Source organism: Lactuca serriola, chromosome 4 (genome assembly GCF_051521515.1).
Source record: "Lactuca serriola cultivar US96UC23 chromosome 4, Lser_US96UC23_V15, whole genome shotgun sequence".
NCBI classification, from domain to species: Eukaryota; Viridiplantae; Streptophyta; class Magnoliopsida; order Asterales; family Asteraceae; genus Lactuca; species Lactuca serriola.
In genome coordinates this window covers 67,534,504-67,606,592 of record NC_136411.1, presented here as the reverse complement: position 1 = coordinate 67,606,592, position 72,089 = coordinate 67,534,504, and the positions used below count along the sequence as shown (strand labels likewise).

Genomic DNA, 72,089 nt, shown 5'->3' with positions numbered 1-72,089 from the left:
GTTCATCAAGGACTTTTCGACATGCAGGATGGCATATATGATCCTTGATAACCCAGACACTAGTAGAAAATCGCCCCGAGATCTGACTTATCAAAACCCACTCACAATCCCAAGGTGATACGTATCCCCAACATCCATCTGGTAGCAATAGAAGATGACATACCCGCAACATCTGGAGGAATACTGATCACCTTCTCCTTACATGACCAACCCATGCCACACCTGTAGTAGCCTAAACCCTTGGAGTGACAAACTCCCTTGTGTAGTTTCACATACGTGTTGCACTGAATCAGGCCCTGCTGGCCTTTCACCCAATTGTCAGAAGTCATGGGTCTCTTCCCGGGACCCTCTACTATACACACCTAACACAAACCTCTCTTCTCAAAGTGCTCCAAATCGATCTCGCATCTGCAACCTCTTGGAAATCATGTCCTTCAGGGTCTGACACCCTGTCACGCTCACTAGCTCACTTACCCATGGATTAGCTGCAACAACTAGAACATCCTCTGTCCCTAAACTGGGTCATAAACTTCTCCCCAAAGCTTCTCAGATTCTCCAAGATTCTCACCGATTCGAGTATGGATCCTGTGCTTTCAGTAGTATGGGCCCAATACCACCTTCCACACCTATCCATACTTTCCTCAACAATCCTCCTAAATCCTATAAGTCACTTCCTCAAACTGGTACACCCAAGTCTCACTGAGCGTCGCTACTAACCCACCGAAACATATCCTAGGCTTCCCTAGGTTCCCGTACCCACCCAGACCTCAGTTGCTTAAAGATTCCCAGTAATGTCAACTAGCTACCTAATTAATATAGCCACATGCAACAGAGATCAAATAATCCTTCGAGTAATAGACCCATCCCTAAAACGGTTGGACTCAAACAAGAGATGCACAATAGGGTCAAATCTATCACTCTAAGATTATACAGCATGTGCCACATGTGACTTAGCATATTCACTTAATATTTAGCTCACATTAATAAAAGTCCCACAAAGCACAATGAAAGCAACATTCAACCAATGGAAAATCTAACCATCATATTCCAATCAAACCATTCTATCCTCTAGTCAAGAATCTACACATGCAATTCAAAGGCTCATACAATTAGGCATAACCTAAACAGGCTATCATATCACTGACTGATCAGTACTAGCATGCAAGTCTACAAGAACATATAATAGGCATATAAGGCATCCTCCTATACCCTTAGTCCTAATCTAGCATGCAGTTCTCATAATCATATCATAACATAACATAACATATCATAACATGTATGGGTATCTTCGAGAAAACTTACTTGAGCTCGACTGATTGCACGCATCACACACCTTGTTCTTTTCAAAGTTCTTTTCTCTTTTCAAATTCTTTTCAAACTTATTTTTACAAAAGGGTTTTACTTTTGAAAATTTTCATACCAAGTCCTTAGTTTGAGTCCAGACACACTCGAGAGTGTGCCTGAATCCCTCAAACCAAGGCTCTGATACCAACTTGTAACATCCCAAAAATACAGACTAAAAATTTCATTTTAATTAAGTTATTGCATAAAACCAATCAATATAAAAACTTTCATTACAATATCTCATGTCAAAACCAAAGTTTTATTAATCAAGAATATAATATCATGAAACCATATCAGAGTGTAATCCCAAGGATCTTGTGTGCGGAAAACATAGTGTGATGCGCTGCAATCGAGTCGGCTCCTTTCCTTTGAAAACAAGGTACCTGAAACAAAACTGAAATTTATAAGCACGAAGCTTAGTGAGTTCCCCCATCATACCACATACCATATAAACATAAAACATACATACTGCCAGGCATATCTGGGTGCCCGACCTACCTCTTCGGTCCTTTCGACCGGACTTTGCCTAGCATATCTGGATGCTGGCCTCCCCTTCGGTCCTTTCGACCGGGCATCGGGGACTATTTCACCCCTCTACTACTACCACATAACATATATCACATAATCATAATCTATATAGCATAACTGGATATTACTACCCCTTCGGCCCTATCGACCGGTAATCTTGGGGACTATCTCCCCTACTGCTACTATCACATAACATCATAACATACTAGAGCATAAACATATCAGCTAGTAGCAAACCTAGATGAATATCACAAAGACAATCATCTAACATACAACTCCTACTAGTGGGCCAACATTGTGGTCGTAGACCCACTACTACTGGAAGGACTCACCTCTTACTGCTGAAGTCCCGTAGACTCAACCCCACACTGCTGAAGTCTCGCAGACCCAACCTCAGCTGCTGGATGACAGATTCCCGAACTGTCAATATCAAAATATCACCCAATTAATAATTGGGTTCCAACACATAACCATAAATACATACTTGGGGTAAATACTGCTTTTCCCCTAACTCAGCTTTATTCAAGCCTAAGGCCCAATCCAAAGGCCCAAAAGTCAACAATGAGTCAAAGCCCAACATATGACCCAATTTTGAAAATTGGGCCCAAACCTTTACAAGGTCTTACCATAAGGCCCAACCATTTATTCTGGTCCAACATTTGACAGTTTAATGGTCCAATATTATATAATCACTAAGGCCCAACTATGGTCCATTTATGGCCTAATTTTTTAAATTGGGCCCAACTCCTCGTATGGGCCTTACCTTAAAGCCCATTAATTATTCTAGTCCATTTTCTTGATATTGGATGGCCCATTAATAACCAATCATAAACCCAAGTGAAATTAGGGTTTTCACATAAAATGACAATTAGGGTTAAATGTTTCTCACTTAACCCATGAAGGACTTAATCCATTAAGTCCATCAATCTTCTAAATAAGTCATATGGTGTGATTGGGCTTAATCACAAAATTCCATTCCAATGGCCCAAAAGTGGGTCCCAATAAGTCCAAGCCCATCAATCCATTATTAGGGTTTTCTAAACCCTAATTAGGGTTTCCAACCCCATCTTAGCCCAATAGGCCCAATTGATATGTCTTTTGATTAATTAAGGTTCATTAGACTCATTAAAGTTTCACTAAACCCATTAGTCATCTATTTGGGCTTTTAGGTTCATTAAGCTTTATTGGGCCCATTAGATTTTATTAAGCCCATTAAGCCTCATTGGGCCCATTAGGGTTTCTTAGTCGCATTGTCCAACCATCCAAACGAGTCAAAACACCATCAAAGCACACCGCCACCCGACACGGCGACCAGTGGCGGCAGGAGGCAGCAGCCACCACCTCACGGTGGTGGTTTTCAGTTTTCCTTTCATTATTCAATTTGTAATTTACACTTTACAATGCTGAAACTCAAAATAAACACACACACACACACACACAACCACCCTATGGTGGCCGGTGGTGGTAGAAGATGGCAGCCACCACCTTACAGTGGTGGTGGTGGTGGCGGTGGCTTTTCCGGCTAATTAAACATCCATACGACACCCTATCACAATAGAATTAAACACAAATGCACCAACATACACACATAGAGGCATCAGTCACGGATTGTGGTGACAGCCACCACCGTGAGGCGGTGGCGGCGATTCTCTATATTCCCAGTCGAGCATCCATACGCAAACACAATCTGAAACAAACTCCCATTCATGAATCAACCCCACACAGCCCCGTCATGAACATAAGTGAGTCGGCAGTCCTCACCGACCACAAAACGAAACCACAACCATCATTCTCGGCGACGAGCAACAGCCGGAGGTGACAGCAACGTAACAGTGGCGGCGTAGGCTGGGGGAAGCAACAGAAGAGGCGTGAAAAGAGAGTGTGCGACCCACCCATTAACCGCAAAAGCACCCACACATGTTTCCCAATCTCGTTGTGCCTTCTTCGTCTTTGCCAGCGACGGAACATGGTGGCTGCTCCGCTGATCCTTCAGTGGTGGCGAGGAGGTGACGGCTGGGCATATGGAGGAACGAGGTTTGCAGCTGGAGTCCCTCGTGGCGTCTAGAAGAAATAACGCTAGGTTTAGGGTTCTTTGGCAATGTAACAGTGGGGTAAGAGGTTATCGGGTATATCCCGTGTTCCTCTTAACTTTGATCCTAAAACCCAACTTCAGCCCCTCCTCACACTTTTGTTTTCAAATTTAATCCAATATTTACCATTTGAACCCTGATTCCATAATTCCTTTACAAATTAAATTTGAGTTTTACAAAACAACCCATCCCTCTACAAATCCTTTTCAAATTTGGTCCGAAATTTACTCTTTATCCCTTGTTTTCATAATTCCTTTCATATTAGGTCTAATTGAAACATCCCAAAAATACAACCCCAAAATTTTTGTTTTAACATTACTAAAAGCCACAACATCAAATGTTATATAACAAAACTATGCAACGTGTGTATCAAAATGCCATAATAAATGTATCAAATCAAACTGAAATCAATATCATATCAAAATGTTCGAATAAAACTCCTAGGATAAAACTGTGACTGTGGTGTGTGTCATGCCATCAACTCGAGCTCTTCCCCTTGCTAGTAGGAGTACCTGAAACCAAAACTGTAACTGTAAGCACAAAGCTTAGTGAGCTCCCCCAAACTACCACATACCATACAATAACATATAAAGCACATACTGGGCCTTGCCCACTGCATCAGACCAAAATCCGGAAACTGCATCAGACCGAAGTTCGTAACTACATCGGACCGAAGTCCAGAAACTGACCATGGCCTTGCCCTCTACATCGGACCGAAGTCCGGAAATTGCATAGGACCGAAATCCGAAACTATCCAGGGCCTTTCCCTCTGCATCAGACCGAAGTCCGGAAACTGACTGAACATAGCATAACATAATCATAACTACTAGTATAAACACATATACTGCATACTGCATCGGACTGAAGTCTAGAACACATAACACAAACACATGCTTGAATCACAAAGACATCAAGCACCCTGAACTACTGCATCGGACCGAAGTCCGGAACTACTGCTAAATAAACGGGTCGGCATTGTGGTCGTAGACCCGTTCCTACCGGAAGGAAACTCACCTCGTAATGTTGGCTGCTGAGATGCTAAATCTGGAACTGGCTAACTGCTGCTCTGGAACTCCCCGGCTACAATCCCATAAGCACTAAATCAGATACTGATAAATGTTCTTAGGGTAAAATGACTATTTACCCCTGGTCAAAATCAACATCCTGGTTAAAGTCAACTATCTGTTGACTGGACTCGCCGAGTTGGGCCGCCAACTCGCCGAGTCCCTATCGTCCAATCTAATCCTCTACCCGCTTCCACTCGTCGAGTTTGGCAAAGACTTGACAAGTTCTTCTTCGATACTAACATCAAGCCTAACTTCATCCGACTCGTCGAGTTGTATGAACAACTCGTCGAGTCTGATCTTGGGGCCAAGAAGATTGCCTTGGACTCTCCGAGAAACAGATGGAAGCTAGCTCTTGGATCTCCTTTCTCTTCAGTGGACCTTCTTGCCTTCCTTCTCTTCTACAATTCTCAAACTATCACAAAACACATAAGATCAACAAAGGAGGACTAGGGTTTTACAGAGGAATGCTCTAAAGGTGTTGGAGGCTAGGGTGGAAGGCTATAATGACGTTTAAATAGGGTACAAACCCTAGGGTTTAGGGTTTCATCCAGACAAGCGGACTCGCCGAGTCCTGAATATGGACTCGTCGAGTCGCCAATAACATCGAGTTCCTAGAGCTCAATAACATCCAGATCCTCCATCCTAAGGAGAGCTCATATCTCGAGTTTGAATCATAAAAGGCTCCAAAAGAGACATAACAAGCATACAAGAGGGTTTAATGGAGGAATACACAAGGTAATAACTTTATTACCTGAATGAGAAACAGATGGAAGCTAGCTCTTGGATCTCCTTTCTCTTCTATGGACCTTCTTTCCTTCCTTTTCTTCTACAATTCTCAAACTATCATAAAACACTTAAGCTCAACAAAGGGGGACTAGGGTTTTACAGAGGAATGCTCTAAAGGTGCTGGAAGTTGGGGCGGAAGGCTATAATGACGTTTAAATAGGGTACAAGCCCTGGGATCTAGGGTTTCATCCAGACAAGCGGACTCGCCGAGTCCGGAATATGGAATCGTCGAGTCGTCAACTGAGAACGTGTTCAAATCCCGTCTCTACTCGACGAGTTGGGTTACAGACTCGTCGAGTTCCTCTTAAGGAAGGAAAATACTTATATTTAAATCACATACCAGAAATGGGGCGTTACACTAATACTTACCAAATATCCCACTGTATTCTAAAATATTTACAAAATAAATCTTGAATTTATACTTTGACCCCCGAATAATCCAACTTATGGTATTTGGCTTCCAAAACCAACACCTTGCTATATAATTATTAATTTTAGGGTTACGATTCATTCGTTAATTTCATCAATTTATTTATTAAATAAACGAGGTGCTACAATTAAGCTGTAAATTTTGAGTATTAAACTATTAATTTATTGTATTAAGATGTGAATCTGCTATATTAAATTGTGAATTGATTATATTAAAATTTTTAATTTGATAATATGGTTGTGATTTATACTTTTTGTGTACTAAACCGTGAATTGTTGTATTAAGATGTGAATTTTAAGTGTTAAGCTGTGATTTTTGTGTTTTAAACTATGAATTAAAAACATTAAGTTGTGAATTTTCTTTTTAAACAATGAATTGACTATATTATGCTTTGAATTTTGTGTATTAAACTGTGATTGTTGTGTTTTAAAATGTGAATTGACTGCATTAAACTGTAAATTTTTTTTGAACTCTGAATTGATTGTATTAAGCTTTAATTTTTTAACGATTTTTTTATTAAAATATGAATGATTTATGTATGAATGTTTGTATTAATTTTATTGTGAATATCTATATTTTTGCGTTGTATTAATATGTAAGAATGTATTAGTTTTTCTAATTATTTTGCTTTAATGTGTGAATAAGTGAATTAATTGGTTAATTAAACTGTGAATATAATTTTTAAGTAGTCAATTAACGATTTTATATACGGATTTGGAAGAAATGATAATTGTGACAATGACACATGTGGTTGTTGGTGGTAGAGCTTGGGTTTGATTTATTTAAATATATGAATTAATATATAATGAATTGTATTATATTATGTTGTAAATTTTTTATATTAAACTAAAACGAACTTTATTAAATTTCATATTTAATAAAATTTTGTGTTAAAATATGAATGAATATAAAAACGAAAATATTAAACTATGTATTAATGAATTATTATATTTATTAAACTGTGAATATAGAAATTTAAACCGTGAATACAACTTAGAAAAAAAACTGAATTTGTCAATGTATAGCTTTATTTTTTTACTAAAATTTTGTATTTTGGTTTGAAAAATAAAAAGTACTACCAAATAAATAGGATTTATAATGTGTATTCTATTAAACTGTGAATACGACCAGAAAAATACCACTGAATTTGCTGGTAGTCTGACGGCGGTCCAACGACGGTCTGGTAGCGGTCCGACGGTGATTTGACAAGTGACAAGTAGTTTGCAAATTAGAAAATGAAAAAAATTGTTTAATACAATATAAATGATGGATTAGACCAAAATGCTTTTAATGAAAACATTTTAAAAAATGGTTTTTAGCTTTCTTAACATTTAAAATGATCATACAAATTTTTTTCTTTAATTCAAGATTTTTTGTTAAAATTTTAAAAAGCTCTCAAAAATTTATTGTCAAACATACTTGTTTATACCTAGACAATATTATTGATCTATAGTAAAAATAATTGTAAGTATACAAATAAAAAATTGCTTCGTAAAAAATGGATTATAATGGTTAACGACTATTTTGTTATTTTGTATCATATTAAGAAAGATATTAGCGATGTTATGAAAGCCTTTTTTGGAACTGTGGACTTTATAAGAAAAAACAACAAGAAGAAGCTATCAAATAAATGGATTCATGACAGTCTTACCTGATTACTGACTTCCAAAGTATGATTGACTGTGAATGTTTGAATAATCTTATTATTAGGGAAGTAAAACATGCGAAGTGAAACACAAGAACAAACTAATTCAATATGGTCTCAAAACTTTTGAATCTAAATAAAACACTTATTATTTAATTACCATATTTATTAGACCTTATTCATTGTATAATGTTTTGAACAGTCAACTTAATACTTGAATTAAAACAATAGTCATCTCATGCTCCCAGCATACACACTATGTTTATCTATGGTCCTTTCCTTGTGAAATAGATCAACTGAACACATTTCCAATGATGCTCATTTCACAATTCTCTAATCCTTATTATAAGTGTAAGAATACAAAATTATTGCCACTAATAGAATCCGTTAGAGTCTAAACTTTCACACAACTTTCCTTTTGTAATGTCGAGGCACCAAAGTCACCGAGACTTGGACAACGATATTACAAACCTTTTCATTGGAGATTGGTCACAAAAACAATTCCATGGAAATGAAGTCTCACATTCAAGGTACACTCCTTTGAACATCCTTCTTGCATAAAAGTTTCTAACTTACAAAGAGATTCTTAATTTCCATCTCCCATTATGGAAACATTTCCGTAATTGTCATATGACTATCTATTCTAAATAGAATCCTATCTATTCAGAATTATATCAATATGGTCCATCAATTACTATACTTACAACTATCCACAAGCAACCAATCTTTGGTAAACCTTAGAATGTCATTGACTGTTGTTTAACAACTTTAGTCATATCCGGTTCTAGTCGTTTTCCCTCTTAATGCCCTAGGAATTTGGAAAAATTAGAACAGTGGAATATTATAACATATGCAATCGATCATATACCCGAAGCATGTGGGATACGATTCATAATGTCTTATGTAAAGACTTGACAGTCTTTCGCTATAATATTTCCATATATAGAATTTTCTATGTTGAAACATTTCAACATGACACTCATATATGTCCATGACTAAGTTTGATTAAAATTTCAATCTAAGCTATTAGATTCGAAATGAAGTATTAATTCCTTCTCCCTTAAGCCTTAGTATAGTGAAACAATTTCCAAATTTTGCAACTTTGCAAATTTAGAACTTTGTTTCCTATAAACAATATTGCTAACTTGCAACACTCAACATGATAATCACGCTCCCACTAGCATAATAATTATGGTCTTACCAACATAACAACTATGATCCCACTAGCTTTGACATGTACTCAAAAATCAGCTGGACTTCTAGAAATCAATACTTACTGACTTCCTTGTTGAAGTTCATATTTCTAATACGCGGAGCTTCGATAAGTCTCTGTCAAGACTTATCAAGCTCATACACCTTTCATCAAACAACTTATGTGTGTGTTTAAACCCTTTCAGAACTTATGGAAATAAGTCCCGAATGTTCAAAATATTTTCCATTTCTCATAATTCAAACCATGAAAAGGGATGTCGTAATCATAATTGAATTTGAGAACGCAATTACCACAACTGCTAACTTTGATCCTTTAAAATCTACTCTTGAAAGCGTTTCCTCACAATCATTTTCATGAAGGAGAGAGAAACCTCTTACCATTTTAGATTTTATGGTGTATGTGTTCCTATCCATGTGAATTCGTCATTTCCAACCACTATCATAAAGACAAGGTCAAACTCATATGGATTGAACTTGCTTAATATTAATTTCTTTCCATCCGGTAGCACAAATGCCTATCAGTGCTTCCAAGTTATTGAGCAGCTCACCTATACATATCAATGTACTTTCACTGATCAAGGTGCTTTGCCTTATGCCGTCAAATGAGAACTCATAGAACTCACACGCATAATCAACATAACTGGAATGGGAACAGAAACAAAAATGTGTCAACACAATAGGTTATCAACCTCAAATCGTGTGCTAGTGATTACTAAAAGTGTAACAACGTAAATTTTCAAACAAATTTTTCATTTCAAAATAAATTATTTTCATTCAAAAACAAGGCATAAATATTCCAAGTGTCATGTCAAAATACAAATCATAGAATTCCCAAGATCACAAAACATCTATCAGTGTGTACAGATCATGCCGGCGCCTTCCCACGGTCCTCGCTAGTACCTGAAACACACACACAAGACTGTAAGCATAAATGCTTAGTGAGTTCCCCAATATACAACTTACGCACATACGCCTTTCCAGGCCCTGACCTTCCGGTCCATGTGTCTCAGGGGACTTCTGTCCCTGCTGGGTAAACCTTCCGGTCCTACCCACGCCGACCTTCCTGTCCACAACACAACGCCTTCCGGCCCATAACATAATCGCCTTCCGGCCCATAACATAATGCCTTCCAGTCCATAACATAATAGCACGTATAACAATTGACTTATCACATATAGCACATATATCTCATATCATATCCGACCTTCCGGTCACACAGTCAAACCCTTCCGGGTACAGTATAGTGAGAAGACTCACCTCGTGAATATCGAAAGCTAGCAAATCCCGAAGTCACTCGTGCTCGATCCGCTGAGCTACAATCTCCCTATGATATCATATATCTCTTATTAACACTTTTATCTTCTAAGTTTGACTATCCCTAAGAAGTCAGACATAGGTCAACTCTGGTCAACGGTCAACGGTCAACTTGACCGGACTCGACGAGTGCTAGGGCGACTCGGCGAGTCTAGACGTCCTCACCAATTCTCTAAGATTCCCTTTCTACTCGTCGAGTATCCCTCTTGACTCGACGAGTTCCTCCTGGAAGAATCGCGGGGCCACCCCGACTCAACTCGCCGAGTCTGAAGAACAACTCGACGAGTCCCAGTTAATCTTCAAGCCACTCGCCGAGTCTGTTCATCGGACTCGGCGAGTCCATGCCATGCAACCGCTCAAACTGCTTTCTAAGGTCAGATCTGCTCCGACCATTCATAGGTCTGGCCTTCCTAGACTGATTCATCACGTAAGGTCCTCATTTCGGTGCTCACAATACACCCCATGACTCATAATTTACATTTTGACCTAAGGCATAAGGATTCCAATCCAAAACCTCCATTGATTCCCGAAATGCTCAGGCATGGGACATTCTGGACCTCCAAAGGTCCCAATACAGGGTTCCAATCGTTTGGGGGGACTAAGGTAACATTCAATCTAGCCACAAAAGGGTTCAATAAACCCTAAATTCATATACACATCAACATAGGGGAATGCAACTCGAAATATTACCTGAATAACGTGCTCTCTGTGTCCCCAAATCCTCAGAACGTGGCTTCTCTTGTTGTTCCCTTAACCAAGCCTCCTTTCCTTGCAAGACAATACTTCCAAAATCAACAATGGTCTTCTACTTTGCTCCAGACGCTCACAATCGAATTAGGGTTTCTCTCAGAGGACTAAGGTGAACAATGACGGCCATAAGGTCCCTCATATACGTCCCAAACCTGAACGGTTAGGGTTTTCGCTAACCAGCGCAGACTCGCCGAGTCCATATCCGGACTCGTCGAGTCCAGTCGCGAACCCGCGACCAGATCCGCGACCCTACTCGGCGAGTCTAGGCTCCAACTCGCCGAGTCCCCTCTTAAAACACCCAAAATCATAAATATAACAATACCTGGAATTCCGGGCTGTTACAACTCTCCCCCACTAGGACTAGACTTCACCCTCGAAGTCTCACTCTGAAATAGCTCCGGATGCTGCTCCCGCATCTCACGCTCCGGCTCCCAAGTCATTTCCGATCCCTTCCGGTGTTGCCACTGAACCAACACCAGAGGTACCTCCTTGTTCCTCAGAACCTTGATCTTCCGATCCCTGATGGCCACTGGTCTCTCAGCATAATTCAGGCTCGCATCCACCTGAATATCCTCTAATGGAACCACTGCCGACTCATCGGCTATACACTTCCTCAATTGCGACACATGAAAAGTGTCGTGGATCTGCCCCAACTCTGCTGGCAACTCCAAACGATAGGCTACCCGGCCTATCCTTGCAATCACACGAAATGGCCCAATATACCGGGGTCCCAACTTGCCCCTCTTCCTGAATCGAATCACTCCTTTCCAAGGAGAGACCTTCAGGAGAACGAAGTCGCCGACTTGAAACTCAAGCTCGGATCGGCGTCTGTCTGCATAACTCTTCTGTCGGCTCTGGGCGGTCAATAACCTCTGTCTAACCTGTTGAATCTGCTATGTCGTCTGAAGCACGATCTCTGTACTGTCCATCACTCTCTATCCCACCTCTCCCCAGCAAATGGGGGTCCGACACCTCCTACCATACAACAGCTCAAAGGGTGGCATACCAATGCTCGAATGATGGCTGTTGTTGTAGGAAAACTCTGCCAAGGGTAAATACGCATCCCAGCTACCCCCGAAATCTAACACACACGCTCGAAGCATGTCCTCCAGCGTCTGAATCGTTCGCTCGCTCTGAGCGTCTGTCTGGGGATGGTATGCGGTACTAAAATGCAATTTAGTACCCAGCTCCTCATGGAATTTCTTCCAAAATCTGGAAGTGAAGCGCACATCACGGTCTGAAACAATCGAGATTGGCACCCCATGCCGAGATACCACTTCTCTCACATATATCTCTGCCAACTTCTCCGCTGAAGAACTCTCACTGATGGCAAGGAAGTGTGCACTCTTCGTCAACCTATCCACAATCACCCAAATTGCATCGACTCCTCTGGCAGTCCTCGGCAATTTGGTGATGAAATCCATAGTGATCTGTTCCCACTTCCACTCGGGAACCTCCAATGGCTGCAACTTGCCATGCGGTCTCTGGTGCTCGGCCTTAACCCTACGGCAGGTCAAGCACCTCTCAACGAACCATGCGACGTCCCTCTTCATACAGGGCCACCAATACTCTTTCCTCAAATCCAAATACATCTTCGTAGCCCCGGGATGGATCGAGAATTTCGATTGATGAGCCTCTTCCATCAAAGTAATACGCGTACCGCCCACGAACGGTACCCAAATCCGACCCTGAAACGTCATAAGCCCTCGTCCATCCGTAACGAACTCTGAAACCAACCCAACGACCCGCTCTCTTTTCTGCATCTCTGGTCGCACAGCCTCGGCCTGTGCCCCACGAATAGCATCCAATACTGGAGCTATCACAGTCAATCTCAAACATACATCTCGCAGTGGAGTGCTCTCCGCCCTGCGGCTCAATGCATCGGCTACCACATTAGCCTTGCCTGGGTGGTACAGGATCTCACAATCATAATCCTTGACCACATCCAACCACCTCCTCTGACGCATATTTAGGTTGGGCTGATCCATCAAATACTTCAAGCTCTTATGGTCCGTGTATATCGTACATCGAACCCCATACAAGTAGTGACGCCAAATTTTGAGAGCGAACACTACTGCCCCCAACTCTAAATCATGCGTGGGATATATCGCCTCATGAGGCTTCAGCTGCCTTGACGCATAAGCTATCACATGACCCCTCTGCATCAACACTGCACCCAGCCCCGAAATTGATGCATCGCAATATACTACAAAATCCTCCATCCCTTCCGGGAGAGCTAATACCGGGGCTTCGCACAACCTTTGGCGAAGTGTCTCAAAGGAGGTCTGCTGCTCGGGTCCCCATGAGAATGCAACACCCTTCCGGGTCAATCTGGTGAGCGGCACTGCGATCTTGGAGAAATCCTTAATAAATCTCCGATAATACCCTGGCAACCCAAGGAAGCTCCTGATCTCAGAGGGTGACTTCGGCACCTCCTAACTCATCACCGCCTCAACCTTGGCCGGATCGACCAATATCCCTTCCTGATTAACAACATGTCCTAGGAATTGGACCTCCCGCAACCAGAAGTCACATTTGGAGAACTTTGCATAAAGCTTCTCCGATCTCAATACCTCAAGGACCTCCCTCAAATGTTCCTCATGCTGCTCTCTAGATCTTGAATACACTAGAATATCGTCGATAAATACAATCACTGACCGATCCAACATCGGCCTGCATACCCTGTTCATGAGATCCATGAACACAGCCGGGGCATTGGTGAGCCCGAAAGGCATCACCACAAACTCATAATGCCCATATCGTGTCCTAATCGCTGTCTTCTGGACGTCCTCATCCCGCACTCTCACCTGATGGTACCCTGACCTCAGATCGATCTTGGAAAACCAAGATGCTCCCTGCAACTGATCGAATAAATCATCGATCCTCGGTAACGGGTAACGGTTCTTGACCGTCAACTTGTTCAACTCCCGGTAATCAATGCACATCCGGTGTGAACCATCCTTCTTCTTGACGAACAGAATAGGCGCTCCCCACGGCGAGCTGCTCGGCCGAATGAATCCCTTCCCCAGCAACTCCTGAAGCTGCGAGGACAACTCTTGCATCTCTGGAGGTGCAAGACGATAAGGCACCTTAGCAATAGGCACGGCCCCCGGAACCAGATCGATACCAAACTCTACTTGCCTCACAGGAGGTACTCCCGGCAGCTCCTCGGGGAAAACATCTGGAAACTCACGCACCACTGGGACCTCCTCAACTGATCTCGGTCTCTCGGAAACCTCCCGCGTATCTATCACATACGCCACAAAACCCTTACAGCCCTGCTGTAGACACTGCCTCGCCCTAGCGGCCGAACAAAAAGGTGATCCCGAACGGGTACCCTCGCCGTACACCGAAAGAACTCCCCCACTAGGGTCTCGTATAGTCACCAACTAACGCTCACAGTCGATGACGGCGCCGAATCGGCTCAACCAGTTCATGCCCACAATGACACAGACATCACCCATCGCAATAGGAATCAGGTCAATCGGAAACTCAACCCCGAAAATCTCTAACACACATCCCCGGAGAACCTCCGTGGCACAAATCACTCTCTCGTCAGCTATAGAAACTCTCAGAGGCTGGCTCAATGACTCACGACTAACGCTGATATGCTGACTAAAAGCTAAAGATACAAAGGACCTACTCGCACCCGAGTCAAATAACACTAAAGCAGGCACAGAGTTCACAAGGAAAGTACCTACGCATATCATAACATAAGCATAACATCTCGACATCAAAATAAATACATGAAATACAGCATACCTGCCACAACATCGGGCGCAGCGCGGACCTCCTCCGCAGTCAGCTGAAAGGCTCTCCCACGAGCCCTCGGGGCCTCGGCCTTCACCGGTCGAGTCGTAGTAGCCCTGGCAGTAAATGCAGATCCCTGAAGAAGCTGAGGGCACTCGGCCTTCCGATGGCCTGTCTGGTTGCAATGAAAGCAAACCGTAAACCCCTTGGGGCAATCCCTCGCAATGTGCCCCTCCTTGCCACACTTGTAGCAAGCACCAGATCGACATGCCCCATCATGATTCTTGCCGCACTTTCCGCAAGTGCGGCCCTTCGAACCTCCCGTCCTCGAATCGGCGGACTTAGTCCGCTTGGCTGCCGGCTGAGACTGAGCCGGCCGCCGGTCCCCCCGCTGAGACTCGGCCTCCTCCCTGGCCTGGGTCTCCAACTCAATCTCGCACTTCCTGGCATTCGCCTAAAGCTCAGCAAAGGTATGATAGGTGGAGTTTGACACAAACTCCCGGATATCCCTCCTCAAAACACCCAAGTCCCGGCTCATCCGAGCCTGCTCTGTGGACACCAGCTCGGGGCAGAACATCGCCCTCTCATGAAACTTCCGCGTGATCACCGCAACCGAATCAGTACCCTGCTTGAAGGTCAAGAACTCCTGAACCAATCGTTCCCTCTCCACCGGGGGAACGTACTCGTCTCTGAACATAGAGGTAAACCCCTCCCATGTTACTGCTGAAATCTCTGCCAAAGTGAAGTTCGCCGTCACGAACTTCCACCAATCCTTCGCTCCCAGACGGAGCTGGTTCAAAGCGAACCGTACCCTCAGATGCTCCGGACATGAACAAGTGTAGAAGCACCCCTCAATATCAGCGATCCACCTCATCGCAGCAATCGGATCCTGCGTCCCATCAAACTCAGGTGGCTTCGTGTTGCTGAACTCCCGAAACAGCAACGAGTCACCCCCCTGTGGCCTGGCAGCGGCTGCAGCCTCAGTCATTGCGGCGTACCGCTCCTCAAAAGTCTCCATCAAGGTGGTCTTAATAGACCCAAACATCTCCGGAATCTCAGCCCGGATCGCTGCAGCCACCTCCTCATGAATCATCTGACGAATCTCCTCGTCACTCACACCGCTCGAACTCGCTCTGTGGCGTGGTCTAACCATGATGTCTCTGAAATACAACATGAAACTATCAGAGACTCCATCGAGTATAATCGCACTCGATAACGCAACCCTACTCAGTCTCCGATATCCAGGGATTCTTACTTGGGTCTCCCACTGACCCGGTGTCTTCGGTAGTACGGGCCCAATACTACCGACCACACCGCATCAGCATTCATCCCAAGTCTTCCTCCCCAAACCCCGGATAGTGAGCACTCTACTTTTGTTATGCACTATCTACCCGCACACTAGCAAAGCATCTCATATCGGCAACCTCCCTAGACTAAGGCATCACAAATCAGGCCATTCTAGTCCTATCATGAATACCTAGTCTTCTAGCATGCATAACAATTCATATCATAACTTATCTCATAACATAACATTGTAAGGTATTTTGGGGATCTTTACCGTTCGGGCGCTGACTGATCGTACACACTGTTTCTTTCTTGTTTACCACAAAATCATTTACAAAAGTTTATGCCTTTATTTTAAAAGTTTTCCTCAAATCCTCGGTTTGAGTTCAGTTACGCCCGAAGGTGCACCCGAATCCCTCAAACCAAGGCTCTGATACCAATTGTAACAACGTAAATTTTCAAACAAATTTTTCATTTCAAAATAAATTATTTTCATTCAAAAACAAGGCATAAATATTCCAAGTGTCATGTCAAAATACAAATCATAGAATTCCCAAGATCACAAAACATCTATCAGTGTGTACAGATCATGCCGGCGCCTTCCCACGGTCCTCGCTAGTACCTGAAACACATACACAAGACTGTAAGCATAAATGCTTAGTGAGTTCCCCAATATACAACTTACGCACATACGCCTTTCCAGGCCCTGACCTTCCGGTCCATGTGTCTCAGGGGACTTCCGTCCCTGCTGGGTAAACCTTCCGGTCCTACCCACGCCGACCTTCCTGTCCACAACACAACGCCTTCCGGCCCATAACATAATCGCCTTCCGGCCCATAACATAATGCCTTCCGGCCCATAACATAATAGTACGTATAACAATTGACTTATCACATATAGCACATATATCTCATATCATATCCGACCTTCCGGTCACACAGTCAAACCCTTTCGGGTACAGTATAGTGAGAAGACTCACCTCGTGAATATCGAAAGCTAGCAAATCCCGAAGTCACTCGTGCTCGATCCGCTGAGCTACAATCTCCCTATGATATCATATATCTCTTATTAACACTTTTATCTTCTAAGTTTGACTATCCCTAAGAAGTCAGACATAGGTCAACTCTGGTCAACGGTCAACTTGACCGGACTCGGCGAGTGCTAGGGCGACTCGGCGAGTCTAGACGTCCTCACCAATTCTCTAAGATTCCCTTTCTACTCGTCGAGTATCCCTCTTGACTCGACGAGTTCCTCCTGGAAGAATCGCGGGGCCACCCCGACTCAACTTGCCGAGTCTGAAGAACAACTCGACGAGTCCCAGTTAATCTTCAAGCCACTCGTCGAGTCTGTTCATCGGACTCGGCGAGTCCATGCCATGCAACCGCTCAAACTGCTTTCTAAGGTCAGATCTGCTCCGACCATTCATAGGTCTGGCCTTCCTAGACTGATTCATCACGTAAGGTCCTCATTTCGGTGCTCACAATACACCCCATGACTCATAATTTACATTTTGACCTAAGGCATAAGGATTCCAATCCAAAACCTCCATTGATTCCCGAAATGCTCAGGCATGGGACATTCTGGACCTCCAAAGGTCCCAATACAGGGTTCCAATCGTTTGGGGGGACTAAGGTAACATTCAATCTAGCCACAAAAGGGTTCAATAAACCCTAAATTCATATACACATCAACATAGGGGAATGCAACTCGAAATATTACCTGAATAACGTGCTCTCTGTGTCCCCAAATCCTCAGAACGTGGCTTCTCTTGTTGTTCCCTTAACCAAGCCTCCTTTCCTTGCAAGACAATACTTCCAAAATCAACAATGGTCTTCTACTTTGCTCCAGACGCTCACAATCGAATTGGGGTTTCTCTCAGAGGACTAGGGTGAACAATGACGGCCATAAGGTCCCTCATATACGTCCCAAACCTGAATGGTTAGGGTTTTCGCTAACCAGCGCAGACTCGCCGAGTCCATATCCGGACTCGTCGAGTCCAGTCGCGAACCCGCGACCAGATCCGCGACCCTACTCGGCGAGTCTAGGCTCCAACTCGCCGAGTCCCCTCTTAAAACACCCAAAATCATAAATATAACAATACCTGGAATTCCGGGCTGTTACAAAAAGGTTTGTTCTTGATTAGTTCCTGAAACTATTCAATACTATCAAGACTCCCACTGATCTCTTTACATATAAGATTCTCTGTCAAGCAACATTCCTTGACAAACAAATATTCAAGAGTTGGTGCAGATTCTTAACATTTCATATAATTGGTCTTAGTTCGTCTTTGTTTTAACCAAAACATCACGACTATCAATTTCAAATGCGCAAGAGCAAGAAAAAATTCTACTCCAGATTTCATAAGGTGGTATAAACCTACTTAAAACATATTACTCAAGGTACAATCTTTGAGTAACTAGAGTATAACTCTAAAACTTGACTTTGGAATGAAGTATGGCGTATCCTTTTGATTATAACCATTTCAACAATTTCCGATACCTCTTCTTAGTCATGTACATGCACTAAGGTGTCCTTCGAGGATCAATTGTGACATGGTTCCATAATCATTAAGATGATCTTAAAACACGATACTAAAGTACTCTCCTTTCCTTTCAGATTGGAGAAACTTTTATCTTTCTGCCTAATTGATTCTTCTTGTTCGTTCTGTTATACTTTGAACATTTTCAAAGTATTAGAGTTACACTTAATCTTGTAAGCATAACCATCTTTACTGAACTATCAGAAAATCGTGATGAATAGACTTTATTGTCCTTTGTGGCGGATCTAACTAGTGCACATTAATGTGTACTAGATCCTATAGTCTTCCACTTGACTCACATACATATGTGAACTAGTAATTAGTCCCAATTTCCCAAGGATCAAGATTCTCATACGTCATACAAATAGTATGATTCCAAGTTTCTCTCAAATTGAAACTTGGGTGATGAGAATCCTTCCTCGCTTGGCAAATTACGACACTTCCACAAACTATATAATCAGGAATCAAATCCATTTTCAACATTGCTAATAATAGAAATATACAAACACCAATTTTCCATAAATGCCATTGCAAGGAAACATAAAGTAAATAAAACAATTTTATTAATGTGTGGAAAACTTATCCTTACAACGCAAATACATATGAAAACTATGTTTCTAAATATTCCTAAGCAATCTATCATAACTCCTAAGCAGCATCTCAAAAATCCGATCATCGAACCATGTGATTAAAATCCATCTCATCATGATCAGACTCAACTTACTTTTCCTTTACGCTTCCTTCTTTCTCTTTTGATTTTGAAAAACATCAAAATTTAACTTTACATCATGTAATAAGAATCTATAAGTAGGAACTTAACAGAGTTAGATAGTGAATGTACCTGAAGTAGAGCCATACAATTTGACTTTATTGTCTCTTAGATCTCTCAGGTAGTCAGGGCAGCTTCGCTTCCAATGTTCCTTCAATTGGCAGTAGAAACAAATGGACTCTTACGGAGTGACATGTGGAACTATCTCAGAGTCAGCCTTTCTCTTGTGATCAATTTTTTTTGACCATGGCTAATTTATCTCCATTAGGAGGAGAAACCATCTCTGGACTATCACCTTTTCCATCACCAATGTCCATGGAAATTTGGGATGTAGATCTTCCAATAAATTTTGCTTTTACCAGTGTGCCAAATCATTGTTGATTCAGTAATAATTAGCAAATATGTCAAATTAATAAGAGCCACATCGTGGTCTATCATATAGTAGTATTTAACAAACTAACTATATGACTCGGGAAGTGATTGAAGAACCAAGTCAACAGCCAACTTCCTCGGGAAAACAACACCCAACAATCCTAGTCTATCAATGTGCGACTTCATCTTCAAGACGTGTGCACACACACACCTTCCATCTTGGTGTTTGTGTGCCAATAGGGCTTGAGTGACCTTGAACTTTTCAAGTTGACTAAAATGTGGGTCAGGAAGAATTACTGGAGGAGATGGAGGAAGAGAAGTATGATTTCCAGTTCCACCTTTGCACAAAGAAGGGATTGATCTTTCACCTTGATCAACGTGTGGAATATTATAAACAAGGTGTGAATAACCTCGATTATGCCCTTCAAGTTTGTGGTCAGGGAGAATTACTAGAGGACTTTGAACTTTTAAGTTTTAAATGAAATTCCTAGATCTAGTGAGATTCATTGAACTTTTCAATGGCATGTTTAATCTCGATTATGCCCTTCAAGTTTGTGACTGGGATACCGATGATCACAAACAAGGTGTGAATAACCATGCAAATTAGCTTGATACTCTCGATGTCATTTATCATATAATCAATGTGCCGGTTAACCACACACGCTCCATCAATCAACGATAATTTACGAGAAACCCATTTCCATCCTTCATTAGTCCCATATTAGTGTGTCGGTTAACCGCACACGCTCCACTAACGACCAATAAGGTGCAATGTGCAATTTCATGAGTTAACATTAAATTCACATTTTTCTAAGTAACTAAGATTGAGAATTTATAAAATATTTAGTTACTTTGTATTTTCATTATACTTTTAAAGAGAGCTTAGTGTCCTATCCTACCCGTTCGGCTAACGACCCTCTACTAGTCAAGGTTGCGGTGGGTAAGAGTGGATACCCAATGACGGTCATTTTACAAGTTACTTCCTTAACCACCCCTTATAGACCAGCTTCGTGAATGAGACCTACTAACGGTAAGACTGACATTTTCTTATACATATATAAATTAAACTTTTAGTATTTTTATAATATAAGGGTGTATTTTAAACTTTTAAAATACTAGATGGTTTAATGTTTTAATAAATTAAGCTTTTAATTTAATTAATTTTAAACCATGTAAAGGAATTATTAATTGTTTTTAATTAAATTGTTAATAAAACCATGAGGGTGTATTTTTTAAACTTTTAAAAACACTAGGGTTTTAGAATTTAATATTCCATAATTAAAACTTTTAATCAAATTTAAATTCCAAAACTTGAGGGCAAATTTTGAAACTTTTCAAAAACTCTCTAGATCAAATTTATAATATTTAAATTAATCATATAATTTTATCTTTATCAAAAAAAATTAGACCTAATCTATTTTATATGGTAAGATAATTCAAATCTAATTTTACAAGTAATTAATTTATCACGTAATCTTGTAATTATCTTAAAATTTGACAATTATCCTTTAATTAGATGAGGATATCCATTACCATATTACAAAATTTGAATTTAATTAGTAAAAATAAATTATGGTAATTATACAAATCAAATATAGTCCTAAAATTCGAAAAATCTGCCAACAAACCCGATACTACGTCGTGACAGGCCATGCAACGTCGTTAAGTCCAACATGTCGTGTTCAACTATGAACACATCGTGTTCATCGGCTAGAAAACAAAATTGAAAAATTTACAGCTTTGAAAACATTACAACTACATCATATAACAAAAAACACCCTATGATCTGATACCACTGATGGTTTTTGAGCACTACAACATTCTTATGGTGTACATGCAACCCTAATGTTTTAGATCTAGGTTTTTCTCAAGTTATACATACCAATAATAATCCAAAGCATAAACCCTAAAGTAGCATACAATTTCCGAAATTGCCAAGTAAACTAGGGTTTAGATGTTACCTTTCTTGTTATGTAGCAATAACAAGTTCACCTTGAAAAATCCTTGACCTTTGAAAGCTTAGTGCCATAAGTGTTGCACCTCTAATGGAGTCACAAACACTCAATGCAAAGGAAGACTTAGAGAGAGGTGAAAATTGGCCACCTTAGGGTTTCTGAATCTTACGGCCGATTTCATCAAGTATGAGGGTCTTTATATAGATGTGGCTGCTAGGGTTTTCAAGTGGAAACCCTAATGTCTTATTTAGGCACCAAGCAGCTCATGGACTCCCTCTTTAGAGCCCTTCGACGAAATCTATAGGGCTTCCCCTTAGGATTTCGTCCACTCCACTATATGGAGTCCACCAGCCCAATTATGCAACTATCAATGATTTGCATAACAGTCCCTCAATTATTAATCAGTTCCTTTTAATCCCAAAATTAATACTGGATTAATTTCTAATTAATTACTAATAAATAATATGATTTCCCAATAATATATTAATCTTATAATATATTAATAAAATAATATTGAGTACCAATTTATTATTCATATAATAAATCCTACTCACTCTCTCCTTGTCATCCTATCAAGTTGCATGAATGAAGGCAACCAAAAGGACCATGCTCATAATCAAATCAAGTACATACCAAATATAGTTATGAGCTTAGACACCTAATCCAACAAACACTCCATATCCACTGATTATTTCGTTTGCATTGTTCCCGAAGGTGACACGTCCGCCACCACTGATCGGACTGAAATCTCGAAGGTATTCTAACCTTCCTATCATGTGCAAGGATTGGTTAGTTTGGGCACCCAAACTAGTTTGGAGCCCGAGGTAACGTGGGAAACATTTCAATTAAGAGTATGCATGTGGGAGTCATGAACGGATTTCTTTTTCCATTATTGTCTTTGTCCATGATGTCCAACTTTCCTCTGAACATTTTGAGGTGGGATTTGACGTTCCTTTTTTTTTGTCAGTGGATAAAAGTAAAAAGAGAGGTTCTTTTCATTTATCCATAGAACAAAACATTGTCAATGGTCTGAAGGTGTAACGCCCCGTTTATTTAAATAAATTAATTTGTGAAGAATTTTAGTAGTGGAGGATTGATTAGTAAATTACGAGTCGTTTTGAGAAGAATTATAGAGGCAAGGGTATGTTTGGTAATTATCGTACCTAGATTGTAATGAATTTTATTATTGAGGGCTGAAAGGGTAAATATTGGGTCATTTTCCAAAACATTTCTAGAGAGAGGGACTACTTATGTCATTATGGGAACACGTTAGAGGATCAGGGTATATATCCCTTCACCCCTCCAATCCAAGCCTAAACCTAAATGAGGAGATCATCCGCCACTTCTTCTTCCTCTCATCTGTTCGTCGTCGGGTGTGTTGTAGCCGCCACCATCCTTCCCTCCGCCACCGCATTGCCGCCGTGAAGACAGAAAACGTTGTGTCTTTCCGTTGAAGGCGCGAGCCACCACTACCAACCGTGGATGTCAGCGAGACGTGGCACCGCGTGTATCCCTTGCTCACAGACGCCGTCGAACGACGCAACCGCTGCCATCGTGTTATTTCAAGCCTCCAGCGAAGCGGTGAAAGGTGGATCGACTGCCGGCTGTCGTGGGTTGCCGTTTTGGGTCGTCGCCGCTGTTGGTCGCCGTCTCTAGGGTTCCAGTCGTCGCCGGCCACCTATCGCGGCTAAGTGGGAGATGTCTCGGTCTTCAAATCATGTTTTTGAGTGTGCACATATGTTTGCTTGGTTGGGAATCAAGAGAACCGCCGACTGTCATCGCGAATCACCACCACTGCTGCCTCTCCGAGGGTTCTGCCGCCGCCAAACGCCACAGGTGGGTGGCTGTGTTGCTTTTCTGGGCAAAGGGTGTAGTGTGTGTGGATGTAATTATTTTAGGTGAGTGGTGTTGGATTGTTTGGCCGAAATATCAAGAACAGCCACCGCCACCACCGTGAGGTGGTGGCTGCCGCCTTGAAACACCATGTGTCGAAGTGATTTTGTGTGTTTATTTCGATTATTAGCCTGTAAAAATGTAATCTGAAATTTGAATAATAAAAGGAATTGAAAACCACCACCTTAGGGTGGTGGCTGCCACCTCCTGCTGCCACCGGCCGCCGCATTGGGTGGCAGTGTGCTTGTCTTGTGAGTTGACTCGATTGGGGATGCTTGAAACCCTAATGGGCCCAAAGAAGCTCAAATGGGCCCAATGAAGCTTAATGGACTCTAATGGACCCTAATAAAACCCTAATGGGCTTAACGGTATTCTCGTGGGCTTAATGGGCCCAATAAAGCCCTAATTGACCTAAAAGCCCAAAAAATCATTAAATGGGCTAGTATTTGGGTTGGAAACCCTAATTAGGGTTTGGAAAACCTTAATGCCATCAAAACCCTAATTTGGGAAGTAATCGGGACACACAGGGAATTATTTAATAACTTGAGATATTAAATAATAATCATTGGCAAGAAAATTAATCCAAGCAATATTGGACTTAATTGATTAAGTCCTTAAAGGATTAAGTCCTTAATGGGTTAAGTAGGAAACTTAACCCTAATCGTCATTTTATGTGAAACCCTAATTACACTTTGGTTTATTGTTGGGCCTTTCTATTGGGCCTTGATGATTGGGTTATTAATGGGCCATCCAAGATCAAGAAATTATACTAAAATAATTTAATGGCCCTAGGGTAAGGCCCATGTAAGGGGATTGGGCCCAATTTGGAAAATTGGGCCATAGTTTGGGCCTTAATGATTATATGATGTTAGGCCTTAGAATGAGACCATGTATAGGCCTAGGCCCAATTTGGAAATTTGGTCCATGTGTTGGGCTTTGCTTCCTAATTGAATTTGGGCCTATGGATTGGGCCTTGAGCTTGAATAAGCCAAGCTAGGGGTAATGTAGTAATTACCCAAAGAATGTACTTATGGTTATGTAGTGGGACCCAATTATTAATTGGGTGTTATTTTGGTGTTGACAGTTCGGGAATCTGTCAGCCAGTAGCTGGGGTTGAGTATGCGGGACTTCAGCAGGGTGGGATTGTGTATATGGGACTTCAGCAGTGTGAGGTGAGTTACCTTCCAGTAGCGGTGGGTTTACGGCCACAATGTCGGCCCACCAGTAGGAGTTGTTGTTAGATAATTGTCTTTGTGATAATTGTCTATGTTTGCTACTACCTGTTATGTTTATGTGCTAGCATGTTATGATGTTATGTGATAGTGGTAGTAGGGGGTGAAATAGTCCCCGGTTATCGGTCGATAGGGCCGAAGGGGTAGATTAGTACCCAACTATGCTAGACAGATTATGATATATGTGATATGATATTATGTGGTAGTAGTAGGGGGTGAAATAGTACCCACTTACTGGTCGACAGGACCGAAGGGGTAGGCCAGCACCCAGATATGCTAGGCAGTATATGACTTATGTGTTTATGCTATGCTTTTATGTGGTAATGTATAGTCCCCGGTTACCGGTTGAAAGATACCGAAGGGGAGGCCAGCACCTAGGTATGCTAGGCAGTATCCGGTCGAGAGGACCGAAGGGGAGGCTAGCACCCAGATATGCTAGGTAGTATCCGGTCGAGAGGACCGAAGGGGTAGGTCGGGCACCCAGATATGCCTGACAGTATATGTATGTTATATGATCGTATGGTATGTGGTATGATGGGGGAACTCACTAAGCTTTGTGCTTACGGTTTTCAGTTTTGGTTTTAGGTACTTCGTTTTCAAAGGAATGGAGTCGGCTTGATCGCAGCGCATCACACTATGTTTTCCGCACATGAGATCCTTGGGGATTACGCTCTGATATGGTTTTATGATAATATGTTTTGATTACCGACACTTTGGTTTGACACGAGATATTATTATGAATGTTTTTACACTGATGGTTTTATGTGACAACTTATTTAAAAATAAAATTTTTGGCCTTGTATTTTTGGGATGTTTCAGAAGGTGTGATCTTTTCCCTTGGACTGATCCTTGGGTTGTGTTCTTTTGGAGTGTCTGATGTTTTTGAAAATGGCTTGTTAAAGGACCTAGAATTAGATTTTGACTTTTTGACTGATTGATGGGTTTTCGAAGAATGCGAGGTGTGTAAAACACCCTTCAATTTTGTTTCTTTTAAGGAATTTGGTGATGGTGACTTGACTTCTTTTTGAAAATTTACTGAAGTGTTTAAGTCAAAAGATTTTGTCACGGTACATGCCTTTTTGCAAGATCCATCAACTGCAATGTGATTTTGAAAAGTTTTTGCAGTGATGGGTTTTTCGAAATTCCTTTTGTTTGAAAACTTATCTTGGTTTTTTTAAAGTTTTGTTCTTGTAATCAGCTTCCCGCTTTTCACATCGGGATCTAATCTCTTTTTCCAAAGCCAATCTTGCTTCAACTTTTGGTGGAACAACTTCAGAGTTATTTAACTGAGGTTTTTTGAAATTATTTGATCTAGGTATCGACCGAGGACTTGAATCATCAGAACTAGAGAGTTCATGATTCTAGGAACATTGTCGAAACTCAAAGTTGTTAATGGGCAATTCATGTGAAATAGGTTGAAGAGTGGTTGTGAACTTGACTAGGGTCTGCGGTAATAAAGAATGGAGTACCACATAGTAAGTTAAGGAAGAGTCATTGTTGGCACATTTCTTGGTTTCGGGTTCTTCCATAGCAATTTCTTCGTCCATAACAGAGTTGGACTGAGAATCGGGACTAATTGTACTAATGATGGGTAAGAAACTATCTAAGTTTCCCAAGGATTCATGATGAATTTCCTAGATGACACAATTGTTGCTAAGTTCATGAAGTCTACCGAAGTGACATCAAATGTCTTCGGGAAAGGTCTTGTCATTGATTAGATAATGAAAGACTCGATCTGGTGGGACATAGGTATGTTCGGTATCGAACTGAGGAGGCGAGTTCTCATCGGTAGAGTACCCATTGGACGATCCCCAGTTATACGTGTTGTCAATGGTCCCATTATTTACTAAGTTCTCAATAGCCTCACTTTCATTAAACAATTTTTCAATTAAACGATCCAAGCGTACAATTTATTTTTGGACAATATCTCATTGATTAAAAGCAACATCTAATTGGGTTTCACTAAGAATTTTGACATCTTTTTTCTAAAAACATATATTTTTCTAACATAATGACCTTAAGCTTATTGTCTTCTAGTCTTCCTCTCACATGGTACAACTGTTGGGTCGCTATGTTCTTTTCATCTAAGGCATTGTTGTAGCCTGAAAGGACGGAAGCACATGTTTCATTAAGTCTTTGTAAATGTGGTTCACAATCATGCATGTTATAACCATTAGAACGAATCATAAATTTTACCCGCTCAACAATGTTGTGGGTTCCTTCCTTTACCATGTAGTAGTAATTCCTCCGCAAGTTGGTGGATCCATCATCGTCACTTGTTGCAATCATGCATATCTTCCTTCTTTTCCTCTGTTGTCAGGCTCATCGTCTTCATCACCCGAGGACCACACCTGATGATCCCTTTGAACATGAGTTACATACGTCCTTGTCTTTTCTTTTTCACTATCCTCCATTTCTTGAGTCATTATGAGATAAAATGCTTTGTCCTTTACCAAATTTGCTTTACAATAACGTGCAAAGTAATTTTCTTTGTGACATTTGTGACAGACCAAGACTCCATCCTTGTCGTCCTCGATAGTAGAACCGGAGTCTTGTGACTTGTTGGTCTGTGGGTTCTCTTTAATTTGGGGAGCATTATGAGGCTGAGGATTGCGGTGAGTGTTTCTAGGATAACGTTGGTTGTTGTTCTACGGGTTGAAGTTTCGGTTGAATTATGGCTTTGTGAACTGTTGGTTCTTACGAAAAATGGGTGGAGGAAGTTTTAAATTCTTCTTCATCATCTAGTTCAACGTTAGCCTCATAAGACTACAGAGAGTTTTCATATGACTGTTGGTAGGATGACTCTCTGGGATAAGAGTATTGAGAGGCTTTGATGGCAAACTGAGAAGTTTGAGCCATTAACGCAAGTGCACCGCCCAAGTCTACACATTCTTTGAACATAGTGGACTCTTGAGCCTGAAGTTCTCTATAGAGTTTAAACAGTGAAAGAGTATGAATTTTCCTATCACCCTGAACTATCATCTTTGCGGGCGTCCAGTGTCTTCATAGACCATTCAGGAACTGTATGTTGGTTCCATGGTTGCTTCGAACAGTTCCAACATTTGACAGCTTTATGATTATGAGGTTAAATCTTTTGAATGAATCGTCAAGACTCTCACCATGTAGAGCTTTGAAGTTGGTAAACTCGTTGAGGGAAGTAGTGAGTTTCTTGTCTTGAGCTTGTGTAGACCCCTGATAGAGATTTTTTAGCACGTCCCAGATCTCCTTGGCAAATTTGCAGTTGATGATGTTATCGAAATTGACTGGAGCAACACCACATGAAATTCGTAGAAAGCAATTGCATCTTTCTCCATCTCTTCAAAATCATCGTTGATAGGTCTGTTCATGGCTGCTGGACCACCTCCAAGTCTAGCCTGAGCACCATCTACTACAATGGGAGTGAGAATAAGGACATGAGTTCCTTCTTCAACAGATCACCACACATCTCTTTCGAGTCTCTTTAGATATATTTCCATTCTCTGGGATCAATGGTGATATTTACTTGCAACAAGTATTGGAGCCCTGTTAGAACCTCCAACATTGTTTGAAAAGTTTAGAGAATAAGCTTGTGCCATATTTCCTTGTTTTTTTAAGATGCGCTTTAGTGGTATAGAAGGCCTTTCAGATCATAGTTTTTTTTTAAAGAGTTTCATTTTTCTGAAATAAATTAAAAGGCAACCACTTTGGCTCTGATACCAATTGTTGAGAGAAAAAACTTGATAAACGTTAGTAACGAGATATTAAGTTGTGGAATGATAAGTTAATCTCAATGGATCTTGTTAGCTCAACAATAATAAGTTAGATAAGTTAGATTGCGGAAATGTAAGGAAAGTAAATATCAACAATTTTATATCAATAAGCATTAAACAAGTAGACACTTAGTTGAATCGTAACATGGTTTGCATGCAAACACAAGTTAGTATATGATGAACAACATAAGTGAAGAGGGACTCGATTTAAGTATCAGTTAAGATAACTTGATATAGAGATGAACGATCTTGTATTTGATAAGTTCTTAAGTGGTTGAAGTGGTTAGGATACATAAAGTGGGAAGCTCTATTTATAGAGTCCCAAAAGTTACAAGGAAATGATAAAATAATTTAAAGCAACTAACTTCGGTGTCCTTGAATGGTACACTGGATATTACAATGAATACAAGCAAAGTCAGTAAAAGTAACTTATGAGAATCTTCATGTATGGTTCATATGCGGGTCTTCAACATCTCTTTGGGTTCACAAAATAACAAAGGTAGTCTCCGGGTGGCTCTCTTCGGGTTCACTTAGGCATAGGGTATTCGGTTCCATCTTAGCTGAAGAGAGTCACTTTCTTGTTTGAACATGTTGTGTTGTTGAACTTTCGGTGCCATAATGAATCACCCCCTGCGTTATCGCAACAACAACAACTACGGTAGCTGTGACAACAACAACTATGGTAGCTGCGGCATCAACAACCTTAGTGACAACAACATAGCACTCGTTAAAAGTTTTAATTAGCATGGCCTTGATAGACCCAAATAACTCTGGAATAGCCTCTGATTGCTGCGGCCACCTCAACGGAAATAATCTTGCGGATCTCATCATCGCTGGCACTCGACCTCTCGGGGTCGATGGAGCCTAAACCTCAGGTAACCACCATACTAAAACATACAGGAAAATCATCAGAAATCGGGCTAAAGCGCATATACCGACTCCCACACACTCCTACATACTCTTTAGCTTCTTGAGGTTCATCCTCGAGCTACGTACGGATCCAATGCTTCCAGTAGTATGGGCCCAATACTACCTTCCATATCAACCCATATTTGTCTCAAGTCGTCCCCTCAAGACAGTAACCTTCCTCAAATTAGTTATGTACTTGCCCTGTTAGTTCCTTAGAACCATGACTACGCATCTAAACACTAACTCTAGACTTCTCTCCAGCACTGCTCTACCTCACAAAATCACCGTTGTCCCCTCCATTTGCTCCATATATGTCAATTGTACATAATACGAGACTCAATATACATTCAAATAAATGATCCTACCTCAAATCCACAACTAGACAAGGAACAGGAAAAAAGACTAAATCAAGCATTCTAAGGCTACAAACTCCTAATTATGTACAATTATATAGCATACACTAAGAAAATAGTAATGACATATTCAATCTCATAAGAATGAACTCCTAGGATAAGGCATCACAAATCAGGCAATCATTACCACATTATTTATGCAAGATCCCTTAGCCTACCTCTAACTAGCATGCCATTCTATCAGCTCATAATATATCTGCCATGCACTACTCATAATATAGATTTGGGTATTTTGGGAAACTACAGCCTGAGCGCTAGTTGATTGTACACACTGCTTATCTGGGTTTTTTCTTCTGTAAAAATCTTCATTTCTTTGTTAAGTTCTTCAAAAATTTTCAGATCCTTAGTTTGAGTTTGGAATCACCATGAGGTTCATCCAAATCCCTCAAACCAAGGCTCTGATACCAAGTTGTAACACCTCAAATCATAAACCAAAGTTTTCATTTTTAATTTACCAAAATTAAGGTTTCACAAGCCAAGTTACCAAATGCATAATTATCCAAAACAACTAGTATCACAAAATATCATATTTCACAATTGTCTCAGTAGCAAATCTCCCAGCGAGTGTGTACAATTAGACATTCGCCTTCCCACGGTCCACAGAAGTACCTGTCACATAAAAACCGACAATTGTAAGCACGAAGCTTAGCGTGTTCCCCGAAATAACACATCAAAATAAACAACTATGGGCTATCAACAACCCTAGGGACTATCAGCAATCCCAGTGGGCTAACAGCATGCCCTGTAGGTTATCGACAACCCTGGAGACTATCATCAGTCTCAATCATGTATAAACAACATTACATAATAATAATAACAACTACACCCATCTGGTCACCACAAATATAACTATTCTACCATACATGTGAGAATAAGTAAGGAGACTCACTTGATACTGACGACAAGTAAACCTCACACTCGGACCGCCGAAACTAGACTCTGCTTAATCAACGAAATAATTAACCCTAATTAAGAATTAAGGTCCAAAACTCAACCCGCAAGTCCAAATCCCATAACTAAGTCCCTAAAGGGAAAAAATACCATTGCCCTTCCCATGGTCCAAAACCCTAAATCTTGACCAAGGGCCAAAAGTCTACATGTGACATCCCCAAAATCACGGCCAAAAAATACCGGTTTCATTTATGTTTTTTAAAATAACTTCAAAGTAAATCCATTGATTTAAAAAAGTTGCAGAATTTGTTCCCAAACAAAATATGATAAAAAATAATATTTACCAAAACATTTCTTAAAGAAATGTATTTTCATTATATACCAAAACTCGGGATGTCATGTTCCGATACAGACACAAAAGCATAAACAATAAAACATAGACCTTACACGGTTATATACAACTACTGGTCTATAAACAAAAACATCTTCACAAGTTCTCCAACTTATGCTCTCGCGCCACTACCTGTAATACAAAGAAACTGAGTGGGTCAGGCTTGGGAGCCTGGTGAGCATATAGGGTTTTCAACCCACGATAAATAATTATATTTAATTTAACCAACCAACAATAACCCGATTACCCATTCCCGTTATCCTCACTTTACGTCCCTAAAACAACAACTATCAAAAGGGACCTAGTTTAGGAATTTTCATCGAGACGAACATTACTGCAAATGGGCTTCCTCAACAATAAATGTCCTAAAGGCAACCATGAGGGGATATAATACAACAAATGAACACCCACGCTCACTACACCTACATGTTATGAGCCTGCCAACGTTCCACTAAACTGTCTAGAAAAGTTCGTGGTCATCATCCATATTCTGCTGGACAACTATATCACAATCACATCGAGGCCTCTCATCGTTTTTATCACACATAACTATCTACCCATGTTCTACCCAACATATTCGTAGATAAAAATATAAATATATATACAACATAAAACATGTATAGAACATTCAACCAATACTCATTTCGAATAACACATAACATATTAACACATAGCACATATTTTATGGAAATACTTCGTATTTATGTGTTAGAAGAAAGTAACTACACACTCACTTGATAAGATGATTATCGGAAAACACTACGGCTCTACAAGTAGCAATTCTTCAATGAAACGGGGAGATCTTCACAAACACCGGACTTCTTGCGGGCACAGCTTCGGCTCGAAACTCTTTTCTTCTCGGGATCTTCAAAGCGTCGGGACTTGCTTCGGGTGTCGGGATGATACCGGGGCTTCGGGGGTATAACTTGCATGTAAATCGAGAAAATAAGGGAGAGAGAGAAGAATTTGAGCAACTAAACTCGACTGACCTTGTGTTCTATTTATAGGGTGTTGAGCATCGGATTACGCTGGGCGTAATCTCAGAGTACGCGGGGCGTACTCCCTCTACAATCATTACGCTGGGCGTACACCCGATACAATGGGCGTACTAAGCGGATTAGATCAGATGCGTCATGGTCTCGGACCCGAGACACTCGAGTGATGGAGTAGGGCGACATGGCCCAATTCAGCCCACGAATCATGAATACGCTGGGCGTACTCCCATTTCTCAAACTTCAAAAATTCGTATCTTTCGCATACGAGCTCTGTTTTTGACGTTCTTTATATCCACGCGTAGGTGAGACTATGCTCTACAACTTTCATTTAGACTCCATCGGCTAATTTTGATTTTATTTTTATTATAATATTTTTAGTAGGCTGGGACAGGAAAACTCCGTTAGAAATACATAACTTCTTCACCGGACGTCCGTTTTCATCTGTCTTTCTTCCGTTGCACTACTATCAATGAGATCTTCGATTCTCATTTAGATTGTTTCAGTTATAAATCACTCGATCTCAAATCCGAACTTCGGGTTGCATACTGCTAAGCTGAAACTTAGAAAAATCATAACTTCCTCGTACGAAGTCAGATTTGGACGTTCTTTTTATGCACGCTCTCGGTTTAACGAACTCTACGACTTTCGTTTAGATCACTAAGGCTAAATATCGCTCTATCGTAAATTCAGTATTTACGTCACGCAGTGTCATACCGGTTCCGTCGCGAAACTTCGACCGGTCATAACTTCTTCGTTATAACTCGGATTTCGGCATTTTTTATATATTCGGAAACTTTGTCACGATCGCTACAACTTCCTTCATAGCTATTGGGTTTATCTAACATTCTATTATTACGCTTATTTTTATTCTTGATTAAATTAAGCCATATAATTAAACATACAACATATAATACTCAAATAATACATTCTTATTATTTCAAAATGAGTTACAAAGATTAACCTAGACTATTACATCGTCATTAATGCCTAGCCCAGAAACACGGGCGTTACACTACAAAAGTCAACTTCCCATCGAGTACGTTGGGCGTACCTCTTCTTGTGTGGGGCGTACAACTTGAGCAGCGTATGGTCGGGGTCGGAACCGGTTACGCGGGGTGTAGATAGGAGTACACACGACGTACTCCATCTACTTCCACTTTCACCAACTTTGTGTCTTAAACCCTCAAGACAACTAACCCAACCACAAATCTAAGCATTCTAAGATGTCTTGTTCTATAAAGTCATCGAATTTAAGACTTTGCATGGCTAGAACAGTCCCAATGCAACAAACTTAAACTTCCAACACATTCTAAGCTACTTTGCTTATGCATGAGCCATATGAATTGATCAAGCAATCATTTTTATGAATCTACAAGTCCTATAATGCATGAAAGGACAGGTACAAGCCCTCGGAGTGCTCCAAACTCATAAATGTCCAATATTCGGGACAAAAGTTCATAAAAATTCAACCATGTAGATATAATGGAAAAATTATCAAGGTATAAACTTTATACCTGAAAATAAGGCACAAAGAGGAAAGGTTTATGGATCTACAAGCTTTCTAGCACCCACTCCTTCTTCTATAGATACACCAAAAACACTCAATAAGCTTGTAAAACTCACACAAGAAACTCAAACTCGAAACTATGGTTTAAGGAAGGTATGGTGGCTGATAAGGATGATCAAATGGGGACATAATGTTGTTTAAATAAGGAGAAACCCTTAATATTAGGGGTTAGAGTTTGGGCTAGTACTCCCGGCATACCACACGTACGCCCAACGTACAAGCTGATCATTCGCGATTCCATGCTGCATGAGTACACCGCACATACTCTTAATTACGCCCTACGTACGACCACAATCTCAAGCCTTTTTCCTCAACGGACCAATTGTGCAACGTTTGATAAAGATATAAGAAATAATAAAAATACCTGATATTTGGATGTTACAAAACCAATGGGGTCCTTTGTAGTCGAGAGATTGATGTGTAAAAGAAGTTCATAATTATGAATGGATACTCTTGGAATGATTTGAAATAACAACATAAGGTGTTGTTTGATTCCTAGATTGATAAATGGATTTATTGATCATAAGGGTATTTTGGGAAATCTGTTGATAAATACATAATGATTAACATCTAAGAAGATGAATGACATTCATGAACATGAATTAACACTCTCGATATGTTATTGGAACATTAAAATGAAGGAATGCTAGTGAAGTTCTAAATCTAGTGGTTGTATTGACCCAAGGGTAATTTGGGAACATGAAATGGAATTGAGGATTCCATAGTTACATTAGGTACCTACAATGATATTGGTTGTGGTTTTATATACTTGAAAACACCCAATGATGTATTAAATGATTTGAGAATGATTCATACTGGATAAAAAGCGTTCCTAATCAACTTGAGCTCTCAACTCTTTGATTTGAATGATTGTAAGCATTATGAACTAGTTAATATACTTATTTCCAAACTAAAGTACTTAAATTTTAAATCTTAAGATAAGACATACATACCCCACAACCCTATACCAATGTGACCACCACCTTACATCATCAAACACTTATGAGATATAGTGTTCCCGAACACCTCCAAACTTCATTATAAAGAGATAACACGAGATAGAAAAATGAGAAATAAGCTTGGTGCCCGTCCACTTGATCTGCTTCCTTTGGACCTATTTTATTTGGAACGTGGTGTGTCCGAAGGGTGTCCGAGCTCCATGTTGCCACCGGACCGCTTTGGGGACATATGGCGGATAACATACGGATTGTCTTTCAATACAATCTTTTGGGGGTAAATTACACCGTTGGTCCCTCGTGCACATGCCAGAAAGCATGTTTAGTCCCTATTTCCAAAATTTAACTCGTGCAGTCCCTCGTTGTTATTTATCTTGCATGGTTAGTCCCTATGCACGTTAACTGTTAACTCCTTCCGTTTAAGCTACCCACGTGCCTTGCACGCAGGGGCATTTTCGTCTTTTCAGGGTTTTTATACATGAACCAGTATGGCACGACTTCGATAACCGATCATTTCTGATTTCATCCTCCGTCGACCCTTAGCATTGCACGAGAAAACCCTAGTTTTCTACGATGGTGAACTGGAGGATTAGGCAAGAATGGGAGGAATACGACCTCCAAAGCTCATACGGTAAAATTTTCTACATTTTCAGTTGATCATCCATTATACGTTCCTAAAACGTAATTTTTTTTTTGGGTTCGCAGCTGACAATCCAAGTATGTTCTCGATACGATTGAACTATGGTGGAGTTTTTACGAAGTTTCCAGGCCGCAAATACATAAAGGGGAAGATGAAATATATTGATGGCATTGATAGTGACTTGTTCTCGGTGCATGATATGGACGAGATAATGGAATTGCTTGATTGTGTGGAACCAGGTAAAAGTATATATTATCATTTCAAACGACCAACCTGGGATTTAGATTTTGGGTTGTATGTTTTGGGTTGTGACGAAGATATAAACCACTTTAGGTCATACGTGTATGAACACAAGGTGATAGAAGTGTATACAGAGTTTTGGGAAACCAAGCTCCATACGTATCAAATGTCCCCAAACCCTGCAAAGATAAAGATACACGAAATTCCTGAGTCCCTTTGTCGTAAAAGCTTGTTATTGACATGGTCAAATTCAGGGGATTGTCCTAGTGAAGAAGCCCCTGTTTTTGAGAATGTAGAAACTATGGACGAACCCCCTAGTACATTACTTGAAACAACCTTGGAACAACCCCTTGTTACATTGAGTGAAACAGTTGAGTCAACCCCTGCCTATATACCAAGAATTGATAGCCCTTTGACTGAACCAATGATAGGAAGCACATGTCCTAATGTTGATGGTTTGGGTGATACATTTGAATGGTGTGAACCTTTTGGTGGGACTCCTATGGAACAAGATGAACCAAATAGTGAAAAAGCAGGTGAAGACAGTCAAGCTAGTAAAGACAGTCATGATAGTGATGACACTGAAGATAGTGAATACAGTCAAGATAGCGATTACATAGTTGATGAAGATAATTTGTTAGATGATCCAGAGGTTGATATGAAGAACTTTCACCTCAACATTGACAAAGAGGTGGAGTGGGTTGGAAGTTTTCCTGATGATCGAGATGAAGCAGTAGAAGGTGATGAAGAATTAGAGGTTATAAACACTGAAGAATTTGTATCTGCATCTTCATCAGATGAGGGTGAAGCTAGTAAAAAAAGGAAGAAGATAAGAGATTTACGAAGAGCACATAAGAATGAAGCAGCTGCTGTCAAAGATCCATTTTACATCCACCAGACTTTTAGCACAGCCAAGGAAGTTAAACAACAAATTTATCTTCATTCCATACAGAGTAGAAGGGAGTTAGACTTCGTCAAGAATGACAAAAATAGGATTAGAGTGGTTTGCAAAGGGACAATACCAAACCTTGGGATATTAGAAACAGGTGGGATCAGCAAAAGTAATGACAAAGTGGGACCAAGTCAAAAGAAAAAGAAAGTGAAAGATGGTTCTATTCATAAATGCCCATGGGTCCTACTAGTGAGTAAGTGGAAAAAAGACATTAACTGGACTGTTAAGACCTATGAAAAGCAACATACGTGCCTTCAAACAAGGAAAATTAGGGCATGTAACTACAAGTTTCTCTCTGAACAGATTGTTGACACAGTGGAGGCAAACCCAGAAATACCACTTAGAGCATTACGTGAGATGCTTGAGAAGAAATACCAACTTGGATTGTCAGACATGAAAGTTCATAGGGCGAAAACGAAAGCCCTGGAATCAATTAGGGGAGATTTTGTTGCTCAGTACTCATGTCTAAGAGACTACTTACAGGAGGTGCAGAGTAGAAATCCAAACACCACAGTCAAACTTCAAGTGCAAAGTGAACCATGTTATGCATCTGAGACCAGGGTATTTGAACGAGTATACATTTGTCTTGGTCCACTGAAAAGTGGATTTGCAGCAGGGAAAAGAGATTTACTAGGGCTTGATGGTGCATTCATGAAGGGTCCATACCATGGTATGATCCTGACAGCAGTGGTATGTGCATAATCATATTTTAGTATTTGATTAATGTTTGACCATAGTTAATTGTTTGCTTATTACTGTGTTTGACATGATAATTCAGGGTTTAGATGGGAACAATTGCACATACCCTTTGGCATATGCAGTTGTTGAAGCAGAGAACTTTAATTCATGGACCTTGTTTTTAACTAACTTAGGAGATGATCTTGGTTTGTATGCAAACTCCAACTTCACTTTCATATCAGATAGACAGAAGGTAAATAAATTTCTCCATTCATTTTCACATGCATGTTTTACAATTCAATAAGCAACTTCACTCTTTTGATAATTTAGGGGTTATTGCCTGCACTTGAGAAACTTTTCCCAGCAGCAGAGCATAGATATTGCCTAAGGCATCTTCATGAGAACATGAAACGTAAATGGAGGGGCAAGGAATTCAAGGATTGTCTTTGGAAATGTGCAACATGTACCACCATACCACAATTCAACAGTGCCATGGAAGAACTAAAGAAACTTAACAGTGAAGCATATGACTGGCTTAATTCTATTCCACCTAAGCACTGGTCCAGATCCCACTTCTCAGGTATATAATATTATGTTTATAAGTGTATAATTTTTAAATATAATCTAATACAGTTGTGTTTTATTAGGGAGGGCACATTGTGATGCTGTGTTGAATAATATGTGTGGGAGTTTGAATAGCAAGATAGTGAAGGGTCGTGATAAGCCAATTATCAGTTGCTTGGAGTTTATTAGGGAGTATATCATGAGGAAAATTGTCATGGTTCAAAAAGAAATTGATAAAGCTAATGGCCCATTAACTCCTACAGCCACTAAGACCCTTGAAAAAAATAAAGAAAGGGCAGCACAGTGTAGGGCAGTGTTCTGTGGCAATGGGAAGTACCAGGTTACAAGTGAAGGTACTAATCAGTATGTGGTTAATATGGACCAACAAACTTGTTCATGTAATAGGTGGGAACTGACAGGCATACCCTGCAAACATAGTATAACAGCTATATGGGATATGAGGCTCAACAATGAAAATGTTGGAATACCTGAGACATGGGTACACCCAACTTATTGGCTCAAGACATGGAAAGAAATGTATGTCTTCAAAGTTGAACCTATTAATGGGAGGTTATTGTGGGAAAAAAGCACATGTCCTACCAAGTTGATACCACCAAAGTATCGTGTCCCTATTGGCAGACCAAAAAAAAAGAGAAGAAGATCTGCAACAGAAGATGATGGAGTGTCCACAAAATGGAAATCTGTAACATGCACAAAATGTGGAAATGTGGGCCATAATGGAAGGACCTGCAAGGGACAATCACAGACTGGGAATGGAACAGGAGAAGGTGCAGCAGGGAATACAACAGGAGAAGGTGCAGCAGGTAGCAGTGGTGGTGTACAAAATGGAGTTGGGAACAAAGGAAAAAGCCCCATGCTTTGAGAATTTGTAGTTTGGTATCATGATCATGAAGGATAACTATGTTTTTGTTAGGCATTTATTGCCATATTACTTTGTTGTTATGTGTTGTATTTTGATACTTTGTTGCTGTGTAGGATAACTATTTGTATGCCATAAGACTATGTTGTTATTTTGGATGTCCCTTTATGTTAATGGTCAATGGTTATCTTGGATATTTTAGAGTTTTTGTCCTTTTTAATTGTTATATTGGATGCTAGTATTGAATGGTATATTGCATATGTTGCAAATACCACATTTTCATTAAAATTTGAACACCAACTGATAACACCACATTATGATTACACAATATATTGCAACTAAAATTGAAATTTTTTTGTTAATACAAATAACATTACAAAGAGTCTCCATTACAATATACACATACCGAAATACTAACAACTTCATTACTTAACCTACACTTTATATATAAGGACTGAAACAAAAAAAAACCCAGCTAATAACTAGGTAAAGCTTCAATTTGCGATTTTGTTCTTCAAGTTTCATCCTAAACGCCATACAATCACAGTCCTGATCATAATCATTCACCCATCCTATGAACTTGCATAATGGTCCCTGAACCAATTAAAGTAGATGAAGAATTAGGGCAAAATTAGAGAAGACGAAGAACGAAAATTAAAATCATTAACCTTACCTTTACTGTACAAGCATAATAGAGTTTCCCAGGGTTTCTTTTGCTATAAGATGTGCGAATCACTGCAGTGGCTCCACAATTGCATTTAATATCGATCATTGTTATGTATTTGGAAGAAATCGATCGAACGAGGGGAAGAGACGAACGAGGGGAAGAGACGAACGAGAGGATACAGAGGAAAAGAGGGTTGCAGTGTTCTTTATAAGATTTAAGGTGTAACGACATTAAATATGGACACAAACCCTAAAAAGACGAAAATGCCCCTGCGTGCAAGGCACGTGGGTAGCTTAAACGGAAGGAGTTAACAGTTAACGTGCATAGGGACCAACCATGCAAGATAAATAACAACGAGGGACTGCACGAGTTAAATTTTGGAAATAGGGACTAAACATGCTTTCTGGCATGTGCACGAGGGACCAACGGTGTAATTTACCCAATCTTTTGGAAAGGGTAAAAAAACGTACAATTACTTTAGTAGAACCTTTTAATTGGAGTGTCGTTTAAATTCTCCCGCGCATAAGTAAAGTACGTCGCGTGCATATAATCTTAACCGTCCACGTCGGCAATTGGTGGTCCACTCAACAAATCGTAATTCCTGCCATTTTCCGACTTTATAACCTTTTTATTTAAACCCTAGTAACGCCAAAGGGTTTTAACAGAAGGAACAGAAACAGGGGTTCTTTTCAAAACCCTAGCAATTCGATTCCCAAATTCTTATCATGGCTTTCTGGGGTCAGTCTTGATTAAACTATCTTAAATTGTTGGAAGTTCATATCAAATTTCATTGTAGTTAGGTTATTTTGCTCTTATTCCGATCGTATAAATTCCGACTGCATCATATGTTTTATCATGTGTATCACGGATTTGCGTTTAACGAACACAATTTCTCCTTAATATATTGTTTTTACGATTAATGTTTCGATTATAATACGTTAGGAATCGAAGTGAAACCTGGAAAGCCGTATACGCATTCATCCAAAGAGGGTAGAGGACGACTGCGAATATCTCAGGTAGATGCTTTATCTTCCACTGAAGTGTTATTGGGCGATTTTTTTCTCTATGACGATGATTTTTTGGGTTATGAAATAATAACAATAACGAACAAAACAATGTTTGACGATTTTGTAGAACTTAAGGGTATGATCATCCACATATTCATTTTTAAAACTTCTAGGTTGACGAGAGTGGGGCCAGGAAATCTCTGTTCTATATGAATTGATATGTATTAGTATTACTAATGTCATCTGCTTTTGGTTGTCATCTAATCTCTGTAAAACTTCTTCCAACAAAAATAGTGAACCAAGGGTTAGTATGTTCACTGATTTAATTGGAAAAATGAAATGAAGAGTGTTGATCATATCATCTGAGGCTAACAGCGATAAAATATATTCTAAATGTGATATGATAAGATTATCTAGGTTATGAAGCAAGAACAATAGGATTTGAATTTGTCACAGGTTAGATAGACTCTCCAAATCTTAAGATATTTGGAGATCAATTTCAAAGCAGGCATCACATTGCTGAATGGTGTTTAATCTATGAAATTCTCCATGTGATTCTACTTCTTTTGTTTGCATTTTAGGCGACATTGGCTACTGGATCTGCAACAAAAAAGAGTCTGGTCCAATGCAATGTAGGAGATAAAAGTCCTGTTCTTTTATGTGCACTCCTTCCTGATAAGACTGAGTCATTGCAATTGGATTTGGAATTTGATGAGGCTGAAGATGTAATATTTTCTGTTATTGGTCCACGAGGCGTATATCTCACTGGATACTATGTTGGCCACAGCCGACAATCAATTTTGCAAGATGATTCGTATCCTTTGTTCATTGAATTTTTTTCTTTACCCCTTTTAGAAAGATGAGGTAATGTTGTTTTTCCTTTACTATGATGGCAAAGAGAATCATATGGAGAGGACATTGCAAATTCTGAGACACAGGAATCTGATCATTATAGTGATGAGGATGAATATGAGGACAGTTTTATCAATGATGATGAACCTGAAGCTCTTACACCTTCTCCTATCTCAAGTGACAGAGGTTTTATAAATTCATACATTTGTTACTTCAAGAAAATGATTCATGAAGTTCTTTCTCATTCGAATGAATTTGATTTTCAATGAGCAGATGATGATGATGATGATGATGATGATGATGATGATGATGATGGAGAATATTTGGAGAAGAAGAAAAGAGATGTGAAGGGCGGGCGTAGAAGACTCAAAAAGAAGTGTCAGTTTTTTGAATCTGATGATGAAATGGTGTTTGTTGAGATTGATGATAAAAACGCTTCTCCAGTTGCATCCATACAAAATATCAATAAATCAGAAGATTCAGGAAAGAAAATCAAGAAAGAAACAACAGACAAAGAGACAAAAAACAATGATGATGAGTACGTGGATTCTCAGGTTCTTGATTCAAAGGATGATGTTAATGTACACTTAGTAAATGGCAAACCAGAAGGCTGAGCAATTAACTAGTTTTCTCCAAAAAAAGTTGATCTTATTTATCTCTTAATAACAATATATTGCAACAGGAAAGGGGCTGAAGTGATGCCTGAAAGTAAATCAAAACCTAAAAAGAAAAAACGAGAGTCCTCTAACGAGAAGAAGGATACTGTTGATGAGAGCAATGGTCTTAAAGTGGAAAAAATCAAGCAGAATGAGGAAAATCCCAACAATGTTGATGACAAATCTGTTGTTGAGGTTGTTGCTAATGAGTGAGTATTCCTGCATTGTTCTCTACTTAATCTTGTTTTTGTCTTTTATTTAATCTTGTTTTTTTTTTAACTTTGTAAAATGATATTTTTCATGTAATGAACAGCGGATCTGCAAATGAAGTGAAAACAAAGAAGAAAAAGAGCAAGAAGGGGAATGCTGTTAAAGATGATGATGATGTGTTGGTTGCTAAAGATGATGAGAAGCCTAGTAATATGTAAGTTTGAGCTTATTATTATAGTAGAGGGGATTTTTTGTTTTTCAAACACATGTATGTCTTGACCTCAAAAGGGTACCAAAAAGTGAATGAATTTGTTTTTTATAAATCAGGGGTGTTGGGGAAGTTATGGGTGAAGAGAATGTGAAACCAAAGAAAAAGAGAAAAGCACGTGGCAATTCAGTTGAGGTGTTGGCTGCAGAAAATAAACAGGAGGATGATCTACAACCAATAGACAAGTATGCTTTTGTGTTTCAGCATTGGTAATGCAAAATGATTTGAAATTCTAGTTTGTATAACACAAGAACAATGAATGAAATGCAGGAACTCTGGAATTGATTCTAAGCAGTTAGATAACGGAAACCAGTCAGAGGAGAAGAAAGTTAAAAAGAAAAGGCGAAAAACAACTGAGGTTGAGGTTGAGGAAAACAGAAATATGGAGGTTGAAAAAGAAAATAAAAAAAAGACACTGTCTAATGGACTTGTTATTGAAGAGCTTGTGACAAGCAACAAGCCTAAAGGAAAAGTAGCAGCTCCTGGGAAAAAGGCAAGTCTTTTCAATCAGTTTTTAGTTGCTCATATTAATTATATAAATACAAAAATATTGAAGAATATGTTATGGTGCATTACATACAGGTGAAGGTAGAATATGTGGTGAAGTTAAAGGAGAATGGACATGTTGTTGATTCAAATGGGGAATCCCCTTATAAATTTCGACTAGGTGATAAACAAGTTATAGAGGGGCTCAATGTAGGTGTAGATGGTATGTATAATCTATTATGACTTTTACAAAAAAAAAAAAAATAATAATAATAATAAAAAAATAACTTTAGATTAAAAAATATACTAGTATATTACTATTATTAGTTGATGATGTTACAGCTTACATTACATGTGGTGGTGTTTTGCATTTCAGGTATGAGAGTTGGGGATAAAAGGAGACTTACCATTCCACCATCAATGAGGTATGCAAAATTTTATTTTATTGAATAATAAATACCAAACTCTGTTTCTTGCATGAATAAAAGCATCATTTAGTATGGGTATGTTGTTGTTGTGCAGGTTGGGGTATATAGGAACGGGTGAGAATGTTCCTCCAAATTCATGGCTGGTATATGATGTGGAATTGTGTAGTGTCCACTGATACCTTACATTACTCATTACACCACACCATTCTTGTTGAATTTTCCAATACACAGAGAGTTTTTGTTCTTGTTAGGGTTATCGGTCTCTTATTGTAAGAAAATGAAAGTGTTGAGAAACATTACATTTTTGTATTTGCACGGAGGGGGGACATTTTGTTACTTAAATGCCCAATTTTGGCCATATTTTTAATTACAAACATCTTTCTTCAATGAGTTTTCTCTGTTTCTTTCTTCCTTTAAATCCAAAACATGTATATCTAAACCGAAAAGGCTAAAATTTAACTTCACATTTTAGTATTTGTACATTCTGTTTATCAACTCTTCTTGCTTTATAGCTTGAGCTTCACAAGAAAGCAAAATATTTTGTGCTGTGTTTGTTGTTACATTTTGTTTCGGGTTTTTATAATAGAGATATTAATGAGGGTCAAGTTTTACCCTAATATCATTTTTCACTTTTTACACCAAAAAATTTCAACTATATTATACCCTTTGTATTTGTTAGTTTTTTACAATTTTGTCTTAACTTTAAATTGTCTTATTAACAAATTTAACAAATGTAAGATTTTGAATTAATTTTAAAGAACTGCTACATTTTAAAATATAACTACACAACTAAATTAACTCTATCAACAAAATCGAACTTGAAACAACTAAAATAAACTTTAAACTCAAACTTGAAGAACCGCAAAAGACATGATACTTTATTATCAAATTTGGTGGTAATGATTAATGAATACACCAAATTTATATTATACTGTTCATCAACACCTAATCTCATGTAGAAAATGGTGTTGGGTTGGAGTGGTTTTGCATTATTTTTTACATAAAAAAAGTGATATGATGTTTGATTGGAGATGCCAAAAAGAGTTAAGGAGTGGTTTTCAATTTAAAACCCAATTGAAGTGGACATTGAGATCCATATTTAAAAATTAATTATATACATAGTTACAGCAAATTGGGAGGTCAACAATAAGATAAATGTTTTGAGGAAGATTTCATAATTTGAAAATGTATGCTATGACTATATTCTAGTCTAATAGATCACGCCTGCTCTGAAAACTCAATTAACTTTAAAGTCCAATTAACGGCTGTATTGGTATTATTTGTATATACTGAAATGGCTAAACTCTACTTTAATTACCCTTCGAACTACTGGAATGTTCTTTTTATTTCCAATTAATCTATTGATTTTGATCACAGAATCAATTTATTTTTAACAATAACCACATCCTCTGCTTTTTTTTTTTTTTTTTTAAACCTTTTTATGTTATTTCATGAGTCCTATATCCTAAAAATGTGAATACTATATGTAAGACTGTAACAATATATCCATCTTAGCACCTTTCATTTTTAATAGGTGCCTTAAAGGCACTATGATTAAAAATTAAAAACACACAACTTTTTCTACCATAAATACATATGCCCAAAATCCACAAAGCTTCATTACAGACATTAAACCTTCTACTTCCAAAGTTGACGCATCTTCAAAAACATAAAACTTACACCATCATTCAAGTCTCTGCTTTCACAAACAAGCTTCTAGCATCTTTTTCTGCAATGTCACTGCTCAAATCGCCAAAAAAAAAAAATTACATGAGTTAGAGATTGATAAGCATTACTCAATCACACAGATAGAAAAAAACAAAAATTAAATTAAAAATGAATACCTGTCTTCAGCCTCTGTTTTGGTAATAAACGTAACATCTTTTGAAGCAAGAAACTCACAGAAACTTTTTAAATCTTTCTCTTCGCAGAATCTATAAAGATGTTGCAGAAAATTGTTGAATTGCTTCGGTTCCTGTACAGCATATTTAGTAAAACAATATTGTAATTAACTAAATAAAAACTTACTTTTTTTTCAAATTTTAGAAAAAAAAAATTACTTGCTCAATGACACATCCCTTTCTGAGAGCAACCAAACATTCTAAAGCCTTTGGATAATTATCCCCTTCATACGAATTCTCCACCAAATCCAATACTTTATTTTTCATGCCAAATATCGCTTTACTAACCCACTCAGGGCTATCTCTACGCGAAATCATAGCTTCAAAATCTTGTACAGCTGTCAACTCCCCAATTGTCTCCACCTTCACTGCTGACGTGGACCCTACTATGTCCATTGACTTGTCTTCGATCCTACCAACTTGCCCTTCAAAAGATCCAGACTTTTGATCCCTCAGTAAGCGCCTAGCCGATTTCTTCAGCTGAAAATAGATTCCTAAATGTTAATTTCCAGACAAAGAAATTATAACACTAAAGATGAAATAAATAACCTTGGGATTTTCTTTGATTTCAAAATTTCTACAAAACTCATCAATTACAAGCTTGTTCTGTGATACTACTTCATGATCAGGTTCTGTTATTCTTTTCAGAGTTGAATCAAGTGGTGGCACTGCTGCATCTGGATTCTTTGATTTCAGTTCAAGATGGTGGTAGAAACGCTGCACAAATAGCAAAGAAAAGTCAATGGAATTATCAAAACACTACATAAACCAAGGGCATTTTTGACTTTTCGCAACTCTACCTCCAAAACAGGATTCGGAGTGAACTCCGGGCGTAAAGCTTCCTCCTTGCCAGCTGGCGCTAAATCCATCATCATCACCAACTTATCTGCAGCTTCTTGCTGTTCTTTATTTGGCTGAAGTGATATTGGAAGGTTGCTGAAAGAAGGAAACTCAAACTCCCTTACATCTTCAGCAAAAGGAAGGACATTGAAGTAAAAAGAATCCGGCTGTCATTCAACAACAAAAAAGTCAAAAAAGACGAAAATACCCTTTGGTTAAAAAATTACAATCGAGGACTACTCACGATATTATCTTTGTCGGATACATTAGGAGTTAAAACTCCTATAACAACATTTGCTTGCCCTTGTCTCCACACACATCTCAAAATTCCAACTTTGTTCATTTCCTTCATTGCCCTTGCTAATGCAGAAACAGCAAGAATTGCCTTTTTGTTGCCAGGGTCAGCGATGATAATGTTGACATCTTTCATGTAGTAGTGTCTTTATAAAAATTGAAAATAAAAAGTCACGTATGTTTATAAATTATAACATAAATTATTATAAAGAAAAGAAGTTATATACCTCATAACATTTGAAGCATTTGTGAACCCTAAAAGCTTCACGCCCTTTTCTGGTTTGAATTTGGCTGCTTCAAATTCAGCAGATGAGATAGGAATGACTTGTGGGCCATATCTGTAGCCTTTTATTCTTTGTTCTGGAGGGACAACTTTACTAGGATCTTGAACACTTTTATACTCGTAATCTAATTTGATTTCATGAGTGGCAAATTTATCTGTTGAAGGGGCTTTATCGGAATATTTTTTGAGAGTTGGGAATTTTTCTTCAGATGTTTTCTTGTATACCCAAACCTAATCATAACAAGATTATCAAGTAAAAGAATAAACCAAATTCTTTTTCTTTAATTTGCCCTAGAAAAAAGCAAATAAAAGTGAGCAGAAAAAAAGTTAATGAAATCACCTTGATTTTACATGTAGGGCTTAACTCAAGATCACCCCTGAATGTGGTTACAGGAGCTAAGTTACGTGTTCTCAATGCACCTAATAATGAAGTTGAACTTTCAACATGAACTGCTTTTGCTTTTGTCTTTTTTGAAAATATACTCAACAGCATATCGTTTTCTTCAATCATGGTATTATGTGGGACCCGGTTTTGATCTCCTCTATATATGATACAATCAATTTTCATCCCATGTGCAGCCATCTGTTCAGCAATGGTGTAGACTTGATCTTCTTTTGTACCTTCATATGGATCTTTGATAGGGTACATGGCATTAGTTATGAGACATATACGTTTTTTACCCTTGATTGTATCTTGGTATTTTTTAATTAGCATATCCATTCCAACAACAATCGCATCCATAACTATTGTAAGAGGTCAAGGTACCAAATGGGAAAATTTTAAAAAACCAATAAATATAATGTAGATATTAAATGATTATAAATAATGTAAAGATAAATGTAGGATACAATCTCCAGGAAGTGTTCCTTGAGGAAGTTGTTGTGTAACATCAACAAGATCTCCATCAACCACTTTGATTGGCTGTAAAACTGTGACATGTTCATATCCACCTACTTCTTTCATCAAATCATTGTCGGTGTCTGTATGTTTAAAGTGGTATTTTAAATATTTTAAATAAGGTAATGGACAAGAAAATTACAAAAGTAGACACCTTTTTGGTCAAGTAAAATGATATTACCTTTTGTTCCAAATACAACAACTCCTACTTCATCATATTTGTTGAAAACCAGCTGCAAGGATAGAGCATTGGATGATTAAAACAAGTTAAATGATGTAAAAACTATGGGATTAACCCTTATAACAAAACAAGAAAAGAATTACCTTTTTTTGTATTAGCAAAGAACAAACTTTTTGAATCTCTGGTAAGACACTGTGCATTGATGGACCAACATCAATCAATAAGATCAATGCTTCCTGTATATATTCAACAACAGTTAAAACTGTAAGGAAAAGCCAGTAATTGATCCATAAATAATCAAACATATTAAAAAAGTTATGACAAAAAAAAACATTTAATGGGTGTTGTTAAACCAACTAATGTATGCAATCAACAAACAAAAACAAATAACAGTTGTTTTGAGTATCAGCAATTGGGATATTTCTTTCCCTAAACAAGCATTAACATGGTCAGAAGTTATGAAACTCAGGCTATAAATAGCTTAACAGCAAAATACTAGTTGAACAGGTGGCCTTCTGAGATTTTAGCAAGTATGATGACTATGCAGTCTGCTCGACTGAAACTAGTTGAACTCAATGATGAAGTGCTTAGTATTACAATTGACATGATAATGCCTCTTTTGCCCTAGCAAACATTTACTTAGTAATTACATAGAATACAGGCGGATTTCAGCGTTTTAGCAGAGATTACGAAGAGCAGCGTCAACTCGTTCATGAGTTCACTTCTCAACAAACAATTTAAAAACAATCAAAAATCAAAAGCAACAAAACTAACTTTGATTTTTCTTTGCCCTCTAAGTAGACACCAAACAGTGATTCCATGGAAAGAAAGATGAACTATAACTATGTGGAGTTTCCTTATATTTGAAATGATCATGATCGAAACCATATAATGTTCAAGTTAGAAAGCTCAGCAACAAAACATTAAACGACTGCAGGTGTAAATACTGTAAAATAAACAGAAAAGGTAATGAAGATTCACCTTGTTTCGAGCCATTTTCTCTGGACAGAAAATACGAAGACGGAGGTTTGAATCGTACCAGAGAAGCCAGAAGATGTTCCTCCCCTTTCCCTTCCCGCCCCCCAAACTTTACGGACCTATAAATGAAGGCCCAATGACGTACTCCAAGTCCAAGACGAGTTCAAGCGGATCGATGTTTCATTAAATTCTTTTTTTGTCTTTTTAATATCATAATATAACTAGATTATGATCCGCGTAAAACGTGAAAAACATATAATAATTTACATATAAAGGTATAAAAAATTTGACACTATAAAAAAAATAAAGTAACAGAAACAGATTTAATATTATTGGTAACATTGAAATGTCTGGAAAAAAAAAACAATGAAACATTTGAATATCTATAATCGTTGAAGGATCTCTTTGTAGACATAACTTTTTGTTTTATTAGTTGGACGACCCTCGTCATATATGAGTACTTTCAATCCTTTTTCACTTGTGACACGAGAAACAAAAAACATATAACTGACAATGAGTGAAGACGCACCTACGCAAGTATAATCCAACATTTGATAATTATTGTCATTGACTTTTGTTAATGGTCATAACAAAATAAACAGCTATGGGGAATTGCCTCCACTAAAAACAGAATGAGATTCTTTTATTAGACGGAGTTAACTTCATGCAAGGTATATAAGTAGTCTCGTTGAAGAATCTAACATATATGATTCAGGCTTCAATGACATGTCTTCCAATCCTAATAATATGTAACCTAGTACCATTGCATAGTCATTTGGTTTGTTCGATATTACGAAGTAACATGACTGGAACACCTACTTTTTGTGTAAGTTTATGGTTGGAAATTATAGACACCTTAAAACCATTCAACACAACTAAAGAGTAGATTTATTCCTCAAAAAAAACCTGGTAACTCTATCTCACATAAAGAGTTTAAACTCATATATGTTTTCCCTTCATCTTTCATCAATCATAAAATGTAGTCATTGGTAGCATCGAATTCTTCATTTGTAGGTATCAAAATAGCTTTATCTCGAAAATATGATGGATCATCAATATGGTTTTTAAATTATGGATAAATGGTGGATACAATTGAATGAATATGGTCACCTGTAGAGCGAACAACAACGTTTTCTGGAAATTCAACTTCAACTTCACCATCATTAGGGCCACCAATGTTACCTTCACTAATTTTAAGAATCCACTCATCAAATCCTTTTTTCTGATCCAAATCATTAGTTAGATAACCAAACTAAAGCCTCATGTTTACGGTTAAACGTAAAATTGTACATTCACGTCATAATTCAACAGGGGAAGCTAAACAATTTACTATATACCTAAATAATCAAATGCATATCAACTCGATAACATTAATTGAAAATGTTCAAGGTTTAATGTTGGAAGTTTGATGTACAATTTAGGAATTGATTTTAGATTTATTACAGTTCAAAGTTCATTGTCTGTTTTGGATGATTACTCAAATTACATTGATAATCTCAGTGGGGTCACTAATATGGTTGATGGTTTGATCTTGGTCGATGTGATGTGTTCTTCTCAATCATGAAATCAATGTGGATAGTCCGCAGACAATGTGCCGAGTAACATCTAAGTGAAGCATTTTAACACATTTAGAACAACATAAATCCATTAACTTGCATGGGATAGTTGGGTAGGGCCAATCAACTATTACAGAAAGACCTTATTACAGTAACTTAAGAACATTAGGTTATGAATATGCAACATTGATTTGTATATTGATCACATTCTTTCTGGTAAAACAAATCTTTCAAATGTTTCTTGGTAATGATCATTAGAAAGTACAAAACATGTCAATTAACATTTTAGCTTTATTACATTTTGAAGTTATTTCATATTCATATGCTATTTTGAGAGCATCTAAATGGTGTGTAAGCTACTAAAATGAATAAAGATTTTGAATAAATTGAGTTAGTCAAAACTGGGTTTTTCTTTTTCTGGTTCGGGTTGTCATATCAAGATTTTATCCTTTTCCAAAAAGATTTCTCCATATGTGTTCATCAAGGTAGGTATTCAAGGAATCTACCTGCAGTTAAAGAATTCCAAAAAAAGTTATTTTTTAAAAGTACGATGTTATTAATGATTTTTTTTTTGCAAAGTTTAACGTTATTAAAGAAATTCGCTTCCAAAACATTGTCCTACAAATGAGCTTCAATGTTGGAAAACATGAAACGTTTCAATATCATCTAAAAATATTCCAAAATAATTTTTTTTAAAGTATAATGCCGTTAATAAACTCTTTTTTTTTTGCAAATTTCAATACTAAAAACAAATTTTCCCTAGAAAATTGTCATATTAATGACATACTAATTAACATTTAAATTTATATATTATATAAATGGTTCACTTGTGAACAAAAATACATAAATTGTCCATATTTGAAATATTTTTTTACATAAATGGTCTATATGTGAAAGAAAATGAAAATTTACTTTCCATTAACAAAATATTTTCAAAAAATCCTATTAATGAGCTCTAATGTACATAAAAATAAAACTTTTTTAGATTAGCCAAAAAGAATATGAAAAAGTCATTTTCTGAAACTACGATGCTATTAATGAACTTTTTTGCAAAGTTTAATGCTATTAATGAATATTTTGTTTTCTAGAAGACAATCCTTTAAATGATCTTCAATATACAAAAAATGTAATTTTCCATATTAACTAAAAATAATTCAAAAAAGTCATTTTTTTTAAGAGTACGATGCTATATATGAACTTTGTTTTTTTCAAAGTTCAATAGTAAAAACAATTTTTTCCAGAAAAGGTCTTAATATAAGGTTAAAAGAGCATATTGTAAATTACTTATCGATCTATATGAGCAAGAATTAAACATTTCCATCAATACCCAAAAAGGCATATAAAACATGCCTCATTTTGTAATTAATTCCAACGCCCCACAATGTGAAATCCTCTCAGTGGCAGAATTCCATAACTCAAACCACAATGGATAATCAAATATGAAGAGAAGCTGCAATAAAAAAAATAATAATTGTCACCATCTTATACAAATATTATAGATTATTAGGGTGTTAGATAGCGTAATAACTTGCCAAAAAAAAATACCAACACCGTGTAGACATCACCTAAACAACATTTAACAAATATACAAAAAAATATATATAAAATAAACTGTGGTTATGATATCTCTTCTAGGGTACATATGATTATTGAAATTAATGCCAACAAAAATCTTCAATATTTAAGTGACTCTAAATACAACTACCCTCTAGTTTTAGGACCCTTGACTTCACCCCACTCCCAAGCAGAAACGGTCCCTCAAATACTTTAAAAAAACCTGAAAGATTAAAATATACACACAAAAAGATGAAAATGCTAAAATGAACTTTCAAATATAACAACAATATTTTATAGACAATACTACAAACAAGCTAGAAACATGCAAATAGAGACTAAAGAACATCATAATTAGATTAACATCATACACTCATTTAGTCTTATCTTTCTTCTTCCCTTATAGGAGTTTATAAAACATTTTCTATTGTATGATGGATTTCTGAATTACTTTTTTGAGATATGTGAGGTTGTAAAGAATGGAACAACAAAGAAATGGAATGGATAGGTAATCGTAAAAGCAAGATAATAGAATAAGTAATTCCATTCCAGAAACATATTTGTGAGGCATGGAATGGAATAATGAAAATTTGATACGATTTTTATGTTATATATTGCAATTTAAATTATAAATATAATCTTTCGCATATCCGTGTTTAGTTATTATTATATAATTAAAAATGGTTTATATTGCAACTTTTATACTAATATCTTTTCTTATTGCTGAGAAAACCTTGATACTTACAATGTTACCAACCCTATTTTCAAGAAGGTAGGGTGTACCGATTTATCATTGAGAAAGTAAACTCAATAAGAAGATTCAAACAGGTTAAACGAAAGAATAAGGTTGAGCAAGGGTCTTACTATGTTTCTCGGCATGCCTAGACAACACAAGTTAACCAAAAAAAAACCCTGCTAATTTACCAAAATTAATCAATCCCAAACATTTTCCAATAAGATTTATCGATGTAATCTGTTTACATGGTATACTAAAACTTTGTATTTTCTTTGCTATTGAGTCTAAAAGATGTTTTTTTATAATATTAAAAAAATGATAAGTAATAACTTATTTCTGACTGCCCACTTTGTATTTTTAAAGATGTTTTTTTACAATAAATCAAAACACATATCATTACTGGGTTTTCCTGAGTTGTTGAATATGTGGATCACTCAATTGTATAAGGGTTTAAATTTCATCTCCAAATCCAATAAGGGATTGAATGGGTAAAGCACTATAGATATTGACTCGATTATATTTTCCATTCACGACCTGGTAAGCCATAAAAAATCATTGACTAAATGAATATACAAAAATGTAAAAATAAAAAAGAAAATCGATATATACAAATTCACTACCTAGTGGACATATCTTTCAAATTGAAACAATGGATGAGAGGTAGCGGTGTTGCTGTGTCCATCAGTTTGCTCTCCAAATATCTATAACTTAAAAAATAAAAATCAACAATACAAATCATAAGAACAAAAATCGAAGCAAATTCAGAAAATGTAACCATTATACATTTAAACTAAAATCGAAAGGTTTTATAGATTGGAACTTCATAGTTGAAACATAATAAAAGAAATATAATCTAAAACGTACCCAAAATGGATCTAAACTATGACCAAACTAAATTAGAATCTAAAGAAATTTATCTCTATATCATTCCTCATTCTTTAATGATGATCGAACACAAGATTAGTCTACACAGATCGAAACCAACATATATTTTATTTCTTCTTTCCCCATTTTCTTCATCTCTACAAAACTTAGGTTAGATAAATTATGTCAAGTAAAAAGAGAGAGAGAGAGAGAGAGAGAGAGAGAGAGGGTAGGGGTACTGGTAATCAGGGATGAGACGGGGCATTTTGTTTCATTTTATTGTGGTGAGATTTAATTGTCATTAATAGAATTCCTAATTTAATTCATTTTATTTTTGGTGAGATTTAATTGTGATTAATAGACTTCTAATTTAAATAAAACATAATATATGTTTTATAAAAATTTTGGACAAAAATAAAAGGAATGACAAAGATGATGTCAGCAAATAATCCAATGATGGAAAATATATGATTGAAATGCAATCAATGATCTTGATTTCTTCAAGTTAGAATTAAAGGTTCTCTTTTAATAATATTTAGAGATTACTTTAATATATTTTGGTTTTTTTTGCTTCTTCTATATAAAATTTCCTGAAAATACATTCTTAATAAATTAATGATAATATGACATCAATAGAATTGGAGCAGGCACTTCAAATATTTTGGGCTTGCGATAAGCCAATAGCCCCGATTAGCACATCCCAAACATCCATTATATGCATTAAAATTTAAAATATTAAAGTTGTATAAAACTACATTGAAATTTGCGGGTATGGGTTTAGTCGTTTAAGAGGTGAAGCAACAGTGGGATTGAAATTTAAATTCACTAAATTAGACTTCAATATATATATATATATATATATATATATATATATATATATATATATATATATATAACGATTAGAGTGTAGAATTGGTGATTCCTATGTGCATACGGTGAATAAATTGAGATAGGAAATGGTGAACATGTATATACGTGGCATGAGTAGAAAAAGTATCGTGACTAAGCACCAGTTAAAAACATATATCCACAGAGTGAGGTGTCCATAAAGGAGAAATGGAAGTAAAAGACGTTTTTTTTTTTTTTTTTTTTTTTTTTTTTTTTTTTTTAACAACATTCGTTCATTTAAGTAGTGTTTGTTTTTTTTGTGCATATATGCGTGATCTCTTCTGTTTGTGCCGTGTAGACCACGCGCAGACATTAGTTTTCGCAGACGGTTTGTTTTTTTGAAGACTGCTGAGCTAAAAATGTCTGTGCGCCCTCTTCTGGGTGCAGATGTGGGCCAGAGTCTTCTAACATCTTCAGACATATTCTAGCTTAAAAAAACATATATATGTTTATTTTTTTTTTAAGTTATATTTTTTTCCAACTTTATTAATAATAAACAATTTGAAAAAAAAAAATTACAAAACTTAAAAAAAATGTTTGACGATACAAACATTGATATTTTTGACAAATTTATAAATAAAGATTTATTACAATAATAATCGTTGAAGTTTTTTATATAAATATGAAAAAAAAAATCATAATATATTCTTATATTTTTTTGTCAAATTTTGTAAAATATTATTTAATACAGTATCGTTAATTTCTCGAGAAAATATGCATGATACGTTTTTAATGGATTTAATTGAAAAAATTAAAGTTTATTTCCATCTATTTTTGTATCAAATTCTTTGATTACTAATTATAATGTTTAGTTATAACTTTGCAATCAAAGTTGGTTTTTATCAACTATATACATTAATTCATACTATTTTTATTTTTATTTTTTATACAATAATAAATAAAAGTTGATATAGATTCGTTAATTATTTATAATAAAGTCATAAAAATATTAGAAAATCACTTTGAAGTTTAAAACAATCAGTTTATTTAGATTTCAGATTATTTTAGTAACTCGCAGATGTTAAAAAAACAAACAGTCTTCTTTTTTCAGACTGCAGACGTTTGGTCCACCTCTTCTACTGCAGAGGTCTACAGATGTGGTCCGCAGACTGCAGACATTTTGCCTCAGAAAAAACAAACAACACCTAACAATTAGCTCCACAAAGTCTGAAACCCACATACTTTTTGTAGCATACACATTTAATTGAATGTGATTTAGAGCTTTAATTAATGCTTAAAAAGACCCTTTTACGCATCTTGTGCCTTGTGGATTTCGTGGATTTTCTAACATGTGTCATCATTAGTTATGGAAGAGTAAGATCAAATAAGAACACCTAAAAGGTTGAGAATACGTGAATAGTTCTGAACCAATCAATAAATAAGGACATACTAATAATTGTATATTTTAATTAAATTAAAATAAAATAAAATTCAATCAAATTTCTTTAAATTTAGGATCAGTTACCAAAAAATAAAAAAATATTCGATTTTTTTTTCTTATTAATGGAACATAAAAAACATTTTACCAAAAATTATTTTGAAACAAAAAAAAAAGAATCTTAAAAAATCAAAATTTTTCTCTAATTTCATATAAATTATACGTGAATCAGAAATGGATAAAAAACCAAACTATCAATCATAAATGATTATATTAGAATTTGACTTTTATTTTGACACAACTGTAGTTAGTGATTAAAATCACTTCGAGACATGTATTCATATATGAATGCACATTTTCATTTATAAATATAAAATACTATTGTCTTTAATGAATACAAATATAATTGTAAATGAATAAAGCACAATATAAAATTTAAAAAATCAAACATCAACTTTGGAATAAATAAATAAACAAAACACATTTACAATCATATATGAATACAATTATAATCACAAATGAAAAATTATAATGTCTTAATATAAATAAATTTCGGCTCTTTCCAAGTTGTTGTCTATGTGCATTCTTCATCTTTCATCATTATAATCATTTAGGCTATCCGTATTAACTCGGTCAATCTACAAGAAATCAAAAAAAAAATTGTATTATTTGTAAACAAAGTGATTAACTCATTAACCAAATACACATTTAATATGAAATGAATAAAGAACGACTGTAATCATCCACAAGAACTAAATCTATATTAAAAATCAAACAAAAAAACAAATATGCATAAATGAATAAAGCACAATCCTAAAACCTCTTATAGATTCAAGAAGTAAACCTTCTTAATGATTAAACTCGAAGAATATTGCTTCATTTAGTCACTAATGATTATAACTTAATCAAGAAAAAAAAATCAGTTTTTGCTCTCGTTCTCACAAAAAAAGCACAAATGTCACATTCAGATGATATAAGAACCTTAAAGAACTTACAGAAAACTACAATTAAAAGAAAAACGAATTCAAATACAAAGGAGCAAAAAGTAAAGTTAAAAAAAAATAAGTAAATTGGGCTAAAATTCTCGTTCATTAAGAATCAGATTAGCAAAAAATAGCAATATTCATATTGGTTTTCAGAATCAGAAATCAAACTTCATTCTTCACATTTCAGAAATCGGAACTTGAAAATTTCATAATCAGAAATCCGCTAAGTATAAAGTAGGGAACCAAAGACTCTCGTATTCAAAATCAGAAAATCGAATAATCAAATAGCCAATAAGGTTGATTACCTGATGGATCTTAAAGAGTACTCATTTTGCCAATAACTGACTTGTAGGTCTTGGTCTAAAAAAGAAGAAAGAAGAACACGAGAGCAGAAGTGTTTCTTTTTGTTTTTGCTATTGTGTATCTGTGTATTCGTAGCCCTAGAATCGAGTGAAAGGCGACATAAGGAGGCGCCTCATCCGGTCTCATCGACGCCACTTCTAGCGTCACCGGTGATGGGTACAACGATAGTGGCCACGACGTGAGGTGATGATGCTGAAAAGATCCTCGTGGTAGTATGTTTATGATGGAGGCAAATTTATTATAAAACCCTAGAGAGAGAGAGAATAGAGACGGAGGGAATATAGATACGAGAAAGATGAAAGGAAAGAGGTGAGATGGTGAGAAATTATAGGTAATAGGTAAAGCTACAATTCCTATTATGCCGTTCAGATCATTTATAAGTTACACTTTAATATCATTAGTTTTAAATTTTTTTCATAAATCGTCTGTTTAATAATAACCTTAGATCTAAGTATTTAAATGGTCCAGATCTGTTTTCGCATTTTCAATTTTTAAGTATTCTCGTTTGATCCTATTCCTGTTATGGAAAATCATACATACTTATAAAGCTAGCATTTTTTCTTGAATCTCATGCATTTGAAACCCCCATTCTTTTTTCCTTCCACCACATTCATTTGAAACTCCTATGACTTTTCAATTTCTTTATAATGATAATTATAATTTGGTAATTAGGTTAAATAAATATCAAATCTAAAGTGTATTCATATATAAAATAAATTTCAATATTAAAATAATATCTTTAATTCTACTTATAAAATTATGTTTTTTAACTTTTAACGTATTATACTTAATTTATTAGTTTTAATATATTGTTGGATGTAAACAATTATCATTTTAAAGGTATAATTTTTGAACAATTTGTATAAAATACTTACATTATTAATTAAAATATAACATTATATGCTAAACTTAAATATAAATTTTATTTAACTTAAACAACCCAAAGATTATTTTATAAATAGTTAAAAATGATAAATTGTAGTGTCTTTTTTAATAATGATTGTAAGTTGGTTAATAAGGTTAAATAAATATCAAACCTAAAGTGTAATCATAAATAGACTAAATTTCAATTTTAAAATAATATATTTACTTCTATTTATAAAGTTATTTCTTTAAATTTTAACATATTATACTTAATTTATTAAATTTAAAATGTTGTTGCATGTAAACCATTATCAGTTTAAAGCTATAACTTTTGAACAGTTTGGACAAAATACTTAAATTGTTAATTTAAATATAACATTAAAGTGTCAACTTAAATATAAATTTCAGTTCGACTAAAAAAACCAAATAATATTTTGTAAATAGTTAAAAGTGATAAATTATAGTGATAAATGCAAAAAAAACTAATTTGTTATATCAGTTTAACTGAAATATTTCCTAAATACATTTATATAATCGTTAAAAATTTTCAAATAAGTAGCTTAAAATAACTTATAATAACAATAGTTAAAAATAACTCTATATAAATGATTATATTGTTACCTTTAAAATCAAAAAAATAATGTTTGATGTTTTAAATAATTATAATGATAGAAATTAAAACATTAAGCAAATATATTTTAAAAAAATTGTTAAAAATAACAACTATAAATAATATTAAACCATATATAATATTTAATTTTATTGATGTGTAACTCGCGAGTAGAAGTCTTTCAAACGATTGAGATTATGACGTTATAATATATTTATATATTATCATATAATTCAAAATAGTCAATATATTATATCAAATTTAACAACAACGTTAGTGTTGTATTTTAAAATATATATTTGTAAGGACTTCAACTATATAGATGTTTCTGCGCATTACAATGTCAACTCAAATATAAATTTCAGTTCCATTTAAAAAAACTAAAGAATATTTTGTAAATAGTTAAAGTGATAAATTGTAGTGATAAAAGCAAAAACTAAATTGTAATTTCAATTTAACTAAAATATTTCTTAAATATATTTTTATAATCGTTAAAAGTTTCCAAATAAGTAGCTTAAAATAACTTACAATAACAATAGTTAAAAACAACTCTATATAAATGATTATATTGTTAGTTTTAAAATAAAAAACAATGTTTGATGTTTTAAACAATGATAATGATAGAAATTAAAATATTAAACAAATACATTTTAAAAAATTAATTAACAGTAAAAACAACTATAAATAACATCAAATCATATATTATATTAAATTTTATTCATGTGTAACTCGCGGGTAGAAGTCATTCAAACGATTGAGATTATGAAGTTATAATAAATGTATATATTATCATATAATTATAAATAATCAATATATTATATCAATATAATATATAGAAATTATTATATCAAATTTAACAATAACGTTATTGTTATATTAAAAAAATCATATATTTGTAAAGACTTCAACTGTATAAGTGTTTCTGCGCAACGCGTGGGCATTCGTCTAGTATTATTATAATTAAATGTGAAATGCATTAATTATGAATAATATTTTCTATAATTAATAAATTTTGTATTTAATTATGGCAATATTATCCATAATTAATAGTTGAATTAATGATTTCTATGTGTGACCTTAAAACACATGTTAGAAAATCCCAAAGATATTTTATTGTTACAAATGTTCAAAAGTCAAAACCGGAAACCATAGTTTTAGACATATCAACTAATTTATCTGAAGGGTTAAATTTGTGGGTGTAGTAACAATTCTGTATCTCAACTCTCAATACTTTTACACCGATTTATGAAGAAAAAAAGTTGTAATGTACAAATCAGTAGGCGTAGAGTACTTATAGTAAACGTATCCGATGAACATGTAAAGTAAGCCGGGTTCGTAACAAAGTAATTAATCGCTTTTTGGTGCTTGAAACCATCTCTTCATCTCCGGTTCACACACGTCACTGGACCAACTCTGAAACTCGCAGCAATGGCGTCTATGGCATCATCATCACCAAGCATCTATAAGCATTTGTACAACAACAATAGCTCAATTCATCCAAAAGGTAAATTAAATGTCATAAAAAGTAGAATCAATTGGTCTCGTCGGTTCATATCATCTTCGAAGAACAATAACTCCGACGACCAACAAGAACAAGTAACCCGAAGGTAACCCAACTCTTTCGTTCACATCAATCTAAGAATGCTGATGAATTTCTGGATTAGTTTATCCAAACGCGTGGTGTTTTCACTTTTCAGGGAGGTTATATTGAGGAGCAGCGAAATTGCAGTTCTTGGTGCTATCTTTCACTTTAGGTACCTAATGTGGAAAATCATTGTTCTGATATTGAATGCTTGATATTTTGACTGAATTAGATTTTCATTAGCTGTGCTTGTAGTTATGGAAAATGCGAGAAACCCTCGGAGTTTTGAAATTATTTGGGGGCTATTGCAAAAATGAAAAAGAGTTAGAATTGAGAAATTTTGAGTTGATTTGTGTTTGCTGCAGTGGAAATAAACCCAATTATCTTGGCGTGCAGAAGAATCCTCCTGCTTTAGCTTTATGCCCTGCAACTAACAATTGCATTTCAACTTCTGAGAATATCAGTGACCTTGTCCACTATGCACCACCTTGGTAAGATCATTTGTTACCATTCAAATTGTCATACATTGACTTTGAATATCAATTAAACTACTTCAATTTTCAAAATTTATGCAGGAATTATAATCCAAAGGAAGGGCGTGGAAGCAAGAAACCTGTGAGCAAAGAAGTGGCAATGCAGGAGCTTGTAGATGTGGTTAGATAATTAATTTCCAAGTGTTACAACTTACAAACCTATTTTTCTTCAAATTTCAAGTGTGTTAGGAGTTTATTTGATTGTTTTTATGGTATTATCACAGTTAAAATCAACAAAACCTGACAACTTCACACCAAGGGTAGTAGAGAAGAAAGATGATTATATAAGAGTGGAGTATGAAAGCCCGATTTTAGGGGTAAGTTAAAGAAAAAACAAATGTGTTTTTCTTATATGTTGAATTGGTTTTGTGTTGTTACATGTGTCAGTTTGTGGATGATGTTGAGTTTTGGTTTCCTCCTGGGAAGAAACCAGTTGTACAATATCGATCAGCTTCACGTTTCGGATTTGGTTCTGATGCCAACAAAAAGAGAGTCAAGGTATTAACAAACAAACCCCTATGCAACAACATGATCACATATTAGCAACACTTTTGCAGAATTGGTTGTTGCAAACTTGCAAATCTTTTTTCTACAAGTGCATAAAGAAGGGATTACATTATTTTAAGGTGATATTTGTTTTTGTAGGCATTGAGATTGGCTTTAGAGAAAAAGGGATGGGCTTCTGAAGATGACTTTTAATAAGGCTTCAGTTGCTGATCATGTGCTTCACTGCAACCAAGCTCCATGAAGATGATATATGACTCTACAAACATGAAGATGTTAACATTTAACTTGATTATGTGGAGTTCCCTTATTTTGATTTTATAGTTTTTGTTTTCAAATAATAACATTTAAGGACTTTTTGCTGTTGTTAGGTTATGTAGATTGAAAAATGAGGGCTTGTTTTCGTATGTCATGTTTCACCCAAACTATATTTTGTTAAAAAAAAAAATACAATGCTTCCAGTCAAAGCGTGGAGTAAAAGAAACTGTATTCACCTATGTGTTCTCTTTCCATAACATATAGGAAAAACACAAAGCTGTCAACAACATTCAACATAGCACGACATGATTATTCATTTTCTTGAAAGGCTGATGCATACCCAAACATGAAAAGCTTGCATCTCAAAAGCCAGAAAATAAAAATAAAAAAATGGTTTACTTTTCAAGAAAGACAAGAAGGTGAAAACACAAGTTTTATGTGATTGCAAACTTAAGTGATTCAACATCAAGAGTAAATTACAAGAACTCAGATATGAAACACCATCAAAACATGATTGATCACAAGAGCCAAATTTCATGGAAGGACTAATCTCTGCGAAGTTCCTCGTATTCACGCCGAATACCATCAGCATTCAAAATTACGATTTCGACCTTGTCTCCCTGTATAATGTGCATAAAAAAGAAAGCTATAAGATACAAAAAAAACTTTTCATCTGTTAAGCTATATAGATAAGTGTTTCTTTTTCACTTAACGAAACTTTCCCTATTATATCCTACAAATCTTTCTTAGGCATCATTTATCTGGTGTAGAAACTTACAGTGTATATATCTCTTTCTGTTGCAGATGCAAAACAAGTCTTCACCAAATCAATAGCTTCAGCTTCAGAAAGTGGTGTAACAGCATCCTGCAAAAAACAACAATCATAAACAAACATATAAACTTATATAAAACTAAAAAATGTATGAAAACTCGATCCAAACAAACCTTTGCTGGCAACAGAAGAGGGCTAGGGGATTTAAGTTGGTTATCCAAAAAGGGAGTAATAAGTGTAGCACCAGAGCCTTGAGCACTGTATCCAACTCTTTCATATGATCCAACAGCATCATATGTGAACACACAACCTTTTCCTTCACTATCAAGTCCACCTAAAACATTGAATGCGTAGTATGGAAAGAATCGTTTGTAGTAAAGGGTGTTTGATAAAAGCTGCGCCATTGCAGGGCAACTCATCTGCTTGTTGTGCTGATGCTGATAGATCTGTTGAAGATGAAAAACATATAAAAGCGATGTTTCTTTTTGACTTTAATGAAATAGAATTTATTCATTCAGCAATTTATCCAGACAAAGTACTTACAGAGTGTCTAGAGGCCAGGACCTTCTGCAATGCTTTCACATCGGCTTGAAATCCTGAAGAAGCCATGAAGCTTTTGTCCGCTCTGAAAATAAAGAATCAAACAATGATGTAAATATCTGATAACCCTAAAGCCCTAAAGTGGATCAAACTACCACGAATTAACAATTAATCAAGACAGGGATTTGGATATTCAGCATAACAGTTGAAACGAAATTCAAATGACAAGTACATATAAGCTTATTAGTTGATTAAACACAAAATTGGAAAGGAAATGGTCGTACAATTTACAGATTTTGGAGTACTCTCGGGTGAGAATACTGTAGCCAGTGGACATTCGAGTATCGGCTGCAATCACACAGTAATCCGCACCGGCAATCGCGACACAAGTTCTGCACATTTTCATAGATGCATACCAAAGAGGGAACATTAGACATTGAGAAATTGATACATTTATGGAGAGAAAGGGAGATAATTTAGGGCATAATGAGGATACCCTCCATTGTTGTCGTAGGGAGACCAGTTTGCTTGTTCCTTCGGCATGATTATGATGATCGGATTTCAGATCAAAGTCGCTGCGTTTACGTGAATATGTGCGTTGTGAGAGAAGAATGAAGTATGCTCCTTTTCTTGATGTAAACAGAAACCTTTTTTTTTTTTTTTTTGAGCATTTGTGTTCTGTGACCGTTTTCTTTTCAATCAAGAAAACGAAAAAACCAGTTATTTATTTATTTTTATAGAAATCTCAATAAAGTCTTAATATTTTATATCAATTTACGGTTTAATTTTAATATTTATTATTTGAAAAAAAAATCATAATTATCTAATTTTATATCATAATATGTCATTTTCTGTTTATAAAAAATAAATATTTTTTCAAAATATAAAACATTTGTAATTTTTTTTTTCAAAAAATAAAAGTTAGGATTAAAATGTAAACCGAACCAAAATATTAAGACTTTATTGAAGATTTTAAATGTTTTAAAAACCGGTTTTTAAGTTGAACGGTATGATAACTGGTTCCCAGAGTTTATAAAAAAATTCTAATTATTGTGTATACTACATTAAAATTTCTGAAATTATTATTATTTTTTAATAAAATCAATATTTATGACAAATGAGTGTTCAACTGGTTCGATCGTTGGTTCACATAAATACAAGTTATAAATCAATCAAAATAAATTAAAAAACATATAATCATAAGTAGTGGCGGAACTAGCGAGGGGTAGCCCATGCTACCCCTTGGATTTGTTCAAGAATTGCAATTTTTTTGGATGATGTTGAGGTTAATACGGGATGCTACTCCTTTATAATGTATGATGCTACTTCAAATATGAATTGGAGAGATTCAAGAATGTGTCCATTGAGAAATTGGTATGAGGAAGCTAATAATCTTAAATCGATCCATATAAATGACAACAAAAAGCTGAACTGAAACTTAATTGAAAGATATGTACTTTTTTTTATTATTTTCTTTGCCATCTGATTTCCAATACTAGTAACAATTTACTTTGATTTTTACTAACTTTGTGCATGTCAAGTGTTTGATGAAATGCCTAAATGAACTTCATTTCTTATTGTTTTTGTTTTTGTTTTTTTCCTTGCTATTTGGCAGCAGACTAAGCTTCTCCTTGAACATTTAGTAGTCCAAATAAAAATTACATGAATTAATTATAAAAATAATTTGTGGCGGTTGACTCTTTTGCTTAAAATATTCAATACAAGAAAACACATGAATTTCACTCGAGACAACACTTGATCTTCTATAATTAGTCATATTAAATAAACTTTCTTGGATAATGTAAATGACATCATTGCATCGAATAAAATGTTTCCTAATATGTTTACATGTTTGTGTCTGTGAGCAAAATTAGTTATAGGACTTTCAAATCCTAATATGAAGTGATTATAAAGTATTACTGTGCAAGATAAAATTTCAAACACATTTCATTGTAAGTTGACTCCATCTATTTGAAAAATTCCTTCATACAATTCCTTTTTAATTTTAACCTTAGTGGAACCAAAATCCTCTATATTTGGGTGTTGCATGGTATTTTGACCATGAATGGCTGAAAAACTGAAAGTACGTTGCTATAAAATTATAAAAACTGAAAGTTTATTGTTATAAAATTCAAAAAATTTAAAAAAAGATGGTATTCTAGTGCTACCCTTAACGAAAATTCTTGATTCCGCCACTGCTATAAGTTTTACATCAATCCACGTACATCCAAAAGAAAATAAAGTATAATACGGATAAAAAAATATAGTTTTAGATGAATACAAACGCTTTGAAAATTGCATAACATTTACCATGCATTTTTATTCAAAGAAATATAAACAAACGTGAAAAACATGACTATGTTCCATGTAATTGTCCACACGATATCTAGAATGGAGGACTATACGATCCTTTATCTGAAGGACAGGTTACTGATAAGATCAGAGTTTGACAACGTCTTTGAGAGCTATGATTGCTAATTAGATTGTGCTTACATTTGTAGTTACTATACTTATCCAAGTAGGAGACTGTTGGATTAGTGTCTAAGCCCGTAACTATATTTGGTAAGTACTTGACTCGGTTATGCATGGTCCTTTTGGGTTGCCTTCACCATAGCAACTTGACAGGGTGATTCATGGAGAGATAGAGAGAAGATATTATGGTTTATTAATATATTATAAGAATAATATATTAAAGGAGGAATCATATTATTTAATTAATATTAGTCATAAATTAATTAGGAATTAATTTGGTGACTAAAAGAGATTAATTGAATAAAAGGGACTTAAACTGTTAAATGTGTGATAGTTGGATTTTGGGCTGGGAAACCCAATGAGACGAAGGAGTGAACGAAATTATGATGGGAGCCCATCATATTTTCGTCCATGGCCTTATTCCAGAAGGTTCCATGGGCTGCTTAATGTTTAAGCTGTCTATTAGGGTTTTGACTGAAACCCTAGCTGCTCACAGTATAAATAAGACCCCTAGGCTACAGAAATCGGCCACTGCTTCTCTAAGAACCCTAGAGCCGATTTTGTGTGCCTCTTCCCACTCTCAAATACTACCCTCTTGCTAGTTGGTGTTTATAAGCCATTAGAGGAGTTACACTTGTGACTCTAAGCATCAAAGACAAGAAGATTCAAGGAAGCAACAAGAGGTAATCTTCTAGATCTGATTTGATCATTATAATTTCGAACTATTATCACTAGATCTAAGGTTAGAAAGTCTTGGATGAATGCATGTACAATTAGAGAAACCTAGATCCAAGGATTAGGGTTTGCATGAGCACATAGGATGTTCTTGTGGCTTACACCCATCACTTTTTGGGTAGTCCCAATGGATAAAGTTGGAAACCTTATCCTTATGGATCACATTTCGGACTAGATATGAGATTTGGAGCTCTTGGGATCAAGGAAAACAACTTAACGTATTAAGATATTGGAACTTCGGCAAACACGACGTGTTTCTAAGTCAACACGACGTGTTGGTCGGGATTTTCCCGACTGTTTGGGTGCAGGCGGAACACAACGTGTTTTCTAAGTCAACACGGCGTGTTGGGTCAACATGGACTGTTGACCTTGACCGTTAACTTTGACCAAGTTGGACCTTGAGGATATTTTGGGATTCTGATGGAATTAGTCACTCGGTGGAAACATGTACCGGTTAAAGAGCTGAGTTTTGGAGCCGACCCTCATCAGCTATGGATCAGATCGAGATGTGAGTTTTCCTCACTGTATTTACGGGTCGAAAGCACCAAGGCCGACCCTTTGGATTGTTATTATAGTTTGTCACATGATTGTATGATGTACTGATCTATTAGATCTATATCATGGTATATATGATGATACCATGCTTAGTGATCTGTAAGATCTGCATGTTTGTCTGTTGGTTGGTTATATGTTTAGTTGTGTATATGTCGTCGTAGTGTGGGTGGGTTGAGATTGTACTACTTTGTGCTGTCAGTCAACAAACCCAATAATGTTTATATCGATATGTTGTTATGGTTTATTGGGTTATATGTTTCCTGGATATATATATATATATATATATATATATATATATATATATATATATATATATATATATATATATATATATTGTGACATCCCCAAAATCTCGGCCAGAAAAGACCGATTTTCATTTATGCTTTTAAATATTTTCAGAGTAAATCCTTTTGATTTGAAAGAGTTGCGGAATTTGTTCCCAAAAACAAAACATGATAAAACATTGTTTACCGAAGCATTTCATAAAAGAAATGTATTTTCATTATAATCAAAACTCGGGGTGTCATGTTCCGATACAGACCAATAAGCATAAACGAATACATTACAAGTCATATAACAAATATAAACATATGCAGACTTGTAAACAAAACAACTTGATGGTTCATCCATCTCATGCCCTTCCGCCACTACCTGTAATACAATTTAAAACTGAGTGGGTCAGGCTTGGGAGCCTGGTGAGCATATAGGGTTTTCAACCCACAATAAATATCATATTTAATTTTCACCAACCAACAATAACCCAATTACCCATTCCCGTTATTCTCACTTTAATGTCCCTAAAACAACTAACACAAGGGACCTAGTCTAAGAATATTTCATCGGGGCGACAACACATGCTTCGGGGGTACCTCAGCAATATAAGTCAAATAAGGCAACCATGAGGGGGATGGAGTACAGCGAATGAACACCCAAGTTCATTAACACCTACAGGTGGCGAACCTGCTAATGTTTCCACAAGACTGTCTAGAATAGCCAGTGGTCGTCATCTAAACTCCGCTAGATGACTCAATCAAACAACAACGAGGCCTCTCATCTGTTTATTACACACCAACTGTCTACCCATGTTCTACCCAACATATTAGTAGATAAAAATATACATTTGTATACATAGTTTAAAGAAAACCTGTATAGCATGCTTTAATCAACACATATATCACAAAACAGATGAGGCACACACACACATAACACATATTTCATAAAGAAATAAGCAGATCTGTAAGATAGAAGAGAGTGAATACTCATTCACACATAACACAACCAAATATATACACATAGCACGTATTTTATATATAATACTTCGTATTATTGTATTTGGAAAAATAACTACACACTCACACTTATAAACAACAATACACTTAATACACTCGAACCAAACTTGTATTATTATCGTGTTTATGAAAGTTAGTATACACTCACTTGATCAGAAGATGATCGGACAGCACTACGGCTTATAGAAGTAGTAATCCACAGCAGATCTGGAAGATCTTCACAAAAATCGAACTTCTCGCGGGCAGAGCTTCGACTCGGGAACCCCACTTCTCGGGATCTTCGGGATCTCGGGACTTGCCTCGGGGCTAGAGTATGATACCGGGGCTTCGGGGTATTTCTGGCACGCAAAACGATGCAAAACGGGAGAGAGAAGAGAAGAAATTGGCAATTGGGTCGGCTGCCTTCGGTTCCTATTTATAGGAGGCTGGAGCCTCGGAGTACGCGGGGCGTACTGCGTTACGCGGGGCGTACTGCCCAAAACGTCATTGCTTACGTATCCGAAGTGCTCGAGTGCGAGTGTCGACATCCCTCGGAGTACGCGGCGCGTACCTCGGATCAGATCAATCACTCGTTCGGATAATACTTCCGAATTTTGAATTAAAAATAAATACAAAATGATTAATAAACTTCGGAAATTCATAACTTCTTCATACGAACTCCGTTTTCGACGTTCTTTATATCCACGGAAAGGTGAGACCATGCTCTACGACTTTTGTTTAGACTCCGTCGGCTAATTTTGACTTTATTTTTATTAATTATTTTTAATAGGCCGGGACAGAAACTTTCGTTATAAATTCATAACTTCTTCGTTTAACGTCCGTTCTCGCCTAACTTTTTATCGTTTCAATACCAACAATGAGATCTTCGATTCTCATTTAGATTGCTTCGGCTAACAGCCGTTCGATCTCAAATCGAGTAAAACAGGCTGTATACCGCTAAGCCGGAACTTCGATAAATCATAACTTCCGCATACGAAGTCAGATTTGGGCGTTCTATATATATTCGGAAACCTCGTTTCAATTACTACAACATTAACCAAAGATATTAAGTTTATTTTACACTTAAATTTTGACGCTTATTTTTATTCTTAATTAATCAAACCACATAATTAAGCAATTAAGCACAAAACACAAAATACTCAAATAATACAATCTTATTACTTCAAAATGGGTTACAAAGGTTAACCTAGACAATTACATTGCTAAAAATGGCAAGCCCGGAAACACAGGCATTACAATTCTCTCCACCTTAGAATGATTCCGTCCCCGGAATCACACATCAACAAACAAATGCGGATAGCGACTCAACATGTCACTCTCCGTCTCCCAGGTGAGATTCGGCCCATTCGTGTGTTTCCATCGGACAAGCACTAACCCAACCATTTTGCGTCGCAACCTCTTAGTCTTTCGGTCAACAATTGCCTCTGGTTCTTCAATCAACCTTTTGTTCTCATCAATTCTCAATTCAGAAATTGGAATTATATCGGGAACTTCTCCCGTGAACTTCCTCAAATAACACACATGAAAAGTGTTGTGAATTCCATTAAGCTCTTCGGGTAATTCGAGCTTGTAAGCTTGGTTCCCAATCCTCTGAAGGACTTTAAACGGTCCAATAAACCTTGGACTCAACTTTCCCTTTTTACCAAATCTTATAAGTCCCTTCCACGGCGAGACTTTAAGCAAAACCGAGTCTCCAACCTCAAAAGTCATCGGTCTTCGCTTCTTGTCAGCATAGCTCTTTTGACGATCTTGAGCTACTAACATTCTTTCCCTAATTATTTTCAACTTTTCAGCAGTTTGATGAACCAACTCTGGTCCCATAAACTGCTTTTCCCCAGCCTCAAGCCAACAAGACGACGTACGACACTTCTGTCCATACAAAGCTTGATAAGGTGCCATCTTAATGCTCGAGTGAAAACTATTATTATAGGAAAATTATACCAACGGTAAATGTTCATCCCAATTACCTAGGAATTCCAAGGTACATGCTCTTAGCATATCTTCAAGTGTTTGTATCGTTCTTTCACTCTGACCATCAGTCTGCGGATGGTAAGCTGTGCTTAAACATAACTTGGTACCCATTTCCTCTTGTAGACTTTTCCAAAACCTTGATGTGAAACGGCTATCACGATCCGACACAATCGTTAACGGAACACCGTGAAGCCTCACAATTTCCTTCACGTAAGAATTCGCAAGCTTCTCCATAGACCATTTCTCCCTGGCCGCTATGAAATGCGCACTCTTAGTGAATCGATCAACGACCACCCAAATCATGTCGTGACCATTCTTTGTTCTGGGCAGTTTAGTGACAAAATCCATAGCAATGTCTTCCCACTTACCCATAGGCACAGGCAAAGGTTCTAAACTCCCGTAAGGTTTCTGATGTTGTGTCTTGACTCTCGCACAAGTCACACACTCGGCCACATACTTTGCAACATCAAGCTTCATCGTCGGCCACCAGTAGTAGGGTTTCAGGTCTCTATACATTTTAGTGCTACCTGGATGAATTGAGTACATGGTTTTATGAGCTTCTTCCATCAGAAGATCCCTAATTCCTCCTGACTTAGGTACCCAAATACGATCTTGGAATACCTTCAGTCCATGACCGTTAGTACCAAACACCAACGTTTTACCCAAACGTTCCTCCTTTCGGTCATTTTTCTCAGAAGCTTCCTCTTGAGCTTTCTTTATACTTTCCACAATAGTCGAGACAACTTCAATTCTCAACGCTCTTGGCCTCTTCCTTTCAAGATTGACTTTCCGACTGAGAGCATCAGCAACAACGTTAGCTTTACCGGGGTGGTAAAGTATCTCGCAGTCGTAGTCTTTAAGTAATTCTAGCCAGCGTCGTTGCCTCATATTCAATTCCTTCTGATTAAAGAGGTATTGGAGACTCTTATGATCAGTGAAAAGTTTGCACTTCGTGCCATAGAGGTAATGCCTCCATATTTTCAGAGCGAAAACTACCGCTGCCAACTCCAAATCATGAGTCGGGTAATTCTTTTCGTGCTCTTTCAGCTGTCGAGACGCATATGCTATCACCTTTTCTCTTTGGGTCAAAACACAACCCAATCCAACACCAGACGCATCGCTATAAACAGCGAAGTCTTCAACTCCATCGGGTAGAGAAAGTATCGGTGCCTCGCATAGCTTCTTCTTTAACTCCTCGAATGCTTCTTTATGCTTCTCACTCCAAGCATAAGTAGCTCCTTTGTGGGTCAAAGCTGTTAATGGAGTAGCAATCGAAGAAAAACCTTGGATAAACCTTCGGTAATATCCGGCTAATCCCAAAAAGCTTCGAATCTCCGTGGGACTTTTCGGTTGTTCCCACTTCGTCACAGCTTCGATCTTCGCTGGATCAACCATTATCCCTTCTTGGTTGACCACGTGACCCAAGAATTGGACCTCACGAATCCAAAAATCACATTTGGAGAACTTTGCATAAAGCTTCTCCTCCTTCAAAACTTCTAACACTTCTCGCAAGTGTCTGCCATGCTCCTCCTGGCTTTTCAAGTAGATCAAAATGTCGTCTATAAACACTATCACGGATTTATCAAGGAAAGGATTACAAACCCTATTCATCAAATCCATGAACGCTGCCGGAGCATTGGTTAGTCCAAACGACATAACCAAGAACTCGTAGTGTCCATATCTAGTTCTGAATGCAGTCTTCTCGATATCTTGCTCTCTTACTTTCAGCTGATGATATCCTGACCTAAGATCGATCTTCGAGAAATAGCTCGAACCTTGCAATTGATCAAACAGGTCATCAATCCTCGGCAACGGATATCTATTCTTTATTGTTGCCTTGTTCAGCTCTCTGTAATCGATGCACATTCTCATACTTCCATCTTTCTTCTTTACAAATAACACCGGAGCTCCCCAGGGCGATGAACTAGGTCTAATGAAACCTTTGTCCAATAACTCCTGAAGTTGCATCATTAGCTCCTTCATCTCCGTCGGTGCTAATCGATAAGGTGCTTTTGCTATTGGCGTGGTTCCTGGTAACAAGTCTATTCTGAACTCCACTTGTCTATCAGGTGGTAATCCAGGAAGATCTTCGGGAAATACTTCCGGATAATCACACACCACTGGAATGCTCTGCATCACCTTCTTTTCTTTCTTAGCATCAATCAAAAATGCTAAATATGATGTACATCCCTTGGTCAAACACTTTCTGGCTTTCATTAGAGAAATGATCCCAGAATTCACTCTGCGTTTGTCCCCATACACCATAAACGAATCTTTTCCAGGCGGGTTTACTTTAACTATCTTTTTCTTGCACAAAATTTCGGCATCATTGGCGCTAAGCCAAT

The 72,089-nt window shown here is 36.8% G+C and overlaps 6 protein-coding genes across 7 annotated transcripts; 4 read left to right on the top strand and 2 right to left on the bottom strand.

The window, feature by feature from the left end:
- Positions 1 to 35,344: 35,344 nt before the first annotated feature.
- Positions 35,345 to 37,060, top strand: LOC145098475 (uncharacterized). Its single transcript, XM_079036108.1, has 4 exons — positions 35,345 to 35,462; positions 35,537 to 35,710; positions 35,805 to 36,984; positions 37,055 to 37,060. The coding sequence occupies exons 3-4, from the start codon at positions 35,878 to 35,880 to the stop codon at positions 37,058 to 37,060; spliced, it is 1,113 nt and encodes a 370-aa protein (XP_078892234.1). The 5' UTR covers positions 35,345 to 35,462; positions 35,537 to 35,710; positions 35,805 to 35,877.
- A 960-nt stretch (positions 37,061 to 38,020) lies between these two features.
- LOC145098474 (uncharacterized) lies at positions 38,021 to 38,788 on the top strand. The gene has a single exon (XM_079036107.1). It carries the CDS (start codon positions 38,021 to 38,023, stop codon positions 38,786 to 38,788), a length of 768 nt encoding a protein of 255 aa, XP_078892233.1.
- A 1,317-nt stretch (positions 38,789 to 40,105) lies between these two features.
- On the top strand, positions 40,106 to 43,746 carry LOC145101798 (FKBP-like peptidyl-prolyl cis-trans isomerase family protein). Of its 2 annotated transcripts, none has more exons than XM_079039066.1 (12): positions 40,106 to 40,190; positions 40,395 to 40,468; positions 41,041 to 41,273; positions 41,358 to 41,497; positions 41,585 to 41,849; positions 41,994 to 42,176; positions 42,281 to 42,391; positions 42,505 to 42,630; positions 42,716 to 42,938; positions 43,028 to 43,154; positions 43,308 to 43,356; positions 43,454 to 43,746. In XM_079039066.1, exons 1-12 carry the CDS (start codon positions 40,178 to 40,180, stop codon positions 43,533 to 43,535), a joined length of 1,626 nt encoding a protein of 541 aa, XP_078895192.1. In that variant the 5' UTR covers positions 40,106 to 40,177; the 3' UTR covers positions 43,536 to 43,746. The 2 variants fall into 2 exon arrangements, with proteins under 2 accessions (XP_078895192.1, XP_078895191.1); XM_079039065.1 differs by having other exon boundaries at positions 41,582 to 41,849.
- A 1,114-nt stretch (positions 43,747 to 44,860) lies between these two features.
- On the bottom strand, positions 44,861 to 48,843 carry KU80 (Ku80 family protein). The gene is made up of 12 exons (XM_079039064.1): positions 48,738 to 48,843; positions 47,900 to 47,992; positions 47,757 to 47,808; positions 47,527 to 47,658; positions 47,018 to 47,421; positions 46,622 to 46,908; positions 46,345 to 46,540; positions 46,061 to 46,267; positions 45,810 to 45,977; positions 45,420 to 45,740; positions 45,204 to 45,334; positions 44,861 to 45,099 (listed from the first exon to the last, which is right to left on the bottom strand). Exons 1-12 carry the CDS (start codon positions 48,750 to 48,752, stop codon positions 45,048 to 45,050), a joined length of 2,058 nt encoding a protein of 685 aa, XP_078895190.1. The 5' UTR covers positions 48,753 to 48,843; the 3' UTR covers positions 44,861 to 45,047.
- Positions 48,844 to 59,857: 11,014 nt separating this feature from the next.
- Positions 59,858 to 61,619, top strand: LOC145101795 (DUF1499 family protein). Its single transcript, XM_079039062.1, has 7 exons — positions 59,858 to 60,140; positions 60,231 to 60,287; positions 60,481 to 60,606; positions 60,691 to 60,769; positions 60,873 to 60,965; positions 61,036 to 61,146; positions 61,294 to 61,619. Exons 1-7 carry the CDS (start codon positions 59,962 to 59,964, stop codon positions 61,345 to 61,347), a joined length of 699 nt encoding a protein of 232 aa, XP_078895188.1. The 5' UTR covers positions 59,858 to 59,961; the 3' UTR covers positions 61,348 to 61,619.
- Positions 61,620 to 61,830: 211 nt separating this feature from the next.
- On the bottom strand, positions 61,831 to 63,395 carry LOC145101796 (proteasome subunit beta type-1). Its single transcript, XM_079039063.1, has 6 exons — positions 63,219 to 63,395; positions 63,007 to 63,114; positions 62,726 to 62,807; positions 62,356 to 62,628; positions 62,189 to 62,275; positions 61,831 to 62,030 (listed from the first exon to the last, which is right to left on the bottom strand). Exons 1-6 carry the CDS (start codon positions 63,263 to 63,265, stop codon positions 61,956 to 61,958), a joined length of 672 nt encoding a protein of 223 aa, XP_078895189.1. The 5' UTR covers positions 63,266 to 63,395; the 3' UTR covers positions 61,831 to 61,955.
- Between the last annotated feature and the right edge of the window lie 8,694 nt (positions 63,396 to 72,089).

What these genes read in the sequence shown, in the direction of transcription:
- LOC145098475 (XM_079036108.1), top strand. Translation starts at nt 35,878, where the DNA reads ATGTCCCCAAACCCTGCAAAGATAAAGATACACGAAATTCCTGAGTCC.
- LOC145098474 (XM_079036107.1), top strand. Translation starts at nt 38,021, where the DNA reads ATGTGTGGGAGTTTGAATAGCAAGATAGTGAAGGGTCGTGATAAGCCA.
- LOC145101798 (XM_079039065.1), top strand. An exon ending in GTTGAGGTTGTTGCTAATGA is followed by an intron (nt 42,177 to 42,280) that starts GTGAGTATTCCT and finishes TGTAATGAACAG; the next exon opens with CGGATCTGCAAATGAAGTGA. An exon ending in ACCATTCCACCATCAATGAG is followed by an intron (nt 43,357 to 43,453) that starts GTATGCAAAATT and finishes GTTGTTGTGCAG; the next exon opens with GTTGGGGTATATAGGAACGG.
- KU80 (XM_079039064.1), bottom strand. An exon ending in TGTTGTATTTGGAACAAAAG is followed by an intron (nt 47,659 to 47,756) that starts GTAATATCATTT and finishes TTAAACATACAG; the next exon opens with ACACCGACAATGATTTGATG. An exon ending in TATCCGACAAAGATAATATC is followed by an intron (nt 46,268 to 46,344) that starts GTGAGTAGTCCT and finishes GTTGAATGACAG; the next exon opens with CCGGATTCTTTTTACTTCAA.
- LOC145101795 (XM_079039062.1), top strand. Translation starts at nt 59,962, where the DNA reads ATGGCGTCTATGGCATCATCATCACCAAGCATCTATAAGCATTTGTAC. An exon ending in GTCCACTATGCACCACCTTG is followed by an intron (nt 60,607 to 60,690) that starts GTAAGATCATTT and finishes AAATTTATGCAG; the next exon opens with GAATTATAATCCAAAGGAAG. An exon ending in TGCAGGAGCTTGTAGATGTG is followed by an intron (nt 60,770 to 60,872) that starts GTTAGATAATTA and finishes GTATTATCACAG; the next exon opens with TTAAAATCAACAAAACCTGA.
- LOC145101796 (XM_079039063.1), bottom strand. Translation starts at nt 63,265, where the DNA reads ATGCCGAAGGAACAAGCAAACTGGTCTCCCTACGACAACAATGGAGG. An exon ending in TCCTGGCCTCTAGACACTCT is followed by an intron (nt 62,629 to 62,725) that starts GTAAGTACTTTG and finishes CATCTTCAACAG; the next exon opens with ATCTATCAGCATCAGCACAA. An exon ending in CAGAAAGAGATATATACACT is followed by an intron (nt 62,031 to 62,188) that starts GTAAGTTTCTAC and finishes CACATTATACAG; the next exon opens with GGAGACAAGGTCGAAATCGT.